The sequence below is a fragment of the Zonotrichia leucophrys genome, chromosome 2 (genome assembly GCF_028769735.1).
Source record: "Zonotrichia leucophrys gambelii isolate GWCS_2022_RI chromosome 2, RI_Zleu_2.0, whole genome shotgun sequence".
NCBI lineage: Eukaryota > Metazoa > Chordata > Aves > Passeriformes > Passerellidae > Zonotrichia > Zonotrichia leucophrys.
Window position 1 is genome coordinate 82,763,979 of NC_088171.1, and position 71,744 is coordinate 82,835,722.

General features: G+C 41.2%; 3 protein-coding genes across 3 annotated transcripts in view; 1 reads left to right on the plus strand and 2 right to left on the minus strand.

Annotated features, from left to right (window-relative positions):
• Positions 1-663: 663 nt before the first annotated feature.
• On the minus strand, positions 664-11,420 carry SRD5A1 (steroid 5 alpha-reductase 1). The gene is made up of 5 exons (XM_064705541.1): positions 11,045-11,420; positions 8,877-9,043; positions 6,408-6,509; positions 4,114-4,264; positions 664-1,981 (listed from the first exon to the last, which is right to left on the minus strand). Exons 1-5 carry the CDS (start codon positions 11,368-11,370, stop codon positions 1,915-1,917), a joined length of 813 nt encoding a protein of 270 aa, XP_064561611.1. The 5' UTR covers positions 11,371-11,420; the 3' UTR covers positions 664-1,914.
• A 171-nt stretch (positions 11,421-11,591) lies between these two features.
• NSUN2 (NOP2/Sun RNA methyltransferase 2) lies at positions 11,592-30,638 on the plus strand. Its single transcript, XM_064705542.1, has 19 exons — positions 11,592-11,748; positions 11,830-11,987; positions 12,144-12,248; positions 12,358-12,463; positions 13,077-13,148; positions 14,835-14,919; positions 15,702-15,894; positions 16,274-16,348; positions 17,413-17,543; positions 20,555-20,628; positions 23,598-23,728; positions 24,290-24,386; positions 25,500-25,675; positions 26,192-26,284; positions 26,671-26,806; positions 28,013-28,093; positions 28,314-28,452; positions 29,364-29,403; positions 30,070-30,638. Exons 1-19 carry the CDS (start codon positions 11,653-11,655, stop codon positions 30,473-30,475), a joined length of 2,394 nt encoding a protein of 797 aa, XP_064561612.1. The 5' UTR covers positions 11,592-11,652; the 3' UTR covers positions 30,476-30,638.
• A 26,210-nt stretch (positions 30,639-56,848) lies between these two features.
• The window catches only part of UBE2QL1 (ubiquitin conjugating enzyme E2 QL1), a 17,730-nt gene continuing 2,834 nt past the window's right edge, over positions 56,849-71,744 (minus strand). Inside the window, exon 2 of the mRNA XM_064705543.1 lies at positions 56,849-58,181. Within this exon, the coding sequence (XP_064561613.1) occupies positions 58,050-58,181 (132 nt within the window). The 3' untranslated portion in view covers positions 56,849-58,049. The remainder of the gene's footprint in view (positions 58,182-71,744) is intronic.

The window sequence follows — 71,744 nt, forward strand, 5'->3', positions numbered from 1 at the left end:
ATTGATACCTTGCACAGATGTTGCTCTGCCCAAGAAAACATATATTTTTTCTTTCTTAAATATGTTATTAAAAAGACATTACTGTCCTTCATGATGGGCTCAGCCTTGGTCAGGAGCAGGTTGGCCCTGGGATAAGCTGGCATTGACTCTGCCAGACATGGGGGAAGCTTCTAGCAGCTTCTTACAGAAGTCACCCCTGTAGCACCCATCACCAAAATCATACAAACCCAAAAAAGATATTAATTCACCAGAAACTACGTAAGTGCTTAAAGACCTTGGGTAGATAGTGGTTTTTGAATCCTATGTTTTTTTCCACTAGAATAGATTTTGATAGGTGGATGATTTAGACAAGAAGGTTTAAAAAAAATACTGCAGAGATGACAAGATTTAGAGATATTCTAAGATTCTAAAATTATCTTCAGAATATGCTTTAAGTGAACTACTGAACTTTCATTGTCAAATACTCCATTTTAGCATTGAGGAGTAAATCAAACTCTTCACCATCCTCTCTCTCCAGCAAGCATTTTTGCTGCTCATCAAAACAAATCTTACTGCAATACCCTACTGCAGAACTTAGCATCTGGCAAAATTATGTTACTAATTTATTTTGAAGAATATAACCCAACACAGAAGTGCAAACAGAGCAGATGACACTTGGCAAAATTCCAATTCAAATTCAAATTCCATTTATTTTCAAATTATATTAGCAGCAGAGTTTTGTGGAAAGATTTTTTAGTTAGTGTTTATTTGCTTGTTTTTAAATTTTTTTTAATTATTAGAATTTGGTTGTTCACTCAGGGGCTTTGTTGGATTGCCTTTTTTTCTTTTTTTTAGTTTTCCCTTGAGTTGTTTTGGGTTTGTTTTTACCAAAAAACAAACAAACAAAAAAGACTCTTTATTATTACAGTCATGCAAAAGACGCAGAAATTGAAAATCTGTATGCTTGGGATCCCATCATGTTCTTGAAACCATCTGGAGTCCTTTGTGAGTAAAAGGTTGGGGTATGAGAACGGACACAGAGCTCCTGAATTTTAGAATATAAAATAATCTAGAATGTTAGCAACAGAAGAAGGAAGAAACTTGATTTTTTTAAAACAGCATAGTAAGAAATTTTTTTTTAAATATCAAGGTTTTTTTATAAATTAAGTTAGAAAACATTACACAATTGTTAACAATGCTAGATTGGCCTAAGTACCCTAAGTAGACTTCCAAAACCAATTTAAAAGTGAGAAGACACATATTGCATATTGAGATAGCTATCAATTTTAAGAGGTAGATGACAATATTAATCTATTAGCAGTACAACTTTTATGTAAATATTATTAGATATTGTCTGTGCAGTGCCCTATATTTGTAAGGGTGCAAGGAGAAGGAAAAACACTGCCTCTCATCTAAAAGCAACTGTATTCATCTAATTCTTTGGTCTACATCACCAGCTCTTCTGGAAATGCAGGTGGGGGGAATTTAAAGGATTAGTAAGGTAAGGAAAACAAATAAAATCAACCCTATTTGTGTACGTAGGCAGAACACACCATCCAGACTGCAGTGAGGGTGGCTGAGCTCACAGCACAATCCTCAGGACAGCTTGGCTACATTGAGTGGAAAAGGCAGAAGCCCTCACAGGCAGAAAAAGAAGCCTCAGAAGTCATGCACAGAACTTCCACGATGCCAATTCAGACTCATTGCCTAATGTATTTATGAAGGTACTTCACTGCTGGAAAACCACCTCTATTCCTATTCACCCTGTCCATCAGATTTCTGGGTTACCATTAAGAGGAAAAAGCAGTAAGTAATAGCAGCACTGATGGAAAGGCTTTGCCACAGTGATGATCCGAGTGTGTTGCTAACCTGCCAGCATCTGTAAAATGCTGGCTGTTACTAAAGACATCCATCTCAAAGTGTTAAAAGCACAGCTCAGTACAAAAATGGGATGACAATTTTTCTGTCCTTTGGATAGTCTTCAAATTTCTCAAGGTACCATCTGAAAAACAAAGAAAAATCTGATGAGTATTGAGTCTTCAAAACACTGCTGAGAAAATGAAAGAATTGTACAATGTGTTTAATTTAATCTATACATGTTTTTGTCTACAAAAAAAAAAAGCCTTTATAACCTACTCTGGATAGAAAAGTGGCATTTACTGCACTCATCCTAATGATATCTAATCACCAAATATAACAAAACTAAGTTACACCAGCCAGCAATGGGAAATCAAACCAACAGATGTGGTGAGATATGTCAGGGAAAGAATTCTTTCAAAATGTAGGGTGTTATACATACTGAGTATTTACATATTTTAAAATTAGAGGGAGAAAAAATAAAATCAATTGTCATTGCATAATGACTTCATGTGGAAGCAAGGGATACTTCACACACAGGAAGGAGAGTCCCATTCTGCATAGAAGCATCTTTGGCTTCAGTTAGAATTTGGGTAAACAAACTGAACATGATGAACATTGCACTTGCCTTATTGCTAACACCCCTCAAAGACCATCACTATTTTCAAATCCAGACAATTTAAAAAAATGCAGAGCACTATCAAATATTATTTGTGTTTTCACCTTTCATAACAAGCATGTTTACTCCTATTTTTGAATATTTACTCTGCTTCTCTGAAAGAAACGAACTAAATTCACCTGGGCTCCTCAAAAGTGCAGATATTCATAATAGCAATAGCTAACCAACTGTAAGATCAAAGCTGGAATAAACAGAACAAAACATGCAATGCATGATAGGTGCAACCTGCATCTAGGGAATACAATTATTACCCTATTTACCCATTTCAGTCACTTATTCTAAGTTTTTAAAATAAACAAACTACACTAACATGTTTCTTCATTTACATGGATTTGCTATTTTTAGTTGCTTGGGTAATTTTTCCTGTATCCCTGTTCCATTTTCATGCATTTTTCCTTTAGTGTAAAAAACTTCCTTTAACAACATTTATATTTTCTTGATGTTCTGAAAGAGTGCCATCAAGGCTTAAGACTGGTGGAAACCAACCATGGAATTTGAGCCTGAAGAAGGTAATACACAGGGAGAGGCAGGAGAACCTGTCCTTGCTTCATCTGCCAAGGAGGAGACACTCAGAAGTCAATTGGATGAGCCCTGGGCAACTGGGCAGAGCCTTATGGTTTGCCACACACCAGTTGACTGGACAACCTTCCAATGCTCCTCCCAACTCAAGATACTCTGCAACTCTGCTCACTAATAGCAGGTGATAAAACAGGAAGAGACGGTCAAAGGCAACAGGTTTGGAAGGCCCAGGTTGGATAGTGGAAGAAACTTGTTCACTGGGAGGGTATCACAGACCCAAACAAGGAACAGGAAAACCTCTTTCTGGAGGTTTTTAGCACTCCATTAGACATAGACATGGCTGCCCTCACAGATGGTCAGTATTTTTTTTCAACCCATTTCCTCCTTAAATTCATGTTTATTTTCTCTTATGCCACTAAGTTTCAACATGAGAACCAAAGCAGTAAGCTGAAAATATCCAAAATAAAATTAACATGCTCAAATTCATTTAAGCATGCTATTCCTTAATGAGAATCCTTTCAGGAAACAAGTCTCCCCAAACTATGGTCCTTCTTGTTAGCGGGAAAGCCACACTATAAATACAGTACATGAACAGTCAGAATGTTTAGAGCAGATAGTTCATTAAATGTCATCTATCAGAACTGTTTTCATAATGTCCATACAATTGATTATAGACAGTATGATACAGACATGACTATGAAGTGTGCCTGTTAAAGACAGCTTGGGTGATTTAAAAAAAATTACATATTAGAGAAACAAATTTGAGAAGGGATAGTATTTGATTAATTAAGACAATATTGCTAAACTTGCCTATAATTTTTACAGATCCAGGATGAACTATCTTCATTTAAACATTATTTTGACCACCTTGTTGTACTGTGTTTATGTTCTGTACTATTCTGCTGAAATTCTGCAGTACTTAGTTTTCTCAGAGTATTCTTTATCATATTCTACCCTACAGCAACATTCTCTTTCACAAGACTTGCTCTGCAACATCCCTGTAGGATGAGGCATAATTTGTGAAATGGAAATGCAGTGTGGCATAGAGACAACAGAACTGACAAGGCAGGAACACTTACTTGTGGTGCTGTCTTGCCCTTGAACTCAGGATGAAGAGAGTGCACAAGGCAAATGCAAAGCTTTCAATGGTGCAGCAGGCAAGGGCAAACCCAAACCATTCCAGGATCTCTCCAAAAAAGTTGGCTCCGCTGACATACTCAAACATTCCTCCTGGAAGCAGGACAGAGTTAGTTCAAAATACCTTAGTCAGGATGTTCAATGTTACCTTTTCTGTACACCAAGTAGGAGCTGTATCACCAATGTCTCTATTTGATTTTTAAAGGCAGTGGAAACAGCATTTTTCAGTTCAAGCTGCACTATGAAGGAACACTTCAGACCTCATTCTAAGATAGACCTTTTGTAGCTCCACTTTTCCTCTTTAAATAAAGAAAAAAAGATTTACTAGCATCAGAAGCAAGTAAATGCCTTTGCGAATAATTAGTTAACGACATGTTCTTTGATCATACCCTAAAACTTTTTTAAAATACGTAGAAATAGAAGACATACTCCCCTTGAGCCCCAGAAAATACTCATAGGATTACTTAGCCTACAATTTCATTTCTTTAAGTACTTTAGAATATAAGTTAATTATGAACAATACTATTAATTATGAACAATACTATTATTATGAAGTAAAGTTCCAAATTTGTTCTGTAGCTTACAGTTATTGCACTTTTGTTCCCATGCTTCATCAGATTTGCTGTTTCAGCCTCTATATGCAGTAAAAATTTGGCAGTCTGTGTTAAATCGATTGTATAGACAATTGTGCATAAACAATTGGTACTCAGCTGCTGGGAATTTTATAAATCAAGAATTTCACCCTAATTCTAAAGTTGATGTACAAATGGATAACATCTCAGTGTGTGCTTTACCAGTGGGACTAAACAAACAAGTATTTGGCAAATGTAATAAAGAACATGTTTTGACCTTGCTCTCTAATTACACTACCTTTGTGACAAAAGAAAAGTGAAATTCTAGCACTTGAACTGGATAAGCAACATCAAAAAGACCAGCTACTCCTGATCTTACAGCAAATACCGTATTTCCTTCAGAAACTTTTTGTACACTGAACAGAGTATAATATGTTCATATTAATTTTTCACATGAGCACTTCTATTTACAGCTATTAAAATTATAATTATTTTCATTTTGGTGAAAAATAACAGTCTACCTTATATATCTTAGTTCTTACAGTTTTATTAAAAAAGAAGAAGCAACAAGAAGAAAAAGCAACAACTAAGAAAAAAAATGTAGTGAGATAACAGAATTCAGAGGTATTGTCTTTCTGCTCTCAGTGAGTGTAATGTACCCAGAAGAGTGCCTGTTTCCAAAAGTGATAATAAACCTCAACACTTCAATATAGGCTCTATAAGAAAGCCTTTCATATTCTCCATTTCCCCACGAAGGCCAGAATTTACAATGCCAAATTCATTTGGATTTCTGTCCTCCTTTCCCTGTGTCTCCCTTTTCAAAATTGTTGCTGTTCTCCAATTACTTCAGGTACCTCCCTCTTATATTGGACATGAGATGGGTCACATGCTGAGTACTTTCTTCATTCCCCTGCTGCCCCCACACTGAGTGAATAATTTAGGTCCTTCTCCTCCACCCACCTGCTGATTCTCTGAAAAGATGGGCAATGGAAAAAAAATGGGACATTTTTACCCCTTTTTAAAAATATAGCCAATGTTGGTCAAGAAACCCAAAGATTTGCACAAGCCAAGTGACATAATGAAATAGATTCCTTCCAATATTTGGCTTCAGAGGGAAAAAAATGTTTCCCAAACTATAAAATCACTTCCCATGGTAGAAAACAAAATGCTATTTCCAGTTGCCTCTTGTATCTTAAATTACTATCTCCTCTAAAATACACCAAGCTTTAGAAGACTATTCTCACACAGAATCATTTTAGATTGGAAGGGATCTCTTGAGATAATCTTGTTCAACCAGCACTGTTGAAGCAAGATCTACCAGAACAGGTTGTCCAGGACTATGCCCAGTGTGGTTTTGAGTCTCCCTTCAATCTTTCTGAGCAACCTGCTCCACACCTGTGTGTTTGACCATCCTCCCAGCCAAAAAAAAAAAAAAAAATTCAGATATAATTTTATGTGCTTGAATTTTGTGTCCACTGCCTCTGGTCCTGTCAATAGGCACCACTAAGGAGAGCCTGGTTCTCTTTTCTTCATAGTATATAAACTTTGGTAAGATCTCCCTGAGCCTTCTCTTCTCTAGTCTGAAAAGTCTAAGCTCTCTCCACCTCTTCTTATATGAGAGATACTTCTTTATGTTGTATTAATTTCTGTACCATTTTACTTACCTCTTGGTATCTTGTAACCAGTTTCCCCTGGTTTTCTCAGATTTCTGAGAATATGATCAGAATGAATATTGATGGCCATGCCAATCAACCATCCTAAAAAACCTGAAGAGAAATATTGAAAATACTATATTTAGTGCACTGTGTTTGTTCAGAAAACAAACTACAGTCCAATAGCACATTAGGCATATTGTCTCAAAGCAGTAATAATGTAAGCAGCATAAACAGCTCTGGTGACATCCTGCACAGTCCCAGCCCCACACTGTGCTCTTCAATCAGCAGAGCTCACAGTATCAACAGCTCCCTAGACAGGAAACAGCACTTCAAAAATGAAGTTTATTCTTATGTTGCTAGACTTATATAAATGTATTTACGTGCATATATATGCAGATGTAACGTATACGTTTCCCTAACTTTGACATAGAAAAATATGCTAAGATTTTACACACTGAAGGAAACAGCCATTTTTAATCTTCCCAGAGGGACACATCTTAGCCCCACTCTCCTTCGACTATGTTACTGATAGCACATCAGAATTTCCCCAACAGATTTCTGTGCAATAAAAGGAGTACAATTGTGAAGGAATTAACGGGCCATTTAATCATTCAGCAAAATGGTTTAGCCATTTATTACAGCCTTTCACAGAAACTGAGATTGTTGTCACACTCTGCATCCTTATGTTGCCATGAGGGTGGGATAAATCAAAAGGAATTTAGGATTGGAATCCATTATTTTTATCCCTTGGCAACATGTTACCTATGTTATCTTCCCTTGAAGGCAGCATTCCCTGCTGATAAGGAATGGATAAGATCTGTGTTTTGAGGTTAACCAGTGCCTCATCTCAGATTCTGTGATTAGTCTTCCTAACAAGACACAATCATCTGGAGCATCCAGATACCTATGAATATTAGGAGAGACACTAGCAACCACATCCCTTGCCTGCAAGATTATACCCAGATATGGACAATGCATACACGCTCTTCAGGTTTGATGTGCAACGAGAGCAGAGGTGACACGTGTGCTTAGTTGCCTGGTGGCCAGATAAAAAGCTTCATGCAGCAGTTAAGGAGCTGATGTTCTGTAACCTGTACCTTGTAAGTTACAGGTGCTGTTCTGCTTTGCAGAACTGCTACTAAAGAAGTGTTTTGATGCACAAAAGAGTTAGCCATGAACATTCAAAGGAAGCAGTTGAATAGGAACTTAAAGGAGTAAGAAAAGACATGGCATACTGCAAAGGGTTTGAAGAAGCTAAAGCAAGCAAAGGAAGAAAGGAGTTTCCAACTACAAGTGCAGACAGATTAGGAAAGGACGCAAGGGTGAGGCACAGAGGTGTTGGTGTCCTGTTTATAGCAGCCACCACTTCACAGTTTCACCAACTCTCTTGGTAAACTCACAAGCTCTTAATTGGCACTCAGGTGCAAGGTTCATGCTGAAAGATTATGACGTTCTTGGTTTGCAAGTTTATGGTTCTGCATTTGAAGCAGAACATTCCTGTTTCTCTGAAAACACACAAGTTCACTGCTCTGAACTAAACCAACACACAGTCCAGAGAAACCATGAGGAAATCACATCAAAACCATATTCCTGCTCGAAATCAATTACTGCTGTAGATATAAGTTATTGTGGTCCTCAAAACAGACAAACTATATAAAAGAGTTCCACAGTGAGAGGTTACACAGCCCACTAGTCTGCCTTTAACTGATGAGGCAAAACATTCTGGTTTATCTTCAGATGAAAATGATCTTCCTATAAAGATTTCATTAGGAAATTGTACTATCATTTTGACAGCAAGCAAAAGTAGATGTCTAGGAAACAAAAAAATTGAATAAATAAATTACTTTGTCACTAAATACCTTAGTCTTTTAATCATATCCTTCAAGTATAAATGTAACCTCACTTCCCCACTGGGAGTGAATGATCAACCCCTCCACCCCTTCCTTGTGTGGCCAGTTTTGTCATTTGACAAAGCCACCCCCCAATTACAAGGGCAGCTGGATTGGTGTCTGTGTGTGTATCCAATATAGATATCCTGACACCAAGGACTTGCAGCATTTGCCATGGCATTATGAACAGTAGTTAGCAGCTACCCTTGCTAGATTATTTTACTCGGTGATTTTGTTACTTTAGTTTAATCTACATGTTAGACAGAAAAGCTTTGCTTCTTTTAAACCTGCATGCTGCTGGTTCCATGTAGGGCTTCAAGGTTCTACATGAAAAAAAAAAAAATACCTGACCTGGATTTACTTGGCTGGTAGAGAGTAAAGACGACAATCAGATCATCTAGCACTGCAGAAAGAAGTGTCAGTTCAAAGGCTAAAAAAGGTAAAAAGGCCTCCAGCTACACCAATGAGAAAACTATGAGAAGACTTATAAAATGGCATTGAAGATACCATAAAATCACAATAAAAAATTAAGAGCTATGAAGACAGAGGAAAATGACACCTGATGTTCTCATGGCATGATTTAACTCACCTGTAATGAAGCGTGAGCCACCCAGCCAGCCTGCAGGGTAAGTTGCATAGGTGGTTAAGCTTCGGCCCTGCAAATACCCGTTGAAAGCACAGAACAGAAGCGCTAACACAAAAGTGAAAAACGGCGTTGGTTTTCCTTCTCGGATCAGAAGGGGAAAGATGAGTGCCCTATAGCAAACAAAGAAAAGAAAATTTATTGTATTAACCACAAAAATGATAGTTTTGAAGTCCAAACATTGTGCACACTACCCTACTTTACAAATTCTCAGCACCAGCCCTTGGTGTCTGAAAGGATAGCTGCACTTGCTTTAATATCTAAAACATTCTTTTTTTTTTTTTTGCTTAGTTGGAATTACAAAACCAGTCCTCTCTACTGTATGGCAGAAATTTTGAACTTTGCATCCAAAGCAATTACTTTGGTGAGAGGAATAAAGACAACTGATATTAAGCACAGTCCATTTTTGTCCCTAAACCCTCAGTTGTATCATCAAGCTTTCTGAGATGAGCTAGGAAACAAGACCCCTCCACTAAATTCCCCCAGCATTTCCAGGAGGAAAGTCAATCCCCTTTAAATTAACCTAATTGACCTCAGTTTCCTCCCTATCCTGTAAGCCAAAACATTAATTGCTTCACCTTGACAGTCTTGGTCTACTCTATGACACCTCTAAAGATGTGACAAACCCTCAATTGCCATCCCATTTGGGAAAGGAATCTTGATTGCTTTTCCTGGGGGATTATGCAAGTAAACAAACTAGCTCCAAACAAGAAGAGCAGGTGAATACTCTTGTGCTCTTTCTTGTGGTACTAGCCAACTCCCAATTGTCTATTGATTTAATTATGATCTATACTGATATAGAAGCAGGATCACTGAAGCCTGAGCATTCTTCATGTGTTTTCCACCTACCCAAGGACAACTGCTTCAAAATAACCTTTCCAAAGGAAGTCCAACGCTAACAGCTTTCAAGAAAGAGTAATAAATTCACTACAGGATTATTTAAAGCATGCAATGCCACAAGAAACATAACTAGATAACAGAGGTCTCTTCCAGTCTACACTTACCTACACAAGAGTCCTTTGGGTTTGGCAATAGGAAGAAGCAAGTGGAAAAAAAGAAACTGCAGCACAGCTCACCTTTTTGTACAAATCATTGCCTCACATTCCTAGTTATTCCCAGACATCAAGGATGAGTTGAGATCCCATGTAAAAACTAATGTCTTTACGCTTAAGAATAGAAAAAGGGGGAGCAAAGACACAATTGCAGGTTTTCAAAGGCAGCCTCCGGGCCAATCATATGTCACATACCTCCCCACAACAAGGCTGTGGAACACACTTGGTCAAAAGCAAGAGCTTCTCTCAATAGGTACCAGAAAATAACTTATCAGCCACACAAGGGGCTTAAAACAAACCTGACAAACCTAACCCTCCTGTCTTGGCAGCAAATTTACTCGTGGAGTACGACAAGTAGCTACTGTCCATAACTTGAAGGGAACAGCAAGATCGCACCTGGGCTCCAACTAAGCTGCCTTCTCCAAGTACTTTTACAAAATGCCTGAATACCTTTGACTACCTGGCAACATAGGGCACTCAGCCCCAGCCTTGCCAGTATTTTAATGAATCACTGAATACACTGAGCTAGAGGAAACATACAAGGCTCATCCAGTCCAACTCCTGCAACGAACGCTATGTTGAAAGACAACGTTGAACAATATAATTAGAAAATAGCTATTGTTTAGCAACATCAAGATTTTATCAGAACAAGGTGCTGAACTTTCCTGGTTGTAACACAGTGACCTTAAGACAGCCTGCTCAATCCACTGCTGAAGCGGGAGGCGCAGCAGCAGGAGCAGAACAGGGATGGAGCGGGGCGCTTAGGGAGCGCCAAGAGCATCGCCGGAGCATCGCAGCGCACAGCGCGCACAAGGCAGCCGGCACCGCATGGCCACGGCAATTCGCCAGGCTGCCGTAACAATGCAGGGCACATCGCAGTGTAGCGAAGCAGAAGAGACATGAGTAACTATTACATTAAATAACAAAAGCTAATTAACAGAACCTCAACCCCTTCGGTCAGGAAGCAGCAGCCAGGTATCTCTATGAAGACCGACCCTTCCCCTGCCCCCAGCACGCAGGGAGCCCCCGCCACCCGCCCCAGCCCCGCCCGCGCCGCCGCACCTGTGCGCGTAGTGCAGGAGGAAGCAGCCCAGCAGGACGCGGTTGGGCCGGGCGGCCGCGACCGCCCCGCCGCAGACGGCGAGTCCGAGCGGGACGAGGAGCGAGGGCAGCTCCTGCAGCACCCAGGCGGGGCGGGCGGGCAGCAGCCAGCCGAAGCGCCGCGAGGAGTACCGGCCGTAGGGCATGGGGATGAAGCGGAGCAGCAGGGAGGAGACGGCGCCCAGCGCCATCAGCCCGTAGGAGAAGAGCTCCAGCAGCCGCTGCTCCTCGGGGCCCTCGGCCCAGCGCCACAGCGCGCACACACCAGCATCACCGGCAGAGCCCATCGCGCTCCGCCGCCTCGGTTCATCGGGCACCGCCAGTGGCCGCCGGGGGCGTGCCCGCCGCGCCGCCCCGCCCCCGCCCGCCCGTTGTGGGTGGGGCCGGCCCGGGCCGGGCCGGGCGCTCGGGAAGTTCCGCCGGGAAGCGGCGCCGGGAGAAGGCGGGCCCGCGCGTGCGCGCCGGGAGCACGCGGCCACCGCGCGGTCTCTCCGGCCGGCCGGGAGCGGGAGCGGCCGCTCTTCCTGACGGCGGGGCTGGTGGCGCGGCTCGGCCGCCGCCTGGCTGCCATGGGCCGCAGGGCGCGGGACCGCCGGCGGCAGCAGCAGCAGCAGCGGCAGGAGCGGCAGGAGCGGGGTGGCGGCGGCGGCGGAGGGGACCAGGCGGTGAGAGCCGGGCCGGGGGAGGTGAAGCGGGGCGGGGAGCGCCGGGGCCGCCGGGCTGACGGCGGCGATGCTTTTCTTCAGGGCTGGGCCGGCGGCTACCCCGAGATCGTGAAGGAGAACGAGCTGTTCGAGCGGTACTACCGGGAGCTGGGCATCGTGCCCGCCGGAGAGTGGGACGCGTTCATGGCGGCGCTGCGGGAGCCGCTGCCCGCCACGCTGCGCATCACCGGCTACCGCAGGTACGGCTGGCGCTCCCGGAGCCGCCGGCACACGGGGACGTGTCCCAGCCGCGGCAGGGGGTGGAACTGCGCCGGCCTTAGGGCTCCTTCCAGCCCAGACAGTGCTGTGATTCTGTGATTCTCCATCCGGTGTCCCTCCCGTGTCTCTCCATGCAGCCACGCCAGGGAGATTCTCCACTGCTTGAAGGAAAAGTACTTCCGAGAGCTGCAGGACCTGGAGGTGGACGGCCAAAAGGTCGAGATGCCGCAGTCGCTGAGCTGGTGAGTGATCTGGAGGCGAGATTAGACATTCTGCATGCTCCCATCAACCAGCCTGGCTCATCCGTCTATTTCTTCTGCCTCTGTTCTTTTCCCATCTCTTTTCCACCAGGTATCCTGAAGAATTAGCCTGGCACACTAACTTGAGTAGAAAAATCTTACGCAAGTCCCCACAACTGGAAAAGTTTCATCAGTTTCTGGTTAGCGAGACAGAATGTGTAAGTTTTGGATAGATCTTGATTTTTTTCTGGCATATTATGAGCAATGTTTTATTGAAATACATCATGAAAGATGGAGACTCTCTTTTTTCTCTCAGAATTTGAATAGCTCAGAAGAATCTGAATTTTGTGGTGCAGTTGGCAGTGGTGCATCCAATGATTCTGGTGCATAACTGCAGCTACAAATATTTGCCTAAACTAATTGCATTTTTTTGCTGTTGTTGGGGATGTTAAAATGAGTCCCTGTAAAATGATCAGTTGCTGTTAGAAACCACATGCTTAAACCCAGTAGAAAGTGCATGCATGGGCAGGACAGCACTTAAGTGATGGATGTTTGTCACTTGATTCGAGCCAGTTTCTCTTTTTTGAGCAGAAACTGCAGAATTAATACAATTGGAGCAAATACGCAATTATTAGAAATTACAGTTGAGTGAGATACTGTGATTTTTTTTTTTCATTTGTTAAATTCTAGCAGAATTTAGTCCTAAGTTTATAGTAGTGTGTTTCTGACTGCTTTGTTATTTTAATACACAACAATTTGAAAGTTTTATTGCAGAAGAAATGCATTCTTTCATGGAATAAAAACAAATTGAATTTCTGTTTTCCTTTCAAGGGAAACATCAGTCGTCAGGAGGCTGTTAGTATGATCCCACCTCTGCTGCTTAATGTTAGCCCTCATCATAAGGTAAGTCTAGAATATAATGTGTGCTAAAGTTTGTTCCCTGAAATTAGCTTAACTGAGCTACAAATCTCAAGAGCAGTGTCAGGGCTGATACTCGGTTCTGTTTTGTGTTGGTACATTTTATGCTTTCTGCACATCATCAGCAACACTCAACTAATGTTCAGATCACAAAAACACTATCAGAGGAGCATCTCCTTTTTCAGCTGTGTGTAATACCCTGAAAGAGGCGCTTAGATTTTAGGCAGTTGCATAGTCTTATTTTCAAAGTGTAAGTGTGTTTAGCTGCATTTGAGTTACGTACTCTTGTTACAACCTGCTTTTAAAGTAAGCTGACTGTTTTTAACTTCCTCTTTCCATCACACTGTGAGCAGATGTAGTTTTCAAGATGCAAGTGATAATATTCCCTACCTCATAGATTTCACTCCTCTATGCCTTTTGAAGGAGCTGAAAAATTCTGCTCTATAAATAATCTGTTAGATGAAATATTTTGGGTTGAGCTGAAACATGCTGTTGGTGGTGGCTAAACACTATAGGGTGCTAACTTTAACTGTAGTGTGTAAGGAATGCCCATGGTATTTTCTTAGGGCATGCCATAGGAGTGAGGATATCTGGTGGCAAACTTTCTGCTCTAACTTGGTGATGTTTTCATACTCTGTGCTTGTTAGCAGACTGAATCTGTCAGGCAGCCTCACTGTTAATCTGTTAAATTAACGAGCTAGTTGCCTTGCCATCTCAAGCAGCCATGCTGTGTTCTTCTTTCTTAAATTTTCGTGCTGTATCTTAAATTTTTATGTTTATCAGACTTCTAACATGTGTTTTAAAGACTAGTTTGTACACAATTGTCTTTATATCAGCTGTACTTAGCATCTGTAACTTCTCACCTTTTTCCTCCTACTTTTCACCCCAGCCCAGTGTATGACAGCTATGGCTGTTTTATGTGAGGCAAGATCTATTCATCTCTTTTAAGTGAATAGTAAATTGAAATCTCGGTCCTGATGTGTCCCAGGTGTATTTTTATTTCTGTCTGGGATTGAACAGGTGGTGAACACATTCATCGTAATGTAAAACACAAATTGTGGGCATATTTTTGCACACACCTTACATTGTATATGATAAGCTAGCAGTATAAAGGCTTTATGTTGAATGTTTAATTTGGGTGAGTGTTGCAGTGTTTTCCAAAAACGCATGTAAGATTTCATAAATCAGGCTAAGAATAGGTTTTTGTCTTCTCTTGTGCCAAAACAGCAAATGTTTAATGATATAATGATGCCCTGACTTGTCTTTTAGGGCCTTTCATGGTCCTTAGTGCCTTAGCTTAGGAGCTGCTTGTTTGGACCAGAATTGCAGAATTTGCTTAGCTAGCATGTTCTGTATGTCACGTCTAACATGCTGATTCAGTCTTCCACAAGGATAAAATTAATTTCCATTTAATTTTTAATCTATTTTTCCCATTTAATTTTCCCCCACCATCAGTTTACTGGACAGTTTTAGAGTATGTTTAGTTTTAGAGTATATTTAGCCTTGTATATTCTTAATCATTTTTTGTACTTTGCTTTTTTCTAATTGGTGTTCAGAACAGTCATAATTCTACATATTCAAAAATACTTAATTTAAACAAGAACATAGTAAATTTCTCAAATACTGAAAAAGTACAAGGCAGGAATTTTAAAAATTTTCTTATATTTGTAGATTCTAGATATGTGTGCTGCTCCTGGATCTAAGACTGCACAGCTCATTGAAATGTTGCATGCAGACATGAATGTTCCCTTTCCCAGTAAGTCTGGAAAACTAAAGACTTGTGACTTGAAATTTCTGCTTTTTCTTGTTTTTAATGTCACAGATGAGTAACTGCATTTTACTACATACTGAATTCCCCTAGGGGTTGTTATGAGATTAAAAGTGCACATTTGGAACTTCATGGACTTCCTTTGCTTGAAAAACAGACATGATTTATATGTATCTTTTCAGTTCAAATTACACTACATGTAATTAGAGCTTAATTTCTGTACATAAATCAGATTTACGTGGTAGATTGCAGCCCATGAGCCTCTGTGCTTTTGTGGTATCCTGCAAACACTGGATTAAGCTGCTTTAGACTTAAAGAAATCGTGATATTTATCATTTTTGTAAACTGCAGTGTCTTTATTTTTGTTTAGATGCTCACAGAAGATACTGCCCCCTGACACTGTAAAGTTGTAGAGAATGTATGAATTCTTTCTTCATTGTACTGAAAATTTGCTGATGTAGAAATTTTCTTTGGTGGCAGTGGGGTTTTTTTCTGTTTTAGAGGTTTTCATTTGAAAAGTTGAAGGGGCCTTGGCTGTGTCTGACTGCCACAGGATGGGAGCTAAAACTCTTAAGACTGACACATCAGTTAACCTTCAATTTGCTTTAAGTTATTTTATGTTCAGTAAGGGCTCCCCTGTTCATGAGCAGTCTTTTAAGTAAAAATCTCTAGTGAAAGGTTTACAGAACTTTCAGAGCTAAGGTAATAAACTATGTAAAATATTTATCTGTTGAATAGTAAAGCATTTTCCCACTATTTTATGTTCCCAGGTGGTTTTGTAATTGCCAATGATGTTGACAACAAGCGCTGCTATTTGCTGGTTCATCAGGCTAAGAGATTAAACAGTCCATGCATCATGGTGGTAAATCATGATGCCTCCAGCATTCCTAACCTTCAAATAGACATTGATGGAAGAAAAGAGATCCTCTTCTATGACAGGATTTTATGTGATGTCCCCTGCAGGTACCTTGCATGTGAACTTGAATACATGGATTTTACTGCTTTAAGTGTAGTGATAATTTTTTTATGTTACTGAATTGTGCCTTTTGAGTAGATTAGTGAGTTAGGATGTATAGTTTGGAATGCTTTTTAAGTGTGGGGATACAGAATTGAGGTGAATTTTTTCATTCCAAGTGGTCCTTAAATTTGATCAGTTGAAGGGCTTCAAATTTTGACCTTATGTTCAGGACACTGAAATACAAAGGCAGTGAGGAAACAAAACAGAACAGTGTAGGAGAACTAGTTACAAGGGAGAGGGATTGCTGTTGTTGTGCTACTGCAAATGACTTTGATATGGAGTCTTACACACAAATAATACAAATCTGTTTGACCTCTGTTGCAGTGGAGATGGAACCATGAGGAAAAACATTGATGTATGGAAGAAGTGGACAACACAAAACAGTTTGCAGCTCCATGGGTAAAAATGCTTATTGCACATCTGCACTTCTTTCATTTTTCTCTCCTTTTTCTATATCTTTAACATCTGCATATATTCACATGTTAATATATGACAAAGTGAAGACTAGGAAGAGTCATTTTTCTCTCAAATCAAGAGCTTAGTCCTATTGAGAGGAAGTGCAGGGTTTCAGATGTGAGGAGGGGAAGCATGTGAATCTAAATTGCTTGTATTGTTACGAATAGCTGTCATGGAAATACTCATTTAATTGATTTAGACAGGATAGCTAATAAAATGTAACAAATCACTTGGTTAGTATTCTTGGCATTTAGGCAGGTAAAATACTGCTAGAAAATAACAGTAAGTTGTAAAATTTATTTGTGATATTTTAAAGTCTTTAGGATTTTAGAGATCATACACAGTTCAGTTACCTGAGATGGATTGATGTAAACTGATGGTGAATGAGTACTTAGCCTAGTGCAGGCACACGGTAAAATGTACTGATTGAAAAGATTAAAAAAATCAGAACATTTTACTGTGTATTTTTAACAAGCTGGGGATACCATTGGTTAGTGTGACTCAGCTGACCTATGATTTCTTGGCAACTCATTCATTATTGCAGGTCTCATTTTGGTTGGAAGTATGCAGGTCGGGTCTAAACTCATGGTCCAGCTCAGTGATACCTTTCTCAGAAGGCCACTGCTATGTTATCCATAATATTTGTAATAGTCAGATTAGTCCTCATTTTAACTGGATTTCTGAGAAGAGTCATATTTTCGGTGTTATTTTTCTATAGTACTCCATAATAAAACCGATTGGGCGCTAGAAAGAAAAAAAATATGTTCAAAGTTATGCTGTGTTAGTGTTAATGTTGCTAATTGTTGCTTTAATGTAATAGGTGTCATTGTGAGTGTGTCTGCAGTGTAGAGTGCACTAAGCTGACTTAGATCAGCACTGACTGTAATTTGTGTACAGCTGTAGAACTCCCCAAGTGCTGGCTTAGCCCATGGGGAGTTGTGTGACTGCAGTAAAGCTGTTTGTGTGTTCCTGAATGATAGCTGGCTAGACCAAGGGTGTTCTGTTAGTTTGCAGTTGAGAATTGCAACCCGTGGTGTTGAGCAGCTGGCAGAAGGCGGGAGAATGGTGTATTCCACGTGTTCCTTGAATCCCATTGAAAATGAAGCTGTGATCGCATCTCTGCTGGAAAAGAGTCAAGGTGAGAATGTGGGCTTGAACAGAGTGGGAGACTTTTTTTTTTTTCCCTCAACCCAAAAAAGGCTGTGTGTATGATGGTACTAGTGATAATCTTAGTGTGGGTAATACACTGCTACTTTGCACAACTATGAAAGTCTTTTTGTAACAACAGGATTTCATTAATGTTGCTATGAGCAGTCTTCTTAAATGGGAGTGTGTTGGACCCTTTGACCACATAGAGTGAATCAGCTGCAAATACAAAACCTGAAGAGTTGTCTAAATGATACAGAAAGCACTTCTGCAGATCAGTGGCATTCAGTCTCTGTTATCTGGCTCCCACTAACTGCTTTCACTGTTTGGAACCCATGTCTGACATCTGTAATTCCTTTGGAAAACTCAGTGTGGAACATTGCTGCTGTGCACTATAGGAGTAAAAAGCCTGGAGTGTAGTTAAGCAGTTAGAGCTAAGTAATTGTACACCAGTAGGTGGGAGTCACTGATACCTTTAACATCCTTTGCCCCACATTTTGACATGCTTGGATTTTTAATGTGTTTAAACTCATGGGATTTTTTTTCATTTTTGGCTTGAATGTGAAGGCTGAGGTTACAAGAGGCGGAAAAACTGAGATGAACTGGGAAGCTGCATTGCATCACTTTGTGATAGTAGGGTTCGGTAGCCCATTTAGTAGCTGGTGTATACTGGTTTTTTTCTGAATCCATAACCTGAAATTTGGAAACATCTAATTGGATTTGGCATGGAAAGTTCCACAGACTTTTTAAAGTTGAGTCTTCTACAGAGCAGAAGCAGCACTATTGCTCCTGGAGCTGCACTTACTCTGGAAGTTGGTAGCTTGTTTTGTGTAATGTTTGCTTTGTGCCAGTAGCTATTCTGGCCCCAAATTATGCATGAAATGTCATTGTTTTAGAAACAGCACTTTAGCTAAAGTGCTTGCAGATTAATTAGGAATTGTCTATGTAATTTCTGCTCTCACTCTTCTGCGCACTGGGGCAGCTTCGTCTTATGTCCTGTGTGCAGTTTGATCACTTCAATATAAGGAAGTCATTAAACTATTAGAGAGCATGCAAAGGAGGGCAGCAAAGATGATAAAGGGTTTACAGGAAAAGCCTGATGATGAGTGGCTGAGGTAACTTGTTCTGTTCAGCCTAGAGGAGACTGAGGGGACTCATTGCAGTCTGAAACTTCCTCATGAAGGGAGGAGGAAGGGCAGGTGACCAGTGACAAGACCTGTGGGAATGGCCTGAAATTGTGTCAAGGGAGGCTTAGATTGAATATCAGGTAAAGTTTTTTCACCCAGAGGGTGGTTGGGCACTGGAAAAGGCTCCCCAGGGGAGTTGTCACAGCTCAGCAGAGTTCCAGAAGTGTTTGGACAATGCTCTCAGGCACATGGTGTGACTCTTGAGGTGTCCTGCAGAGGGCCTGAGTTGGACCCAGTGATCTTGGTGGGTCCAACCCAGCTTATTCTGTGAAAGGACATTTTTATTTAGAAGTAGTTTCTTTGGTAATCATAGACACATTTCCAGTAAATTACAGTATGCTTGGCTTATTGAAGGCCATCGTAAGCAAGCATTAATTTTAACAGTGACAGGATTGGAAAGCATTAAGATCTAGTTGGGATAGGAGCTCAAAAGCAGTAGAATGTGGAGGCCAGCAATTGCAGCACCTGGGGGAAATTCAGTGCTTTGAAGGAAGGACTGGCTATGATGTTCAGATCTAATCTCTGCCCATGGAGGTATTTTGAGGCATTCTTGAAGGCTGTGATGTGTCCCAGCAAGTGAATGTTATCCTTGGAATTTGAACACAGGTGTAGCTTAGGAAGGCAGCAGTAAAGAGGCAGTGCAGTGGTCTGCAAGGGGCTTTGTACCTCAAGAATTAGTTCAGGTCAGTCCGAAGGTTTGTTGGTAGTTGTAGCAGTGTTACCTTGTTGAAGCTGAAGTGTGAAGTAGATGAGAGATTGCTTTCCCCTTAGGCATGAGGGAGTAGGAAAAAGGCCTTTTTGTACCATGTAGCAACTATTGGAAACTGTAGCACTTCTGACAGACTCTTCAGTGCCTGATAAGTCTGACAGAGTCTTGAGACAGCAACTGAAGTCATGCTGTAGGGAGGCAGGAGTATTCAAAGGATGGATACAAAACATCAAGTGTAATCACATTTGAGACAATCATTGTTGAATTTTTCTATGAATTCATCTATCTCCTTTTCATTTATTTTAAAGACTTACTTAAGCTGTCACTGTAAGAGTAAATGGTTATAGTCATGTAGGACAGGTTGATAAATTGTGCACAACATGAGGAAAAACATACCTGACTGTTAAATCTCTTAAGTATTTAGAATCACAGAAAAGGAATGTTGAAAGTTATTATTTTCTAGGGAGAGCACCTATTTAAGCAGTAAATTTTTATATAATTCCTTCCAGACTTTGGGCAGCTTGAAGATTTTATTCAGTAAATTAAGCTGTTGATGTTTCTTGCAGTATTTTGATATATTTTAGGCACATCGTCTTTTGTCATGCTAGTGTTAAACAGTTTGGAACTTTCCATTCTGTTTTAAAAATAACATTCTCTTTCCTCTCTCATTGGAATATATTGAGATTGTAAGTCCTTGAAATTAGAATATTGTAGGCATTTCAGAAGGCTTACTTACACTAAAAGTTATTCCCTGAAAAATACTTCAACAGTGTAGTAAATCCAAATGCTGATGAGTAAATGAGAATAAGACCTTCAGTGATTCCATTGCTTAGAACACTGATGTTTAATGATACAGGTTGTAGAGTATCTAACCATTATATTTTGGGTAATTTATGGTTACATCTTATGTGGTTATTATTAACAGTTCTCACCTTCTTTGTTAATGTAAGTGGTAGAAGTTGTATAGCATTTTATTTCTAGAAAGTTTTAAAAGGCACTATTCATAAAATGGCTTAAAACTTTAAGGAAAACTGCTTTTATAAAAGTCAATTGGCAACATAACTCTTAAATTCTGTTTTCAAAACATTTATGTTCTTGGGATTTCAGGTGCCTTAGAACTTGCGGATGTCTCTTCTGAGTTACCAGGTTTGAAGAGGATGCCAGGAATTACAAAATGGAAGGTACTTAACCTGATATGTTTGTGAAGTTCTTGGTCTGTGGTAGAGTGTTAAATTAGGGAAATTCTGAAGTGTAACATGTCACAAAATTAGGTTGAGCTGCATTAATGGCAGAGATTTGATGTTTAGGGAAGAGAGCTAAGCTGAAAGTCTTTGCAAGGGTACGTTCTTTACTCCTCATCTCTTGGTTTCTTTCCTCTGTCTCCTATACTTTCTTGCTACAATTCTATGTTGTGTTGTGTGTATGTGGCCTGTAGATGGCAACATAATTTCAGCCACTTTTAATGTTAGCCATCCATCTCTGTCTTCAGGGTCCGTGAATATAAGATTCTGCATTGCTTCAGCTGATCCATTTATTTCATTTGGAAGTAAAAGCTGTGAAACTGTTTCTGCAAATAAGCTGTAAAGCCTGCAGTGATGGGACTAATCCTAGAATAGTAAGAGCATCCTGTATTTTGTTCCAGGCCTTAAATTATTTCAGTTTTGGAAACAAACTAATAGACAGGGGCAAAAAACCCAAAGCTGCTTCAGCTTGCTGTCAAGAGTATAGTCAAGAATGGTAGAGGGCCATTGTGGTAGTGGGGAAAGGTACTGATTACATTTTAGTTATAAGTGTATGCCTTTGCAATGCCATTGGGTCTTCTGTCTTACCATCTCACTAGTCTCTTGCAATGCCAGGTAGGTTTATGCCTGTGTACAGGCTAATGAACAAGATGCAGGGAATAAAGATTTGTATATGTTCTGCCACTGGAAATGCAGCTTAGAAACTAGTTGATTTATTTCTTCTTACAGTTCTTAAGTTTACACTGTATACTTGAAGAATAAATGTAATGCATAACTGTGGCTCTGTGATTTTAATTTTACCTTTTTTTGATACTCCATAAAGGCACTATATATATATTTATATAATGATCACTAAGGTGTATTCTGTTTCCTGTAGCATGTATTTCTCTGTTTGCAGTTGAAATATAAATCTCCCTGAAAGGTTTTAAAATCTAGTCTGATAAAATGTATTGAAAGTTTGTCAGACGTTCTTCAGACCTGATTTGCTGCTACTGTATATTTTCATGCCTCACTGACTAGCATGTCACTATGGATGTATTTGCTTATTTTGCTGCTGTTTTTACTTGGTGTAGTCTTTTGTTCCCTGGTGCAGCATTTGTTTTCTAGGAGCTCTGTGCTTGATTGTATTGAATATTCCTGAACATCAGTTGACTGTAAATCTCTGGGAACAGCAAAATCAAAAATAAGGTTTTGTTCAAGAGACACTTGGGTGCTTGGAAATAGCATTCAGTACTCCCTCCTTAAGCCAGATGATGAGTGAACTCCAGTGAATTATTTTGGGCTTGGAGGAAGACACCTTTTTAACTCCAGATTTGGTCATCTGTTCCTGCAACACTTTTACTCTTCCTTCTGCTCTAACAGGTGGTCAGTAAAATGTGCAATAGAGAAGAGTTCAGTGTGTTCTTTGGTGCTTTGTCGTTCTACCAGTCACACCAACCTACCAGTTAGGCTGGTAAACCAAAACTGAACAGCACAGGACTGATATGCAGTTTTTCTGGTAAAACCAAAATAGTTTTTTTTAGACTTTGGTTATTTATCAGTCCTGTTGTTGATTTTTCTCAAGCTTGAGTCGTGACTTCCAAAGAAGAGCTGTTCAGAAGTACAGTCTGTCTTGTCTCCATCTAGCACTATGAAATGTAGCATATTTTGACTTGAAATACTAATTCTGAAAGTACAGTAATTTCTATTTCAGGAAATGTAGAAAGGCACAAGGTGTGATCTGATCAGTGTCTGAGAAGTGCCAGACTTCATGATGCTGAAATCTGCATTCCAAAGTTCTTAGTGAAATTGTAGTCTAGATAAATGTTTCATTTCAGTTTCCACTAGAGCACTTGATTAGACTTTCAAGACAATCAGAGTGAGATGCATGAAACTGCTTCACCAAATTTGCCAGTCCTGACGTTGCCATCACTGCAGCTGCTTTACTTTGTTGCCTTCACAACAAAAATGTGGTTAATTCATTTCAGTGATTAATTTTATGCATTTGCCCTGTGCATCCCCATTTGGGACTCTTCTTACAGCTTTAGCATCCAGTACAAAACCAGGCATCTAGGGCTCTGAAGTCAAATTTTCCCTGGCTTATTTTTTCATTTCGATATCCTTGCTTGAAAAGCATTCAGAATGCCTCCCTGTAAGAGTTATGGCTCTAACCTTCTGCTTGTATCTTAAGAGTTCATCAAAAGCTTTGACCCTTAGCCAGACTGAGGTGATGTTATGTCTACACAGAGTCTTAGAGCGGATCTGTAGATAAGTTTTGAGTTCTAAGTAAAGGTACAGGTGCTAGAAAATTCATGGAGATGTTTCTTCAGCAGCTCTCCACAAACACATCTCTGTCAGTGACTTGTATATGTCCGTGTCATGCAGCTTTCTGCCTACCAAGCTGTTGTGTTGCGCTCCTGCATATTTCTTACGTAATGAAATTGGGATTCTTCAGTTTTGATCTTTGCTAGACTGCAGTAGCTCTTTTTCCTTGTATACTGCTTGGAAACTGCCTATAACACAGTGCTTCACAGCCAGTCTCATGGGAAAAAAGGAGCAGTGTCTTAAATCTGATGGCTTCCTGACCTTACATATTCTACCACTGTCCTTCCACTGGATTTTGGTGGTTCACATGTTTTAGCAGGTTAACAGAAATCTTTGCAGTTGATTCAGCATCAATCTGCACTTTGCATGCTTTTTTTGAGAAGCATGTGAAGTGGAGCAAAGAGCTGCAGCTGGCAAGAATCTCCTACTCTGAAGCGCACACGTACAATGCACAAAGAAACAATACACTTTAAAGAACTTAATTTTCTGTACCAGAGAATAACTTCTTTATTTGGTGTCTGAACCTTGGTTTGCAAGTATTTTAATTAAAACTTGTGAAATAGTGACCTATATTCTTCACTGAATTTATATTTACCCCTTTGAAGGTGATGCTGAAAGATGGGCAGTGGTTTGAGGAGTGGAAAGACGTGCCTTCAAATAGACAAACACAAATACGTCCTACTATGTTTCCAGTGAAAGATGAAGAGAAGCTAAAGGCAATGAATCTGGAGCGCTGGTAAGTTTCCCCAGAGTAAATCTTAGGAGGATTTGATGTATCATGTATGGTTGTGGATAAATTATAATTGGGTCAGATTAGGAATGTGTAGGTTTGAGTATATTTTGATTGCTTCATATGTAATGGCAGTGCACAATATTTTAACTCCAGTGGATCAGGAGAAATTACTGCAAGTTGCGTAAGAGGAATAAGTGCTCACGTGAAAAGGTCAAATTCTTTGCATCCAATAGAGATAAACAGTCAAAATTACTGAAAAAGCATGCAAAACTGTAACATATTGACAGTGTGACTTACTTGCTTTTAAAGGCTTTCCACAGCTATTCTAAAAATATTGCTTAGAAATGAGTCATTAAAGTTCAAGTTCGAACAGTGAATGAATGTGTTGCGTTAGTGCAAGTAATTTTGCCACAATGCTCTATTTAGATTGTTTCTAGTTTGATAAATTAAATCTGCACAATCCTGCTTATCCTGAAAGTAAGTATAAATGTGATCCTTCTAGTGTTTTGTGATTATGAATGCAGCAATGAATGTGCTGCAACATTTTTTTTATTTTCTCTCTAGTCTTAGGATATTGCCACATCACCAGAACACAGGTGGCTTCTTTGTGGCTGTCTTAATAAAAAAGTCTCCAATGCCATGGAATAAACGTCAGCCTAAGGTAACTTCCTTTAAATGGTCTAAAATGTAAATTGCTAATAATGTTTCAGGCTTTGATTTTGAGTTTGCACATAATAGAAGACATACTATAACTGTTCTGTATCTGCCCTTTAGTTATAGTTCAGTGTGTCAATTAAAAATAAATTCCTAAATCCATGAAGTACTGAACAAGTGCTTATGAAAAAACCATGAAAACTTTTAAAATTAAAAAAAATATTAAAAGAAAGGGGATTTTGAAATGGTAGTAGAATAACAATCTAAATCTTGACCCTAAAATTAAGGCTTTGAAAGAATTATAGAAGATTATGTTGGATAGCTAAAGCTGTCACTTCCTTCAGCTGCGTGTGGTCTCCTGCTAGAAGGCTTTTTTCTGCTGTGTTGTAAGCTAATTCTGATGTCAGTTTATCTCACTCTGTGGCTGGTTGCTCAGGAGTGATTCACTAGCAGATTAGCAGATCAGCAGTGCAGGGAATGGATGTAAAACTGTTTGGAGCAGCAGCTTCAGCCATCTGACTTTAATCCATTTGTTGTCAATTGTCTTTAAAACCCTGTCAACAGGGTTTTAAGTTGATGTGATTTATTTGATCTCTTAGGTTGTCATGTCTGTGAGAACTTCTGTTGGGAATCCCTTTTAGGTGTTTATTTGATTTGCTTCATTAGAACAACTTATGAGTAAAATGTATGTGGCAATAGAGGAGCAGCATTTATTCAGAAGTAAGCACCCTCCAAATAGTTTTATGATGTTCTAAGTTAAAACATCGTAGCACTCTTACAGAAGGTGTGCAGCAGCAGGATGCATGTGTCATTTTGAGTGTTAGGAGGAAAACAGCAGATCCTGTTTTAAAAATCTGAGGGCTTGAATGTGATTTTGTAGATGGTACAGAAATAGCTTTCTTGGACAGTTGGTATGAAACTGTCCAGATCAGTACTGGAGGTAAATGCAATTTATAGTGGTATCTTGGTCTAGTAATCAGATTAACTCCCTGAATGGATCTGTTTAAGCACTTGCATACAAATTGACAGGAATTAAGCACATACAAAGAGAACATAGGTGCCTTCTGTTACAAGCTGGATACTACTTTTGCTTTTTTGAAAATACTGTCATTTGAAATAGGTTCATCAGAAATTACCGCAAAGAACGGGAGATACTGAAGTGACAGCACCTAATTCAGGTAATGGTTCTGACTGTATTATTGAAGAACCAACACTTGCTGAAAATGAAGAGTCTAAGAAAATCAAAGAATTGCAGAATTTGGACGCTGAGCAGAGTAAAAAGGAAGGAGTATGCGGGTAAGGACCATGTCTAAGTATTTGTCCTGTGACAGCTCTGTAATTCCTGAGTATTCTGTAGTTCTTTTGTAATTTAGAAGTCAATCAAAAAAATTAATGAATTCATTCAGTTGTCTTGCAATTCCACGTTTTCTGTCTTGTCTGTGTTCCATTCTGCAAGTTTGGAAAATAACCAGTTTTCTTATTAGCATTTGTTAAGTCTGTTAATACTTCCTTCTCTGTTAAGGGAAAAAATACTTTCAGAAGTTGGAAGATCTGTATTGCCTTCACAATCATTCCATCAGAAATCTCTGTTTACTTGTTTTTGTGAACTCTGTTTCCAAGCACTGCTTGACTTCCTTATTTTAACAAGTTAAATTGTGTGTTGTGTTAGTCAAGCACAAGAAAATGCCAATATTCTCTTTGGCATACTGTTTTTACAATAAGCCAAGTGTTGACTAAATGAACTGAATATACTGATTTTAAAGCAAGTGAAATTTTTATTAAATTTACAATGCAATGTTATTTCCTTTTTAGACCTCCACCATCTAAAAAAATGAAATTGTTTGGTTTTAAAGAAGACCCCTTTGTGTTTCTCCCTGAAGATGATCCATTGTTCATTCCTATCCAGTAAGAAAAAAGATGTGTCTGTTTTGGCAGTAAGATTCCTGTTAGTTCAGGGATGTTAATAGTTCAAGTTTGGTTCATTACAAAGCATGGGTCTCGTTGGTCTTGCATAACAACTTTTGCCTGACTTTGCACCAGGGCCCCCTCTCCTCAACACTTAAATGAAAATAGCCACCTAGAGTTTGCACTGGAAATTTTCCAGTGTGTGTCTCAGTGTCTGTAACAGCTTGTCTTTTCTGATGTCATGCAGCTTAGAAAGTCTAATCTTTGTGTTCTGAAGCCAGAGTGCTAAGTGCTTGCAGAGATAGCTGGAGGAAATGGGCTAAACCATGCATTTTGAGTATGTGATTTTATTGCTCAGTTAATCAAAACAAGTATTATGGTCACAGGAAGTTTTATGCATTGGACCCATCATTTCCCAAGATGAATTTACTGACTCGAACTCAAGAAGGAAAAAAGAGGCAGCTGTACATGGTTTCTAAGGAGCTAAGGAATGTGCTTCTGAACAATAGTGAGAAGATGAAGGTATGGTTCTAAGCATCAGTGTATATCTCCTTGAACTTGCCAAGTGTACTGTTTACATAGAGGATTAGCCCTCTGACAGTCTGTATTTTTTTAAAGTCTAGATTAATGTTTCCTCTCTGTCCCTCCTATGTTAGAGATGAAAAGTTGACTCTGAGAGGAAAATAACATTCTCTGAGATAAAAATCAGTACATGTTTGGTGGATGAAAGAGAACTTAGAGAGAGGGCATATATATGTTGTATGTGTGCCAGCATTTTTATGTAGTCTTCAGGTAACTTTACATGTTTACATGGACAATGTTCTGTTTATCACTCCCTTAATTATAAAACTATTAAGAGCTTTGAAAGCCAACCAAAAAGATAAGTTCAGCTGAGTTATTTACTGGCTGTGTTTTACACAGGGATATTGTTTTAAAGTAATTTTAACAATTAAACATTTTGAAAGTTCATTAAGCTGAGTGATAATAGGATAATTAATTTTTTTGTGAATAGAGGGAATTTTTTTTATGATTCCCTGTGGAAAATGTCTTGCAAATGCTAAAGATTTGTCTCAAAAGTCATTGTGCAATTTAGGTTGGAATGAGGTTATGTAGTCCAGCTTCCTTCCTACATCAAACAGAGCTGACTTCAAAGCTAGATCAGATACATTCTGGGGCCTCATCCAGTCAAGTCTTGAAAATTTTTGAGGATAGTCAGTACATCTTTGCAACAAATCTTTGAGATGGGTAAACAATTATTCTTTTATCCCCTATGCAGGAAATGGCTACATAACTGACAAAATTTTAAGAAACTGGTACATTATATTGGGTAGTGAGGCTTTGAGTACCACAAAAAATAGATAGTGTCCAAATAGTAATCACTTGTACATTTTTGAAATTCTGTCCTTGATTGACTTTCCCAGAATCACATAGAAAATTCTTACTCAAGCTAAAATTAAAATTAGATATTAGTAGTTTGTTGCCCTCTTTAAAACTGCCCTTCCTTACACTGTACAGTTTTCAATATGAAAAGGAGTAAGAGGCACTGTATGTTGAGGGAGCGTCACATTTTTGTAGCAGGAGTTCCTTTTTCCATTGAATAAGTTTTCACATTAATTCAGTATTGAGTGCAAATGAACTTTTATTTGGAGAGTTGAGGAACAAACAAGGTCAGAGTGGTAATTTAGAATTTATGCTTCCTACTGATGTTTATTGGTTTGCTGTTTGCAGGTTATCAACACAGGGATAAAAGTCTGGTCTCGCAACAGTGATGGTGAACAGTTTGGATGTGCTTTCAGATTAGCACAAGAGGTAATTGCATAGCACTGTGCTCTCAAAGGAGATACTTTGGTTTCCTCAAGAGCCTCATGAGACAGCTGGCATTAACTTTGTCAGATTTATGGTAATTGACATTTTCAGTATGGTTTAAATTTTTTTTCTGGTATTAGGTAAAGTGCATACTGTTTTTAACATTTTTCATTGAGAAATCAGTGGTTAAATTTTGAAACAATTGTCTTTATTTATTAAACAGGGCATTTATACTCTGTACCCATTCATTCATGCAAGGATTATAAATGTGTGCATAGAAGATGTCAAAATTCTGCTAACCCAGGAAAATCCATTCTTAAGTAAATTTAGCAGTGAAACACAGAAGAAAGTCAAAGATATGGGTAAGCCTGCTAATTTTGCTGTCACAAAATTATTTTTCTTCTTTGCACAGAAGGCTATAAAATCCTGTAGCATAAATTGTGTTTCCTAAAAATTTGGACTAAATTTATCTTAAATATGCTTGTTAGGTAAGTAAGCATTATTGAAAGCCAGTGTGCTACTAGAAACTGTAGTCCTTTGTGATTGCAGCCTCTAAGGTTTCTGAGCTTTAGAGAACAGAAGAATTGCCAGACCTTTGACTTCTGCAAAGTAGTGCTGTGAGGCAGCATTTAAAATATCTGATGAACAAAGATTTTATATGTGCTTCTGGTTTTTGTGCTTGTTAATACTCCAGTTGAAACTGTTTGTCATCTGCAATTGCTTGTCATGACCTTATGTATCAAATATAGTTCCTCAGATTTGATTTTCTTATATATGGGAAGCGATGTCTACTCGTATTAAACTTTTAATTTCGTCTACACTGGATGCTTAAAGATATGAAAATTGGTTTTCAGCCTTTTGCTATTGTTTTATTTCCGGTTCATTGCTGATCCTTGTACTTCCATGTTTGATGTTACAAAATGGGAAGAAAAAATGTTCTGAAGTTTGGTCTGGCATACTCTTACATTAATTTTAATTAATTAAAAGCTTTCTGCTAGATTCACTGAGTAACTTAATCCACTGTGTAGATTTTATATTTTAATTTGTTTGTTTGAGATTTTGGAGGAGCCAATCGCATCTGTGACTATGTAAATACTTTGGCTTGAAAAAAAAGGGAATAAAATCTGGTATTGTTCAGTGTATTGATGTGGATAACTGTTAACCATGTCATGCTCTTTGTTTGTCTAAAAACTTGTTTTCTTGAACATTTCCAGATTACAGTCATTGTATCATTGTAGCAAGTAACACATCTGTTTTGTTTTGTTCCCTGTAGCGATGGGAAGTATAGTTCTGAAGTACGACCCAGACCCTGAGTAAGTAGATGTGTTGCTTTCCATTTATGCAATTCCTAAGACCTGGACAAGAATTTATTTTCACTCATCAAAAACAAAAGTAGAGGCATAGAGATGCAGTGAGGAAAACAGTAAAGCCATATAGGATACGGAGAATAAGACAGGAAAAGAATCTGTTTTGTCTGTGAATTCTTAGAGCAAGCATAGAATTTGGCTTCATAAAGAAGAGCTGGTAATTGTGCAAGAGATCAACAGATCTGCAGAATCTGCATGTGATTTCTCTCTTTGTTTCCCTGTAAAGTCCAGCATTTGGAATGGAAAATGTTACTTTTTATTGTTCCTTTTTGTGGACAAAGTAACTTTTGTGGACAAAACTCTTGGGAATTTTCTAAATGTAACCTTTCATTTTGCTGTTCCTTGCATTAGTTTTCAACCCAGAGCCAGAAAATTATTTTGCTTGTTGCAAAAACTGAACAGCATCGAGTTTCTGAGTTTTTGGCTTGCATGCTTGCTTGTAGACAAGCAGGTGTCTGTGTAGGTGTTGAAGTTAAGAACAATGTACTTTCATCTTCTGTGAATAGTTACAAAATGCATTCAGTGTTAGAACGGAATTGGTGTATGGTTATAAAATGAAGTTCTGAAGGTGAACTTTCTCATAATTGACTGAACTTAACTGCTTGTTTGTAGAAAACCTCATGATCTTCAGTGTCCAATAGTGCTGTGTGGTTGGCAAGGAAAGACATCACTGCGTGCCTTTGTGCCCAAGAATGAGAGACTTCATTACCTGAGGATGATGGGAGTTGAAGTGTTTAAAGCAAAGAGGAAAGAGGAGGACGTGGAAGACAAAACTGAGGAAGAAGTTCAACACAGACTGGTGCAAGCAGAGGAAAAAATGGATGTGGAAGATAAAGAACATGATTTAGTCCCAAAAATGGAAGCAGAAATAGGTGAAGAGTCTTCCCAGAGTCCTGTCAAAAGCAGTGCTATGGAAATAGAAAATAAAATTGAGGATTTAGATCAATCTAGTAAAAATGCCAACAGTCATGTAAGCCAGGAAGGCAAAGACACGGATGCGAGTAATGTGAAAGATTAGGTTTCTTTCTGTATTACTTGGCAGCTTCCATGAGGCTCACATCCAGACTTTTGCTTTTAGCATGAAACTGTATTTTAAAATTTGGTCAGAATGGGATGTTCTTCTTTTAAAGTTTCACCTATTTTATATTTTAAATGAAAGCTATAAAGAGATTTTTCTTCAAGTGTGTCTTCTTTTCACCATTTTAAGTTCCTTTTTATTAGTGGGTTTGTGTGTCTGTTGCTGGCAACAGATCAGGCACCAGTAAAATCTCAAGTCTTAATTTTTAATGGAACAGTGGTATGCACAAATGCACTGCACGTGTGTCACTGGTCAAAAATTCCTTCAGAAGAAAAACCTGGGGTTCCTTTCAAAGCACATAGATTCCAAAAACATTTTTTCTCCTATGATTGCTTATCCCACCTTCCACCCAATCTGGTTACTGTTGATAACTGCAGCTTCTTTAAAGGGCAAGAGAATCAGTGTATCCATACAAGGGCACATACAGGATATCTGACTGACAACCTGGTGCATGGTTATTCAGAAGAAAACCATGTCCAGCATCCTGGGGAAAAAAAAAGAATGCACTTTATCAGAAACTGATGTCTGAGGCTCTTCTTTAGAGTGATTAATTGCTTGACAGACTGAGCTAGTAATTCCTGTTAGCTAGACCTTCAGGTGTGCTGAGTGTGCCTCAGACTCACTCCTGTCTTGAGATGTGCCTGAGTAGAGTCTGTGACCATCACTGAAATCTGCTGTGGTCATCTGTTCCTCTGTCAGTTCTAGTGAGAGTCATCTGTAATTTTTGTAAGATAACTTGTTTATAGCTGAAATAATAGTTTAAAAGAAAAAGCATAGTGGTATATATGTTTTTGTATAGTAGATGTTTAAAAGGTAATTGAGGTCTAGAAGGGTAATTTATTTAATCTGACTTTAAAAAAAGTTGGCTACCTCAGAGACTTGGAATATAAATTCTGTCCTTTGTGGCTTAGTTTCAGCAGTGCTCTCTCTGTACTTCTGTCAAGTTGTCTGAAAGGAAAATGACCAGCAGTACGAGGTATTGTCCTCTAGGACCATAGTGATGTAGATACTTGTTATGCTTGTCAAGCAGAATTTTACCATGTCTGTTTTTATTGATGAAGTCTTATGTGGCTTGGATCATTTGCTGTACCTTGCTACAACAGACTTTTTGATGTCTGCCCTTGAACTACTTCATCAAAGGGAGAATTCTTGAGGGACAGACATAAAAGTGAAATAATGCCATGTCCTCTGATGAGATATTAGTCTCATGCAGTGAGGAACCATTGACAGGACTCATTTTCCTCTTGAGAGTCCATAAAATAGGTTAATAAAAAATCAGTTCTTGCCCTTGTATTTTGCTAAGGTTTGAGTTTGTTCTGTGAGTAGAGAGCTGTGATGGGACAGCTTTTGTTCTGGCAGCTCCTTAGGCTGATGAGCAGCATAGCAGAATTTTCTTTTGAGCAGAGATGTGTGCAAAGTATATTTTTAATCCTTAAAGTATATGAGGAAAAAGATTTTGCAACTTGAAACTTCAAGCATATTTTCATGTCTTTGCATTTATTCTGGCATATTGGGCATTTGAAGTGGAAGCAGGGTGGAAAGGCCAGTGTCACTGACAAGTCATCATTGTAGTCTGCAGTTCTCAGCCCTGAGGATGATTTGAATCCATCTAATCTTTATGTTCTGATGATCTCCATAAGTTATAAAAAGGTCAAGAGTTAAAACCTATGTGAAGAAATGAAAATTTTATTTGAATTGTGCCTGCTATTACTGTATCTACTGATGTTCCTGAGCAGCAGCTTCAGCCTCTTTTCAGTCAGTGGCTCTGCTAAGCATACAAGTTTGACAGGTTAAGCTGAGAAGAATACTTGTTGATATAGACAATCCAGCAGAAAGCAAACTACAGAAAATGAAACTGTCCTGGTTAGGATTTTTTGGCTGAGCTTATGACTGGCAGACTAAAATGACAGTAGGAAGCTTTTATCTGGGAGCTAAAGAAAAGTAGTTCTTGTATCATAAACTGACTGAAATTTGGTATAACTTAGGCTTGTAATAGAATAAGAACCTGTAATTTTAAATGGTCTCAGTAGTTCCATTTTCCTGTGTTATCTGTGAATTTTTTTTTGTTTTTTTGCTTTGCCCTTGGTTTTTTTGGAGGTGTATTTTTTTGCTGTCAAGTGCAAGTGGGAGAAAAAGAAACTAGGAGTCTTACTTGTGCTGTTTAGCAGTTTCTGTATCTCCAAGCAAATCCTGGGATTGCAGATTTAATGTATTTTTTTTTAATACTGTGCTTTTCCTTACACCAGTTGCTCTGTCCCAGTTGATCTTGCCTTGATAACCAGAAAGGAAGATGCACAAAATTGTGTAGGTAGTGGCTGAAAGCACTGTCCCAGTTTCCCAGGCTGGGAGCCCAATGAAATGGGTGTGTTCTGTTGCTGCAAATAATTTGTAAGGAAGACAAAAGAAAAGTGATAATCAATCACATTGAGCTTGAGCACATTAAGCTTGAACACAAATTATGAAGTCTGTCCTCGTAAGTAGTCCCTATTAAATTTTGTGAGATTTCTCTAGTTAGCATTGCGTTTTTAGAAACACAGGACTGTAAATGCCTGCACTGATGGCAGAGGGTTTTATATGTGATAGAGGGGAAAAAAGAAAAAATTTGTGCATCTAAATGAATAGTCTGATGATGTGCTGCTCAGAGAAGTCCTCAGTAATAACTGCTGGATCCTTGAGAAAATCTGCTGACTGAAAAGTCTAGAAAGATAAGGAGAGAACAAAGGGAACTCACCATATGGGATGCTTTCTTCAACATTTACCTGATGTTAGTAATTTGTTACTTTTGGACATTGTTTTAGAATTTTCATATTTTAGTTTGCCAAAAAATTAATATACCATGGCCTAGTGCCACTGAGGTGATTTATTCTTTTTCCATAAAGGTCTGAATCCTATCAAAAGTCAATGAGGCTTCTCAAAGTATACAGACCCCTTCAAAAAATCCGGGCCATGATTTTCAAATTTAGATTGAACAGCAAAAGAAAGCAATTTATCTTGTGTAACAGCCCCTTTTGGAAGCTGCGGCGAAGGGAAATCAGGGCATTTCTTCCTTCCAGTGGGAAACCTCCGTGCCGGAAAACAATCGGCGGCGTGCTCACGCTGCACGCTGGCCGTGCCCAGGACGAGCCTCGTAAACAACCCCCAGCCAAGCGAGGCGGACACAACAGCGGCTCTGTTATTCCCAGCAAACGTCCCGACCCAGCCGGCCGGGATGCCCGCACCTGCAGGGACCGCAGCACCCAACACGGCCTGGGATGCGCACCCTTTCTCCCTCCAAGGGGGTTTGCCCCACCTGTGGCTCACCCTTGTGCCAAATACATGGTTGTATTTAATTGTCATTTCATTTGTTTCTCCATGTTTCTTAAACCTAAGTGTTGGTTTTTTTTACTAAAATCTGGGTTTTTTTCTAGGGTGGGCTGCTTGTGTTACAAATTTAAGTTTCTTCGGCACTCTGTATTTCTATTTACTTAACATTTAAGCAAGCTGTTGGCTACATAGGTGCTTGCCCAGGTAACCAAATGTTTTCTTTAAATGATTTATCCATGCGTGCTTTTGGCAGGATGGGTAACTCCAAACTGTCACTTGAGAACATGCCTGTACTCTCCTGCCTCACCTGAATACCTCCTTGTATTTCTGATGCTTTGCCTCTCTCTTCCCAATTTCTGCTTGTCATCCCTTGAAATCACAGACTTCTCCCTAACTGCTTTTTTTTGGTGTCACTCAAATGCTTTCACGTGTGTTAATAACACGCTTTTGCCTGTTCTGAAAGGGAAAACCAATATGACTGGTGGCCAAAACAATTTCTGGGTAAGGATCATTGTATATTTACCCCATTCTTAAAATTTATGTAAGAATGGAGTAAATATACAATGATCCTTGCCCAGAATATTCTTCTGGACTCCAAGAGTTTCTTGGACCAGAGATTGTCATTGGTTTTAATGGTCCTTTATGTATTTGTCCTCCATAAATTTGCTTCCTGAGACCATGTGGACTTTTAGCTCTCATGACATCCTGTAGCAGGGAGCCTCAGAATCCTACTTCCCGTTGTGTGAAGAATTATTTTAGCATCTGATAATTTTGTTCAATGATCCCCACTTCTTGCAGTGAAAGCCACAAGAAGCAACTGATTGCTGAGTAGTTTTTTCAGGACACTTGTGATTTGATAGTCTTCTGTCATATCCCTTATCAGTCCTCTTTTTTCCAAGCTGAAGGGTCCTAGCTAACTTGTTTATTCCCTCTATGGAGACTACTCCAGATCTTTTGTCATCTTTATCAAATGTTTCTGAACTTTTCTCAGTTTTTATGTCCTTTTCCAGGGGGAATAACTGCACATGGTGCTTAGGATGTGGTGTTTGTGGATAGTCTTCTGTCATATCCCTTATCAGTCCTCTTTTTTCCAAGCTGAAGGGTCCTAGCTAACTTGTTTATTCCCTCTATGGAGACTACTCCAGATCTTTTGTCATCTTTATCAAATGTTTCTGAACTTTTCTCAGTTTTTATGTCCTTTTCCAGGGGGAATAACTGCACATGGTGCTTAGGATGTGGTGTTTGTGGAAGCGTGTGCTCACTCCTCTGTCTTCCAGTACACTGCTTGGTGATTCTTCATGCTACTAAATATCAAGCTGAGTTTTCACTGGAATTGCTTGTCATAGCCTCATTATTATGCTCTGAGTGAGAACCTGGTTTTTTTACATGTGCTGATAGCATTATTTTTCCCCACATAAATCACTTTTGTCTGCATTGAGATTTGTCTGCATTATTTTGTCTGCTTCATCACTCAGTTGCCTTGGTCTTGTAAGGTCCTTCTGCAGTTCTTTGAAGCTGGAGCTAAACCAGTAGTTGCTGACTGAGTGGTATCCCACCCAGAATAGTTTTCTGGGAGTCTGCAGGTCCTTAGTTGCTCTGAAGGGATCCTAAGCCGGTTGTTTCTTTATGGCTAGGTCACAGAAAAAGAATTTTTCAAAATGCTGATAAGCAGGATGACCAAGCCCAAAGAGACTATAGTATTTTCTTCCTAATATTTGAGTAATTAAATATACATCCACAAAATACTGTCATAGAATGTCTATTGTCTGGAAAATAGTAACTTGTTGGAGGGAAAAAAGGGACCTTAGAAGCACAGCAAAATTTCTGACAGTTGCCCTGAATCTTTTCCAGGGCTTATCAACCTAGAAAACTACCAAGGAGTGTCTTGAGAACCACCCCTAAACTCCTCTGTGGCTTCTCAAGCTTCAAATTCACCAACTAACTTGTTGTGCAGCAAGGTGATATTCTGTACATTGTGTTTCCAGGATTTCTTGCCCTTGTGGGTCTGGATGTCTCCCTGGCCAGCTGTTAGTGTGGTGCACTGTCAAACTGTGTCCATATTTTCAGCTGATAATTCAGGGCAGTGAAGAAGGAGTTGGAAACAACCTAAAATACTAAAATTGTCTGTGTCATTTGTCACAAGTGAATTTAAAGCCATTTTGCCCTATAGAAAACTGCATTTTCTCTATCTTAAAATTTCCTAACTTTGAATGTGAATATAGAGAGACAAGTGCATTCAGCTGATCTGAAATGGTCTTCACCTTAGAACTAGTTTTCTTTTACACCCTAGTAATATATTTTATGGTGCTGTTTAAATTCATTGCTGCAAAATCAGCTTAGATTATCTGGATTTATATTTTTTATTGGTGAAAATACTGTAGAGCTTGTGAAAGGTGGCAGATTGACAGCCTTGAAGTTAAGCTGATTGTTCCATTATTTCCCAGCCTCTCTCAGCCTTTTAAAGACATCTGCTCTTTTCTAATCTCCCATACTCAGTTTTTCAGATGACTGCTAAGTCTTCTGAGTCAGTGAAAGCCACTTCTCTAGGTATCCTTTGATGAGGTTTGTCAGGCTTGTCTAATTTGTGAAGCTGTCTAACTTGGTTTGGTGTAACTTATTTCATTCCTCTCTATCTTGTCCTACCTCTTGGTCCCTAAGAGGAAGAGCATTCATTGATATTGTGTGCATAAGCAGCCTCATATTGCTAAAGGGCTAGGTCATCATTTTAGATATATTAATTACTACATAGAGAATGCAGATTCGAAAGAGATAATAGGTAACTCAGTTTGAAATCATCTGCTGATCCTTTTTTCTTGAATATATTTATCAGCATTTTCCTTGGGCCATTCAAGGTAAGAACAAACTGCAGAGAGTGGTATCTTGCTATTCTGAAATTCTCTTGCTAAGTGCAGTCTCATTTTGCAAAGGAGCTTCTCAGGACAAAGTGATGTGACTCACAGTAAAGGATACAAAGATATAGCAAGGGAGGCTTCAGTGGGACATGAGGAAAAAATTATTCCCCAGAAAAGGAACAGAGCACTGAGGCAAGTGGCCCAGAGAGATATGGATCTCCATCCTTGGAGTTCTTCAGAACTTGTCTGAGTGAGGCCCTGAACAAGCTGACCTGGCCAGGCAGCCAGCTCTGCTTTGAGAAGGGGGTTGGAGCAGCTCTCCTCCAGAGCTGATTCAGACCTCAGTCTTTTGCTGATTCTAGGATCATTCCCAGGTGAGTGCCTTCAGCCAAGCACAGGCAGCCACAGCCCCCTGAGACTTTTTGCTGAGTGCACCTTCACCCACCCTCTGGCTCTTCAGATGTGGAAATGTTGCATTTAGTGACTGGGGAAGCACCTGCACCTGTCTAACTTGAGTCAAACCAGCCTGCAATGGTCTAATAATGCATTTCTGGATCCCCTACTGACTACCTACAGTAGGCTGGTATTGCCAGTGCTTTTTGTTTTCTGTAATTCAAGCTGATTCAGTGGAATCTGTCAAAATGCAGCTGGAATAACTTCATGGTTCTTTCAACTATATCATGAATGAGAGGATAAAAGAGTTGAAACTGCTGATGAAATTGTTAATGTTGGATTGCTGTGGTAGAAATGAATCTCCAGGGTGGCATTTTGTACCACTACCACTGTTTTGTTACTTCAGGAACACTGCAGAAGCACAAGGCTGGGGAACTGTGTCCTGTGTTCCAAAATGCTGCATTGCTGGCTGAGGAGAGCTGCAGCAGATGAATAATGAGTGGCATCTACAGATCTGAATTGTTCCTGTTTTCATTAAGTCGTATGTTCAGCTGTAAATGTTACATTGTCTCTAGAGGCAGAGGATGAGTTGTACATAATGACTGTGAATTTCAGATAGAAAGGGCAGATCTGAGCAGTTTTAGAACTATTTTATTCCCTCAAGAAAAAAAAAAAAACCAAAAAAAAAAAAAAAAAACCAAAAAAAAGCACAGGCACGGTTATTTGGTTACTAGAAAGCACAGGAAAACCCATGCCCCCTTCAATTTTGGTCAAGAGATGGCCACTCACCCCAGAAAGCACCAGCCCAGGCCTGAGCTCTGCCCAGGGGGGATGTTTACACTGCTCAGTGGTGTGTAGTAAAATCAGATGGTGCAGGAAATTCAGTTTGTTCATGATCTCAACAAGGAAGTGATGGTACAAAAGGAATGGCAGCTGTGAGTCACCTCTCCTGGTGGGACCACAGGATGTTCCAAGGAAGCTGGAAAGTGCCTCTCTAGGGAAGAAATAGCAGTGGAAGGTGTTGATAGCAGGCAGGTGGCTTGACTGTCTTAAAAAGAATTGTTCTGTGGAGAGAAATAACACTTGTGTGTGCTGATGGTCTCCTGTAGGTTGTACAGGATGTCAGCTAGTCTATGGAGTATTTCTGGTGCTCTGGAACATCTTAAAGGCAGTCAGAGACAACATAAAGGAAACTGAGCAACTGAGCCTTACTTCCCTGTGGGTGGGACTTCAGGGTTTAACTGAACTCTTTCTGATAAAAAATGTTGTTTTGTGGAGTGGTTTTTGGTTGGTATTTGGCTTTTTGTATTGTATTGTTTTGTTTTCTCATCAAAGCATTCTCAAGCAACACTGGCAAAAAGGGGAGAGAAAGAGAAATCTAGAAAATATGTGGCAAATAACAAAAGCAGTCATCACAACTGATGAACAATTTTTTTGATTCCTATGGAGAATCCAGTTATTCTGCTTTTCACATCCAAACAGGATTTGAATTGACATCCAGTGTTTGGAAAACTCGCATAATACCTTACTCAAAAACCTCAAAAAATAACTAATTCTTTAATGTGTTCCTTCCTGTGACAAATTGCAACAGGTCATGGATGTGACACACTTTGTTAAGAACTGATATAACACAAGAGGGTTTACAGGGTTGAAATAATATGAAATTGCTGATCATGCTATTACAGAGACTGTGCTGTTTCCTTGGAGAAGAAATAGGGGGGATAATGTAATACAAATGGTGTGTCTGAGCAGAGGGAATAACATTTAACATTTCATCCTCCAGGCTGCCTTGATACGGGGCTGTGATAACAGGGTGATGCTGTTGACCTCCATGAACTACATTGAAAGGAAAGTCGAACTCAGCCTGATTCTTTCCTGAAGTTTATAGAAAAGCACATTAAATCAGATTTAATCTGAAAAAGTAAACATCACAGAACAGGGTATTTCCCTGCTATATTCTTTGTAGCATGCCAGCCATCTCCAAGAAACTGATGTCATTTTCCATCTCTCTAGATTAATTTCCGGGCTCTGTTCTTGAAGTGAACGAGATTGTGTTTCAAATCAACCCTGTCCCCTAAAGTGAGCACGCAGGACTGTGCAAACAGGAGGACAGGCTGGCTTGGAAGGGACCTGGGGAGGAGCTGCATTGAGCCTCCTGCACCACTGAGAGCCAATTTCCGTGGTTGTTCAGGGTCCAGGTGAGTCTTGGCTATGTCCCAGGGGGCACTGCCTTGCTGGGCAGCTGCCTCAGTGCTTTCCTGTTCCTTTATGGAGGCCATCCAGCAAAATATGGCAAAAAATAACCAGGCACCTGACCCTGTCACAGAAGCATGGAATAATTCAGGTTGGAAAAGACCTCTATGATCCTGAGTCCAGCTGTCAACCCAGCACCACTTAGGAGCACCACTGAGCCATGTCCCCAAGTGCCACATTCACATACCTTTCCAACACTTCTAAGGACAGTAATCCCACCACTACTTCTCTGGGCCGTCCATTCCAATGCTTGGCAACTCCTTCAGTGAAGGCATTTTTTCTAATATCCAATCTACACCTTCCTTAGGCCGTTTCTTCTTGTCCTATCACTTGCTACTTTGGGAGAAGGGGCTGACCCTCACCTCACTATAATCTTCTTTCAGGTAGTTGTAGAGAGTACAGAAGTCTCCCCAAGCCTCCTTTTCTCCAGGCTAAATACCCCCAGTTCCTCCTCATAGGACTTGTGCTCCAGACCCTTCCCCAGCTTCCTTGCCTGTTTCTGGACATGTTCCAGCTCCTTGTTGTAGTGAGAGGCCCAGAACTGGATGCAGCACTCGAGGTGTGGCCTCTCCAGCACTGAACGCAGGGTGACAATCACTGCCCTGGTCCTGCTGGCCACAGTGGTTCTGACACAACCACCTGGGCACCTGCTGGCTCGTGTTCAGCTGGCTGTGAACCAGCACCCTGTCCTGGGTTGACTATATGATGCTTTTATCCCCAATCGTCTCATTCTGTTTATGTTGAATAATAATAAGTTTTGTACCTTTAAGAGTGTTACAGAGAGTGAAGGGGGAGAGAGAAGAAGCGCGCAGTTTGTTTTCAGACACTGCACTCACTCCTCCACATTCCTGCTCCTGACTGTGTTGTCTGCGGACAGACAGCAGGACAGAGAGCTCTTCTTTTGCTTTTTAGTTAGTGTTAGCTAGCTGAGGCAAAGAAGTTCCCTGGACTGTTTTTTTTCCCTTTTCTTTGGACCTCTTGGAACTGCTCTGGACTGAACACCCAGGAGAGCACCGGCAGCTGCAGCTGTGGCCCACTGGGCCGGCCCTGGCCTGCGACAATTCCAGCACTGAGGGACTGATCAGAGACTGAGTGAGCTGCTGCTTGAACCCAGGGTTTTCTCAGTTTGTCATCTCTTTTAGAGTGGCAAGGGGTCTCATTGTTTTGATACTGTTTTGGTCTTATTGTTTAATAAACAGGGGTTTTTTCCACCTTTCTCCAAGGAGGTATTTTTCTTTCCTCCCGGACCAGTTGGGGGGAGGGGCCGATTGGATCTGCTTTTCCCACCGGAGCTCCTTTGGGGGGATTCTTCCCCAAATTTGCTCTAAACCTGGACACACCCCCAGGTTCTTTCCCAATGGGCAGCTTTCCAGACACTCAGCCCCTGTCCCGGAGAGCTCTGTGGAATAATACTTTGTACAGCTGTACTGAAATACTGTGTTTTCCTGAAATACCGTAGATGTGTTTTAACACACACACACACAAAAAAGCACAGTAGGCAAGATGACGGAGATGTCTCAGTGGGAGATGACTGATTACCAACAAATTACCATTGATTTAGAGAGGGAATATACAGATGATAACTTTTGTCAGGCTCACTGCTGAAACTGCCAATAGAGGAACCCTACTGTGAAAGAATGAACAGTAGATGCTAGTCATAAGATTAATATAAAAATCTGAAACAGCTGGTAAGGACAACACTTGTGTTTATGGCTGGCTGCACCAGCACAAATGCCAACTACTGTTTCTAAACAAGATCTGAGAACAAGAACCTGGCAAATGCACTGTGATTACTGGAAATCACTGTGTTTGCCTCCAGACCCCTGACTGGGATTGAAGGTCTCTGACAGCAAGATTGGCTTAGGCTCTAGAGTTGTTCACCCCCTTTGTCTGGAAGATGAGTGCTACCAGCACCACCAAGCTGCTCTCATGTATGGCCCAGGTCAGGGATGCCCAGAAACAGCCTCCCAGAAGAAGCCAAAGCAAAGGCAGCCTCTGAGGGCAGCCTCACAAGCTTTTGATGTGTTCTGTGTTCTTTAGAGGGGCATGAACTTGTTCAAGAAACTGCTCAAGACCTCTGGCTCCCCGCAGCCCTGGAGCATGTGGGATGTGTCTGGAGGAGCCCAGGGTGCTGAAGGAACCCTGAGTAGAGCAGTGTGCCTGAGCAGTGCTGCCTCAGAGCTAGGCGAGCGGAACCATTGCAAACGCCGAGTTAAAGCTCCTCGTTTCCATGAGCGCTGCGCCCCCGCAGGGCTTTCCTGGCACAAGGGAAAAGCTCGTGTGGCCTGGCTGTGGATGTTCTCTTCAATGCTCTGGGCCTGCTTGTTCCCAGAAGGATGCACCCATTCACAAAGGGCTTCCCAGCAGGGAGGTGACACAGGCAGCCAGCCCCCAGGGAGGCTGTGAGGCAGGGGAAGCTTCAGGGAGAAGGGATGAACAGGAAGGGAAGTGGAAGGGCAGAGGATAAGCACTAGGATAAACTTGGGAAGCTGGGAAAGATTGCTGGGGGCCAGAGGAATCCTGCAACATTAGGAATAACAAGCAATTCAAAGTACTGCAGCTGGCTGTGGGTGAGGAGGAATGTGGAAGGATTTTGAAGGTCAAACATCTGATGTTAAAAGGAAAAGATGTCTTTGGGGAATTGTGTGTATGCACAGCACTGGAACTGTTGCTTTCCAGGACTGAGCAACGTGATGGAGCACTGATGCACTTACTGGCTCCAGCTCCTGAGGGAATTGTGCCCCGGCAAGAGCAGCTCTCTCTGGTGCTAGAAGGGAGCAATTGAGGCCATTGTGCGGCAAGCACCGCGGCTTCCGAACAGCAGCCGCCTCTGCAGGCAGCGTGCCAGGAGAGATTCCAGCTCTGGGCTCAGGAATGGTGGTAAACTCTTCTGAGGATGGGAAGTACCGGAACTAACTGGTGAACAAAGCAGGAGGCACCCAACCAATATGGCGCATAAAAGAGTAGCCTGTTCCAACAGGCCCAGCTGAGTTGGGCTCCAGAGTTTTCCAGGGGCATAAACTGGACACTGAAGGGACACCGAATCACTGGACACATGAAATTATGTCATAGTATATAACACATGGTAAACCTCAATGCATGCCCTATATTCAATGTTTATTAAACGTGTATATGTTCAGATTACCTTAAGTGATTTACTTTGTGTTAAATGTTTATATTTATTTATACTTTTATTGCTTTAAAATTTTACTGATTATTGATAAACTATGTGTATTTTATATTATAAACTATTTTACATACACTGTATATTCCATATGTGTGTTGTTATAGGTTTATTTAACAGAGGGTGTACAATATATGCACATGTTAGTATAGTTATATAATATACCGTGTGCTATCAGATTACACAATAACATGCCATATATTATTTCACAGAATTATGGAATGGCCTGGGTTGGAAGGGACCCCAAAGACCATCTTGTTCCATACCCCCTGTCATGCGCTGGGGCACCTTTCAGTAGACCAGATTCCTCAGAGCTCCATCCAACCCTGACTTTGAACACTTCCAGGGATGGGACATCCACAGCTTCTCCAGGCAATCTGTTCCAGAGCCTCATCACCCTCACAGTAAAGAATTTCTTCCTAATATCTAATCTAAACCTACTCTCTTTCAGTCTGAAGCCATGTTGCCCTGTCCTACTCTTGTAAATAGCTCCTCTCCATCTTCCTTGTAGCCTCCTATCAGGTTCTGGAAGCAGGCAATTAGGCCATCCTGAAGCCTTCTTGATTTATTAAGATTTATTACATAACACAATGTAAGCAGTTCTATTTACATTATAGAATGTATAAAATATATGTCTAGTGTTGCATTATATAGTCTATGTATATAAATAATATTACATAGCATATAAAATAGTATCTATTACATATTAGACATTACTTTCTCACTGAATCCTGGTTTTATGCTAGAAGGTTAAGGAGACACAAAATGCTGAGTGTCTGTCTTGTTCTGTTGGGGTTTCTTTTATTTTCCAGATAAAAACCAAGATTTCTGGGTGATCCTCAGAATCAAGAGCCAGTAGAACTTACGCCTGCAGCTGGCAAATAAGTTTAACTGATCATTTGAAACAAAAAAAACCCAAAAAAACCCAAACAAACAAAACAAAACAAAAAACCCAGCAACCAACCAACCAACCAACCAACCAACCAACCAACCAACAGAAATAATAATAAAAACATGATGAAGGACAACATAATGTAATCAATCATTCAAAAACCTTGCAGGAAGTCCTTTCTCAGTAGCTATAAAAATGCAGAATTTTCTTATGGCTACGAATCTGGCCATGATACAACAAGCAGAGTAGAACAGACAAATCAATTTTCAGGGTGGCAGAAGATTAGAAACACCAAAAAGTTTAAAAACATTAAGCTTCAACAGGTGATCTATATAACATTAAATACATGGACGTTTGGAAAGGGGATGTGAACAGTGCGTCAGCAAAATTTGTGGAGACTTCAAGGCTATTTGTCTTGGTTAAAGCCTGAGACTATTACAAGGAGAGTGGAATGAAGAAGAACCCAATGAGAGACAAGTTCCATGACAAATGGCCCTCCATAGTCAATATGAAAATAAGAGAAGGGGAAGGAGAAGATAAACCTCTACAAACACTTGAATTTTAGAGGGAGAATACCAACATGGTGGTGACATTTGGGCACTGCTGTAGGCAGATCATGGAGACCTCTGCTTGGTGGGAGATTCCATGAGGTTAAAACACTGAAAGGTCACCTTGAGACACAAACTGGGAAGATGTAGCCATTCTTCTCTTTCTTTTGAGCTGGTTTTATTCACTTCTCAGCAATGCAGGCCTCTCTCAGAGGTTTCCATAAAGAAGACAAGAGCCAGCAGCTGTGCTACTAACTGGAAATAAGGAAAAGGGGAAACTCCCAGAGGGTAACTAAGCACTGGAGCTGGCTGCCCAGAGGGGTGGGGAAGTGTCTACTTTTGAGATATTTGGAATTCAGGAGGACAATGCCCTGAGGAATCTGAGCTAATGTCCCAGATGACCTTTTTTGGAGCAAAGGGTTGAATGAGATCATCTCCATTCCCACCTGAATCATTCTGATCCCCAGGACAAGATTCTGACTCTCCCCTCTGAGCCATCAGGACACAGAATTAGATGACTTTCTCATCCAGCTGGACAATTAATTTGTACCAATCTCAACATTTCTATATTACACCAAAAATATATATTAAACCCAGATGCCTCTTTCAAATCTTGCCTAGCACTACATAAAGCTGTTTTTATTGCACATCATGCATACAGGCTCGAATTTGCAAGTAATATTGAGAGATTTTAAGATACAATATATAAATATCATTAGGCATTCTTTAGGAAAAGCCTCTGTGTTTGTAGAGCATATTCTGATCCTTCAGATGTCCTGGCAATAAAGTTACCAAATAGCCAAAGCTGCCCTGCATGTAACCATGTGAAAACTGAAACTCCTTTTTGATCAGCTTTGAGCAGAGGGATCAGGTACAATAATAGACAAAATCAAAGCTCTAACTGCAAACTGAGAAGCTTTGATGAATGTGAAGATGAATGTGACCTGGCAATGTGCACTCACAGCCCAGAAAGCCAAACTGCATCCAAAGCATGTCCTGGGCTGCATCCAAAGCAGCGTGGGCAGGAGGAGAGGGGATTCTGCCCCTCTGCTCTGCTCTGGTGGGACCCCACCTGCAGGGCTGCACCCAGCTCTGAGATCCCAGCACAGGGAGGACAGGGAACCATTGGAGCGAGTCCAGAGGGGGGACACAAAGATGATCAAAGGAATGGAGAAGCTTTCCTGTGAGAAAAGGCTGAGAGGTTTGTGGTTCAGCCTGGAGAAGAGAAGACTCCAGGGAGACCTTGTAGAAGCCTTCCAGTACCTAAGTGGGCCAACAAGAAAGCAGGAGAGGGATTTTTCACAAGAGCATGAAGTGATAGGACAAGGGGGAACAGCTTCCAACAGAGAGTCAATCCAGACATAAGAAAGACATTTTTTACTATGAGGGTAGTGAAACACTGGCACAGGTTGCCCAGAGAAAACACTGGCACAGGTTGCCTGTGGATGCCTCATCCCTGGGAAAGCTCAAGGTCAGGCTGGACTTTCACCAATCTGATCAAGTTGAAGATGACCCTGATCATTGCCAGGGGCTTGGACTAGCTGACCTTTAAAGGTCCCTTCCAAAATGGTCACCCCATTCTGTGATTCTGTGATTCTGTGATTCTGTGATTCTGATCCTTTTCAGTATCTCCCTGAGGGCATGCACAGCTCTGAGGCAATGCTGTGCCTCCTGGCAGCCTTCAGTGCCATAGCCAGTGCTGAGTCATTTGGAGCAATCTGGAGAAGCCATCTTCTCTTCAGAATGACACACGGATCACGCTCAAGTTGACACCAACTCTTACTGATTTCCATAAGGTCACCTTCCACTTTCTGAAAAAGTTGGGTCCCTTTACACTCAGTTAAAAGTTATTTCTATTTGAGTATAAAACCTGCTTGTAACTGGTGCTGGTAAAATGGATAGGATTTTGTTGTCTTCTTTGGGGGTGGGGATGTTAACTATATTTGTCTCTGAAAAGGTGAAGCTTCCTTTTAAGTGATTTAAAGTGTTATGTTGCTCAGGAAGGAAGGAATGGATGCATGAAGGGAGGACAAGGTATTTCCTGGCAACTGAGATTTAATTGTGTGAGTCCCTTTTATGTATGTTTGCCTTACGGATAGAGGGTGATAAAAAGAGAAAGTGCAGAAGGAGTGACATGAGGGTGGTTGTCTGTCTCAGCTCAATTCATTCTCTTGTAGCTGATTCTCTGAATTTGCTCCCTTTGGCTAGATTAGTAACATCTTTGCAGGTTGGTCTGTGTTAACTTTGCTTTCCTTTCTTCTCCTTTACCCTGCCCTACTCTTCTCCCTCCATTTCTACCCCAGCACAGGGAATCTGATAGATTTATCCTTAGGCACCAGCAGATGATTCATTTAGAGAAGTAAAAAAAAGCGGAAGGGAAAAAATGTATCTTTTCCATAGGTAGCCTGTAGACAAAGAGATGTCTCTGTTCAAGGAGCTGTGAAATAAGAAGCAGTCTCCTATTGCATCTTTCCTTCTTAGATGGAAAAGCTAAGACTTCAAATTTTTTTACAAGAGGGTGGATTCCATCAAGGATACCTAAATGCTTCTCTTCTAGAGTAAAAAAAAATTAATCATGTTGAAATAATTTACTACAGAGTATTACATTTTGACTAGTTGTCACAGAGGTACTGCAGAGATAATCTCTTTGCATTACAGATGTTGACTAAACTTTGCCAGTGTTGTCATCTAGTGAGCAATGGTATTCCTGGTTTGGCAGGCTATGGGGGAATCAGGGGCAGGACACATCTGGGGAGCTGGAAGCAATGCAGTGGCAGGGGGGTCTGTTTAAAAGAGATTTTTTTGCCCTTAGTGTAAAAAGGTAAGGACATTCCTAAGGATCCTTTGAAGACATTTTTTTAATAGGAAACAGGGAGGTCCTATCCTTTTACTAGTTTCTCCCTATGTAGAGAAAAATCTGGCTAAATGTTTAAAAAACCTTCTGTGCTTTGCTCAGGTCAGTTTAAGCTGGATATGCCAGCTGTTTACTTTCATGAGTTAATGAGTATTCTTAAGCTTTCCTCATTTGTTTAAGAGCATCAGCATTAGAGGACAAAGGGATGTTGGTACTGGGAAATCAAAATGCTGCTTCAATTTCTCCATTACATTAGAGCTCTTGTTGCACGTCATGTGGCAAAATCTCAGATCACTTGACAAAGTGTCCTGAAGAGAGAATCTATTTCTTGAAATTAATTTCAGTGACAGAGATGAGATGACCTTGTTATAAACCAGGACTCTCTACCCTCAGATTCATACATCTAGTTCTAAGAGGAAATGGCTGCCAGAATTGCTTTGATCCAGCAAATCATAATTTGAAGCCACACAAAGGCTGCAGCATGTTTCTTTGTGGTCATTAAGCTAAACACACGCTTTAATTTACTTTTTAAGGACAACTTTCCTCTCTCATTCCAGCTGGTACATTGCACAAAACTCCCCAAAGAACATTTCAAATTAAGTATAGCTCTGCAGTTACAACCTCTGCTTGCTAGCTGAGCATGCAGGGAATACACTAACATTTCTGAGTGCTCTCCCTCCTACCAGCAGTTTTACATTTAAAAGGAGTCTGGCCTTTGATGGTGTCACTGACAGGACCCCTTGAGTGCAATCCACATGTATTTCTAATCACTTGGGAAAACACTGGGAAGGTGGAAAGGCATATTTAGCAGAATAGCTGCTCAAGGCATTTTAAGTAATGTAGGACAAAGAGCTATAAAGAAGAATTTTCTGGTCATCTTTCAAATATCTAGGCAACCCCTGACGTCTCATCCATCCCTCTTTGGCTTTGTTTACTGGCAGGAATGAATGTTCTTCTCTGTTAAAAGAAGATTTCAAGAGATGCCAACAGCATAAACTGAAGCTTCTCCCTCAGGAGGCTGCAATAACTTCTGGTTCTTTTCCTTCCAAAGAACCTGTAAGCTCTTCCAGGAACACAGTCAATAGCTGTACTGCTGAAGGGTGTTTCTGCCTCCTCCTTTGCCAGCTTCACCATGGTGGATCCTCACCACTCATACCCTGGCTTGTCTAGTTACATTTATGCTTCTTCCACAAAGAATTTACCATGGGTATTATGGGCAGCATCCAGCTGTGACTTTTTGAGGGCTGGTGCATGAATTGTAGATACCTCCAACTAGCAATGGATAGATCACATCATCTGTCCATGAAATTCATGTCACAAAATACTTGTACTCTTCAGGTCACTTCCAGTGGACAGGAACCTTTAAATGTATTACTGCCAATACAGAAAGAAGAGCAGAAATGGCCTTAGATAAAGTTGTTATTCCTACCCCAAGTCCTGCAGAAGATATCTGCGTAGTTACACCCCAGGTGTGCAAACCTCATGGGCATTATGGTCAAAAGAATACCAGAAAAGAGTCTCTTTCATCTTTGGTCTTGATTTGGGTCCAGGGTTCACCTTTATATGTGTGTATGTGTATTTCTTTCTATCTATCTATCATCTATCTATCTATCTATCTATCTATCTATCTATCTATCTATCTATCTATCTATCTATCTATCATCTATATAATCTATATAATCTATCTCTATATGTCTATGTATATGTATATGCATGCGTATAAAAGTAAATACCAAGTAAGGATACATATAAAAAATAAAGTACATCGGAATAACTGACTGCCCATAGAGTAACTGTTCAGAAGGTCAGGATGAGTGTCAGATTTTTTCTGCTTGGCGATGGAGGAGAGGGGAGAAGCAGCTCAGCACAGGTGCACCTTGTTTGCCAGAGCCCTGTAAAGGCTGGGCACCACCTGTGCTCACTGAGAGCAGCAAAAGTGCTCTTGCAGTGCCCAGCATTCAGACTGATGGCACTTCCAGTGTGACTCCATTTTGCGGGATGCAGAGGATGAGGGAGCTGAATCACAGCACTATTCACTCTGGCAATGTTACCAGCTGTGCTCTAGGGCGACTCACTTGGAATACATGAGCCCTTTGTTCCATCCCTTTGTTTTCCAAGTGCTCTGACTGCCCTTGTGAGGGAGGGGTACTTGACAACACAATTTTATCTCAGAAATGGGGTCAAAATAAGTGAAATCAGAGAAGGTTTTTGTATTCAGGTGCAGTGATGTAAAGCAAACAAGGAAGAAGGGAAAAAAAAGTAAATCCAGGTCCTCATACTGCCTGTAGAGTCTTTGACCCCATGAGCTGGACAGGGGAAGGACATGTGTGGGCCCAACTGGGCTCTGTTGTGCAGCTAAATGTGGACATCAAATGCAAAGCAGAAGAACTGTACTGTGACATGACCTGGATGCAGGACATGAGGAAATACTAAGAAATTTTGCAATGACACTAAACTGGGAAGAACTTCCTCAAGGGCAGAGAGGCTCTGCAGAGAGACCTTGAAAAATCAGAGAGATGGGCAATCACCCACTGTATGAATTCTAGCAAGGTCAAGTGCTGGATTCTGCACCTGGGATGGAGCAATCCTGGATAGGTGGACAGACTGGGGAATGAGATGTTGGAAAGCAGTGCTACAGAAAGGTGCCTGGGGGTCCTGGTTGATGAAATGTTGAACATGAGCCAGCAAGGCCCTGGCAGCCAGGAGAGCCAACCCTGTCCTGGGGTGCATCAGGCAGAGCATCACAGCTGGACAAGGGAGGGGATTGTCCTGCTCTGCTCTGAGCTGGGGCGGCCTCACCTCGAGTGCTGGGGGCAGTTCTGGGTGCCACAATGTAAGAAAGATATTAAACTATTAGGAACATCCAAAGGAGGGCAACAAAAATGGTGAAGGGCCTTGAGACGAAGTCATATGAGGAGCAGCCGAGGGCACTTGGCCTGTTCAGCCCAGAGGAGACTGAGGGGAGACCTCATTGCAGTTACAGCTTCCTCATGAGGAGAAGAAGGAGGACAGACACTGATCCCTTCTCTGTGGTGAGCAGTGACAGAACCTGAGGCAATGGCCCAAAGTTGTGTCAGAGGAGGTTTAGGTTGGATGTTAGAAAAATGTTCTTTACCAAGAGGGTGACCGGGCCCCAGAACAGGCTCCCCAGGGCAGTGGACACAGCACCAGCCTGACTGAGTTCAAGCAGTCTTTGGACAACACTCTCAGGAACATTGTGTGACTCTTGGGGTGTCCTGTGCAGAGCCAAAAGTTGATGATGCTGGTGGGTCCACTCCAACTCAGCATATTCTGATTCTATGACATGACATATTACAGGAGAAAGTCCCTGTCAGAAATGTTACCAAAATCCTTTTATCCTCAAATGTTAATTTGCAGAATGTTTAGAGGAGGTGAAACTAAAACAATATTGAGAACAGAGGCTTTGGCCCTAAGAACTCAAGGATAGCTCACCTTAGCAATCGTGAAAGACTTGCACTGTGACACAGCTTCAATTGGAATAGCTTGCTTTCTGTAATTTAAATATCTTTCTTGCAGGAGATCCCCTCTGTAAGCTCCAGGCTTGCTTTCCATGACTTTCTCCTGAGGGAAGTATTTTTAAATCTTGCATTGCAGGAAAACATCATGACAAACCTGTTAGCTTAAAGTTTTCCAGGAAAAGCAGAATGAAAAGTTGTCTCAAAACACCCATTTATAAGGAAAATATTTGCAACAATGGAGTTGTAGCTGGTGTAGGTATGCAAGAGTTTTAGTGTGAATTACTGACACCTTCAGCAGTATTTGTACAACTTCATACTCCAACATCCATGCAGTGAAGTTGGAGAACAAGGTGCTTGGAAAGAGATACTTTATACTTTCTGGAGGTTAGCAGCTTTATGAATCAGGCATACTTTTGGCTATAAATTCTGTTTTCCCAATACCTCTGAGGAGCAGAATTTTATAGTATATATAACAGAATAATGGAAACATTTAGTTTGGAAAAGACCTATGGAGATCTCTAGTCAAAATGCCTGCTTCAAGTATGGATTAGGTTACTTGGTGCATTGTACAGCTGAGTCTCAAAAATTTCCCACAGTGGATATTCCATTATTTCTGGGCAACCTACTCTAGTGATTGCCTGCTTGCAGGGTTGGAAAATGTTCTTCCCTTCATCCAGCTGGGACCTTGCTTCCTGCAATTTGCATCTACTACCTCTTGCTCTTTGCTCACCTCAGAGAAGTGGCTTCTTGCATCTTTTCTGTAATCCCTTTCTAGGCAGTGCAAGACTGCTGTCAGCCCCCTCTCAGCCTTCTCTCTCCAGTCTAAGCAGAAGCTGCTCTCTCAGCCTCTTCCTGCACATCATAGGCTCCAGACCCTGAATCCTCTTGGTGCCCCTTCAATTTGTCAAAATGTGCCATGTTCTGGGGGGCCAAAACTGGACATAGTACTCTGGATGTCAACCCACAAGTGAGGGAAAGAATCACGCTCCTTGACCAGCTGGCACTGCCTTTGCCACGGCAGCCCAGTGTGCGGCTGGTCTTCCTTGGGCCCTTGAGACAGGGATGCAGTGCTGATCCCTTGTAACTCCTGTCTTCCCAGGACTCCAGGCTCTTTCCTGCAGCGCTCCCAGACAGCCCCAGTCTGTCCTGGTCAGCTGGGTGGCTCCATTTGAATACAGGGTCTAATGCCTGTCACTGTCAAACTTCATGAAGTTCCTGTTGGCCCATTCCTTCAGCTTCTCCAGGTCCCTCTGAACGTGAGCCCTGCCTTCCAGGATATCAATCACTCCTCCCAGTTTGCTGGGATTATCATAAATTCTATTAATACACTGCAAAAGCATGTTTATGTAATAATCAAATAATCAAAACCTCATCCAGTATAAGGCATTACCTGTGCTGTATTGTTACCATGCATTTTCAGAACTTAATGATCCTGGCATAAATGGTTTAAATTTCTTGTAAGGATGGTCTGCTTTCCTTCCTGAGACACATGCTAATCCATGTCAGCATGGATTTTGCGCTGAAACTGAAGTCTTGGTTTTGTTGAGGAATATTTAGTAAAAGTCTGCAGATCTTGCTAATGCAAATGGCAAGTGAAGTATGTTTCTAAATCACCCAGGCAACTAGAATTGGTTCAGTTACATTTCACTAATTTGTGCCAAGAGGACCTGCAACATACTTCATGTATTTCTGTTAGTGAACCACAAATAATTTAAAACACAGGAGGTCACTGAATAAGAAAATACAAGAATATTTGACAGCAGAAGATAATGAATGCTATGTGTGGTGGCAAACACTGGGTTTAAAATGCAAAGTTTTCAGAGTTCGAGGAGTTATCTCTGAATTCCCGTTTGGTGAAGCACAACTGCAATGAATATTTATTGCCACCTTATTTAGCAGCATGAACAAAAGGAGCTGTTATAAATAAACAAACGCTATGACAGCTCCACTGCTGTTAGCTTGACGTTCTCGTCTGCAGTCAGTCAAACCGAAAGACAAAGCAATCAGCGAAAAGACAAAGTCAAACATCCAAATTGCAGAGGTTCTATTTTTGTGTTAACCACCGTCATCGCTGATTTGTCCATGACTTGTGAGAGGAAGCTGCTGGTGAAATTTGACAGGCGTCAGCATGGCATTTGCGTGCTTCCAAATTCAAATGAAGGCTTTTCATGTAAATTTACATGACTTGCTTAATGTTTCCTTAGCACATGAGTAAAACTTTGAAGGGGCTAAAATTTACAAAGCAGAGCAAGGTACACCTAAGAGGATGCAATTAAACAGTCAGTAATGTGGGGCACACACACACACATGACAGAGGAAGGCTCTTTCTAACGTCTTGCAATGTTCTAGGGTGACTCTCCCTACAGCACCTCACCTCCGCCCTTTGATGTAAGGACGAAACCACCTCTACAGTGCAACTGTTCTGATAATAGCAGTGACTCACTTCCAACCTATTTGTGCTCAGACCTAGTTTGAAAGCCACTTTACTCTGCAGAGCCAGCATAGCAAACTTTAACTGTGCTGCTAACTTACACGAAAACCCACAGTGTGTATTTAGTAACCCATCTGCTCTGCAAGCAGGAACTTGGGTCAGAGGCATACTGAACCCTTCAATTCAATTCAAGTAAAATTCATGTTTGTGAAGTGTTTGCAAGGTCAGTACTTGACAAGGAGACAGGATGCACACTGTCTAGGTAAGCTCAGAGGCTTGCTGCCCCCCTCATCCCACAGCTGGCACTTTGTAGGGCAATGCATGGCCTCAGTGTGTGTGCACAGCCCTCTCTGTCTCTCTTGCTCCCTTAGATCAGGGATACATCTTCCCCTCAGGAATGCACTGGGAAGGCTGGAGGAGATAATATCCAGAAATTTTACTTCAGCATTGCTAATAATTGTCATCCTCTGAAATGTGTTGTCTGTAGCAGACTGTTGGAGTTGGTGCTTGTCATGGAGGGAAAACATACCTGGAAAATTATATTGTGCCAGCAGGTTGGTCTACTTAATTCTATTGCATAGATCATGGCACGGTTACAGAGGAACTCCTTCACCAGAAGTTACTGCATGGAAGAGACAAACTTTTCACTCTGACTCTATGCAAATGCTTCCCCATGATTTCAGCTAAGCTTTGGGATGCCTCTGCATGCATCACATCTGCCTACGTAACACTGACAAGTAAATCCTCAGTGCGTCTGCCAAGCTCCACACCCAGGCATTCAGCTGGAAGTCAGTTATCCTCTAAAAACTTCTCCAACAAAAAGTGTGCTCATAGTCAACCACCTCACCAGAGCCATATAAATCACCACGCTGATCATTGCCACGGTAAGATGAAGACACCTGTGGCTCCATGTGGGTGCCTGAAAATCTTGAAAGAAAAATAAAGTAAAAAGTGGAGAAGAAAAACCATTTACTTTAAATTAATTCTTTAAACTCCAAAGCCAGTTAATTCTACACTATTCTTCTCTGTACAGTCAGCCTATCAAGAAGCTATTTCTCTCTCCTGCAAGTTCCTGTGGAATGGAAATCGCAAGCACATTGGAGCACTGGCCATCACAGCCATCACTGCTTGGCAGTTGTGACTCAGTGTCTTTCCAAATTAATTTTCTAAAAGTGCATATATATATATATGTTACATTGTCATATGACGTGTATTTGTCATACTAGGAGGGCTTTATTCCAACCCTGATGTTCACTAAAGAAGTTTTGTTTTAGGATCTTATGTACTGCTTTTGACAAGGATAATGAAACCAGTCTCTTTTTTTAACATAATACAGTATCACAGCACCAAATAAACAGACCATACCTATCATCTTTCTCTGGTCTCAGGACTGAAGCTTAGGCTGGAATGAAGGAGACACACTCTTTTTGGGACAGAAAACAATGTAAGTTCAAGAGGTCTTTGACTGCTAAGGTTTCAATTGTTGAATTTTTAGGACCAATTTCTAATGACACAGAAATACATACCCATATATAAATCATCAATTCTGTTCTTTGTGGAAATCTTTCAGCATTTAGTTATCCAAGGACAGCTTTCTTCCCTTGTCATTAGCTTACTTTACTCAGTGCCTGCGTTCATTCAAATAGCTTTCTCAGTCTCAAAGAAGATCCTCCAAAAGGATATATTCTAAAGAAGCCAGGAAGTAACTTCCCAATACAGCTTCACACTTCCCCAGATGATAGGTTCAAATTAATCATCTGTTCTGGGGACAGCAGATGGAAAATAATGTTCCTGATAAAATGGGTCTAATGAGAGCCGGAGGACCTGTGCTGACTGCTAATTTTGCAAGAAATCCTAAGGAGACTTTTGATTGGATAAATGGGGAATATTGAGGTTTGCTGTCTGCAAAAGAAATCCTCCCACTTTGCTGATTTTGAGGAACTTTGACCAAGCAGATGACTGTCCAATCTGTTTTCGTTTTGGCCTCCTGGAATTTAGAATCTGGGAATGACACTTGGGTTTATTTCTCAGTCACAGAAGAGACGTGACGGCCTGATTTGAGTTCCACAACACAGCTCCAAATCCTAACATCCTTCTTCTCAGCTGCCAGAAGGACAGAACATGGAAGAAGCTCTCACTTTCTAGGACACAAACAAAAAGGACATTATTGGATCTTAGGTACCTGAAGCAGCTCTGCAACATGTTCCTGCAGTATGTCCTACCTAAAATGCTTTTTCTGATGCTGTGCTGCCTCTCTCCTTTTACACCGTTACATTATCAGCATTTTTTTATTGTCATGTGATTTACTTGCCCAGTTATATTTTCTCCCTCTTGCTCTTTCTCTCTCTTCTCAGGTCTTCCTCTTTTCCTTCCCCTCAAACACCTTTCCTTGCCCAATTTCTCCTTCACTTTTCTTTTAGGCTTGTCTGTAGCAGAGAAAGTAGAACTTGTCTAGCATACAGCTAGACAAAACCCATGAACTAATTTTCCCTAAAACAGATAAACTCTCTTTATAGACCTCTTAATTAACCACTCTCCTAGCCATCTCCCTCCCTCCCTTCCTGCTCAGAAGCACAAAGCCTCTGCACTCCCTGCTGTCCCCTTTTTCCTGCATGCCCCCAGCACAGGCTGCTCCTGCCACAAGCCATTGTCTCTTTAATAGCAGCAGGATTATTTTTGGTGCAGCAGGAACTTCATCCTGCCCTAGTTCATGCACTGTACTTTGCCTTCTTTCCTCCCTGCACGAGTTGTTGCCGCAGCTTATCATCGCACGCACTCTGCTCCCCTTCTGCTGCAGCTTCAAAGCACACCAGATTTTTTGATTTGCCTCTCCTACTGCTCCAAGACACTGAGTGATGCAGAGAACCTCCTACAGCCAGAAAGTAACTGTGATTTTTAGCGATGATGTTTGCTCTAACTATTTAAAGCACACTTAAGAAGACACATAATAAGTAGGTTTGAGGGAAGTGGTAGCAATCCACCCACTACGTTCCTTTTAGCTAACCCTTTAATTAAATATTAAAGATATGGTTCTCAGGAAGATTTAAAATAACCCACTGACAGAAAAAAAAGAGACAGATTAAAAAACAGCAGAAAATGAAATAATCTCCCCCCCAAAGACTTACCACACCTTCATGCTGCTTTTAACATTATTTTACTGTACTGATGAGGGAAGAGCTCTTCTGAAGGGAAATAACAAACCTTATGATTGCCAGTGCTAGATCACTCTCTATGTTCTCAGGGAGTCCTGCTAGGAATTACAAATAATTTCATGCTTAACTAAACATACCAGTTTCCTCTTCCACAAGGGAGAGCAAAGAAAGTTTATAAATATTGAGAAAGTAAATTACTTGAAATGTTATTCCTCACTCAAAAGACACATTCTGCTGCTGGATACACAGAACTGATATGCAGTTTGAGAGGAAAAGTACATATATACACTGTTTTTAGCCTTGTCTCCAAGCATAAAGCAGAGTGAGATAAATGGCAGCAAGATCTGGGCAGATTTGTGGTACCAGGCATTTCTCTTTGTAGCTGAGTTAAGGCACACCACAAATGATCAGAGGAGAAAGAGAAGTGACTACTGATGGAGATCAGAAGTGCAAGAAACCAGGTTCTTGCAGTGCCCACAAAACTGAGTGGCTCGGACCTGCATATTCCTTTTGGTGAAGGCTTTGATTATTTTTCTCTCTGTCTAGCTGACAAAGCTCAACAGCCTCACTGAACAGCGTTTTTGCACCAACACTGCAAGAATATCTGCTCTGCTGCTTCTTCTCTTGTGCTTGAACTCCATTGTACTCCTTTTGTTCTTCTATGCTGCATGTGGTTTTAAATCAAACTCCAGACCCCCAAGCTCTCTGTACAGTCTCCAGTGTTGCTGTAACAAAAACAGAAACTGGTCAACCATTTCGGTTTGTTCTTGTGTTAGCCGTATAATGGAAAGTGCTTCCAAACACACACTGCCTTCCCCCTCCAAATCAGTCTTACAATCGATACCGTCCTACTTTCAATTAAAATACCACCACAACAGATACATCTATATGGTGCTTAGAATCTCACAACAGAAAACCCATTACTTTGACTACAAAAGCTGGCCAAAATGATTGAATTCCCGAGGCAGCAGAAACGATACTGGTGATTTTATTCAGCACGTGTCCAATACGATTTTCCATTCGGAATCCACATTTTTTAATGCTTTTCTAGACCATTCTTAACATTACCTTCAGCTTTTATGGAGTCCCTTAGAAAGTTGTTTTTTTCAATTTGTTTACCAGAAAACTTAAATTTTAATGATTAAATAATAGGACATTTATATACATCAGTGGGTTTTCTTAGATACTGGGCTCTAAGTACATACAATGTCTATTGAGTAAAAATAAAAAAGAAAAATTCCAGTCATGCAAATCATCTTACAAACCAGGTTCCATTTGACTCGAAAATTTTTACTCTGTTACTGGCATATCATTTCAAAATTAAACAGATAAAATTTTAAGGTTGCTTTGTCCATTTCCACTCATTTGTTTTGCTGCTTTGAAGAGCTGACAGGCCACATGCTACTGCAGAAGGTACCGCCAGGGTAATAGTTTTTCTGCTACCACCGACCAACCCCTCTGAGCCCCGGTGTGGACGTGTTTTAAAAAACCACCTAACCTTCAGCTAACTGCACTGGTTTATTTCTGAACAGCACATCACAATATCAGCACAGAGAGCACATTGTAACCGGTTGGGTGATTCCACTTAATAATTTTTCAACACTAGGACCTTTCAGCATTTTAATTCTGGTTTCATTTATGAATTAAAGGTCATATATAGAGCACAAATGAGGTCTAAATTTAGTCACAGCAGACCACAGTTCCACATAAAGACAAATCTTCAAGTTATGTTGACCTGCTAGGAGACAAAGATAAACAGCACAGCAAACATGTACCTGCAATGCACTGCTTCCCTATTAAATATTAACTGTTTCATTTACATTTAAATGAACTGAGCAGTAATGGATAGACTTTCCAGTACTGCTGTTTGGTGCTGCTGTCATGGAAAGAAGCTGAAGACAATGTGGGCTGTATGGGGGCAAATGACGCAATCTCAGCATCCGCTCAAGTGACTTCAATGATGACCATTCTCCAGTCTTGAAATATAATCCTACACAGCATATTTTTTTTCTCTCCCTCTGTAAACACATCTGTTCATAAATAACTTAGATGTCTCCTTGACATTCATGGTATGTAACTGAAGCTGAAGTAGAAAAGGATGGGCGGTGTACAGCACTGAGGAGATGTCACAGTACTTTTGTTCAGCATTTCTGTCAAGTGCAGGTTGCTAACATCAGCCATCAGAGACGGGCGGGGTGACCCACCCATATTTTTCATGGGTCTTCACCAAACTCTTAAATGTTGCTTCAGCTTCCTTTCGACTGAACGACTTTTTTGATTTGCCAGCTTTTCTGCAGATACGGCCCTGCACCAAACACAAAGAGAAAACCTTCATTAAAGATGTGAACACACATCTGGAAATCACAGCTTAACTTTTCAACTCGTCAGGATGACAGGCATTCTCTTACGGGTTCCAGCCAGCATGGTTCCCAAACATAAATGCATTATCAGAGATCATTTAAAACAATGTTCAGTGAACGGGTAAAAAGGAGGGGGAAAAAGAAAAAGAAAGAAAGAAAGAAAGAAAGAAGGTGTCTGCGGGGCCGTTCCTTCCCGGCGAGCCCTGAGCTGGCACGCTGCCCCGTGGCTGCTGCCGCGGCCGTGTCTCGGGGCTCGCCTCCCTCCCGCTGCTCCCAGGCATCCCCGGCATTCCGTGCTTGGCGTGAGACCCCTCCTGGCAGACAGAGACCACCGGGCACGGCTGCGCTCAGGGCTGCCCGTGCCTCGGCCCCTGCCAAAGGGACACCAAGATCACATCCATCCCGCGGGACATACTGCATCCCGCGGGACACACTGCATCCCGCGGGACACACTCCATCCCGCGGGACACACTCCATCCCGCGGGACACACTCCGTCCCGTGGGACACACTCCATCCCGTGGGACACACTCCATCCCATGGGACACACTCCATCCCGCGGGACACACACTCCAACCCATGGGACACACTCCATCCCCACGGGACACACTCCATCCCGCGGGACACACACTCCAACCCATGGGACACACTCCATCCCCATGGGACACACTCCATCCTGCGGGACACACTCCATCCCTCTTCCTGCCACCTACCCACCCGTGAGACACGAACAGCTCTGCCCTTTCTAAAAGGAGTGCCTTAAACCACCTTGCTTCCATCTTAAATCTAAAGTTCTAATTTGTTTATTACCCTTCACGCCAAGTTTGGTAATTAATGAAAACACACCCATTTGCATATACTGCATTTTTATTACCCTGCTTTATTATATTACCTCTAACTGCACAGCTGTATGAAAATTCAAATCTTTGTTTGGCAGTAGAGACTTTTACTGAGTTATCAATATCTTACCTTATTTTTTACTCTGGTCCCTTCAATTATCAACCAACAGAGATAAAAGAAAGAATTATAGCTGCAGATTATTACCACTCTACAGCAACGAATACCTTTAAAAAATAATCAAAATAAAATAAATACCTTTAAAGTATTTATGCCTACTGGATTTGTTACAAAATAGAAGTCAATTAAAGTCACTAGTCTAGTAATTTTAGTAATTGTTTGCTAGATTGCACTGAAAGCCTTTTTAACAATAAATTGTTTCTGATGAGCGGATACCATATTACAATGTTACAATTATTAAGAACCAAGTTAGCATGTTATCATTTTTTCTGTTCAACTTAGGATGTTCTCATTTTTTTCTGTTCTTTATCTCAAAAAATCATCTTTTGCTTCCCTGATTTTACAGTCAATTTGGAATTGAAACCAAAAATTGGCATTTGCAATAGCATGCAACAAATAGTGAGAAAATAGTCAGGTATATCGAGGGAAGAAAAGGGAGGAAATGGGAAAAAAGAAAACAGAATCTCTCCTCGGAGTATCAAATTGGCTTTTACAGACTAAAATGAGTAAGGTTAGTCTGCAGCGTGGACAAATAATTTCTTTCTAGAAAGCAGTCACAATATTGCAGAGGCTCTTTTGTGTTCAGCACTGCTCCTGTTACAGCAAAACTATGGACACATGAAAGAAAAAGCTGTTTGCTGCTCCTGTTTTAACAAATAATTTTTCAGTGCAGTTTGAGCAGTCTCTCAGAGCACACCTTAACCAAAGATTACGAACACCCTCCAATTCCCACCTCCATTTACTCACAGTCAATTTATGCCCATTTGTTTTTCCCCAAAACATCTGTTGAACCTGTCAATGCTTTTCCTCACCTTTCTCCCTGGCTGCCATTTACAGACAGAAATCTATTTCCTCTTTAAAAAACCCTTGATAGACCAAACAGCAAGACACCTTCTACATCTCCACACAAATTCAGCAATTAATATGTCCCAAATAAGGATGATCTGAATGGTTCTCAATTGAGTCCTGATCATAAATTTTCTTAGAAAATCTCATTTTTAGTTGTGACAGATGGAATAATTAAATAAAGCTGGGTAACATATTTTAAAAATCCTATTCAATAATTATAATACATAATTATATCCTATATAACTATCAATCATAATTATTCTGCAGGAGTATTTTTGTTGTTACAAAACATTGTGAAATTTCTTCCTAATCTGAGGTTTTGCTGGAAGCACATGGAGAGAAACAGGAAAAGAAAAAACAAAGTGCAACAGAAGATTAAACAGCACAGAAAATGCTATCCTCAAAATCTCATCAATGAAATACTTTTGAAAGTAAATATAAATTTATGCTGCTGCTTAATTTCTGGATTAGATCCATTTGTCATCTCTTGTGGTTTGCATATTATTTTTTATCCTTTAAGGCTTTGATACCTTTCTGAATTATATGCATAGGACCTAGAACAGTATGATTCACATCTCACCCAGCTTTTACAAAGTATTAATACCAAGCTGTACGTAGAAGTAGGACCTTTGCATTGTGAACAGCTCATGTTTGGTGTTGATTATGTACAGCTTTCAAAGCAGGAATGTAAGAATTCTCTGGTGTCGTAATGATGTGGTAAGGATCATCACATCATGTAAAATGTTACTGGAGCCGTATCAGATGAAAGGAGCATCATTTAATGAGTTTATTCTGAAATCTTTCTGTTATTAATGCAAGGGATCATTAAACCCACTTTCACTTTGGTACCATATACAGGTTGTATGCAAACTGCACCATCAAAGGCCAGCTAATTCTACCCTGCTGCAGTCCATGTATTTCTATGCTTATACAGGAACTATGGGTGGCATGGTCAGCACTGTCTCTTATTAACCAATATCCTGTCAGCTGTTTATAATCTGGATAAAATTTAACCTCCTAGACTGAAAGTTTCCCTATTTGGTGCCTCAAGTAAACCTGGGGTAAAAAGAAGGAAGGCTGGAATTTCAGCTGACCAACTTCAGATGTTTTCAAGCCTATACTTGGGTGGTATCTACTGTCTTTACTGATTTTTATTTTTTTGCCATTCCCAAAAAACTCTTCCCAAATTTAAGCTAAAAATGTCATTTTGGATGCAATTATAGAAGAAAGTGTCATATGTATTACCAGATACTGCTACCAGCCCTGACTACAGTTTATTTTCTGCCTGCTACTTAAACAAGTAGCTCTGGGCAGCCTGTGAGCTGCTGCATTCTGTAAACATGGCAGTGATGGTAAATACAGTATGTAAATATGTGCTGTCCACAGCTCTGTCAGGCACAACTGCATTTTGACCAATCCCCAAACCACATGTGCCACTACTGCCAGGGTAGGGAATACAGATCATCACTGGCATGGCTGACTTTTGGATGTGTCCGGCACCACGTCAAGGAAAGATATCAAACTGTTATCTGAACAAGATCAAAACGTTCCACAAGAGGTTAAAAAAAACAGCAAAACCCCAAGGAGCCTTTCATAAAGATATCACTGTCAACTTCAGCTCTGAGAAGTCGCACCAGGAGCATATTTAAATACTTGCAATACTTTCAGACACTTGCAGAGCGCCTTTCATAAAGGGATAACTGAAAACCTAATTAAAGAGTTGGAGAGAACGTTTCAGATTTTGCCATCTGCTGTGACTTCATGTACTTACCAAGATATAATTTTAACAAGCTAGAAACATATGAAAGGTGAAAGCAATGCCACAGCACCCAACTGGTTTTATGCAGCCGTGCTGAGGCGCAGGGGACGTGCGCTGCGCTCAGCCTCCTCCCTCGCTCGCGCTCCTGCTGCGGCCAGCCTGCGTGGCACAGCGAGCAATTGCATGCCCCTCACCCAGGCTTTGCCCAAACTAATGAGCCTGCACAAACAGCTGATGAGCATCCAGTCTAGAACCCTGATAATGGTGGCAGAAAGATCTCCTGGAACATGATCTGCCGTGGGCAGCCTTCTCAATGCCCTGGCCATACAGAGGGACCAACCACTCCCTCCTGCCATGCTCAGCAGAAGACCCAAGGTGAATCTCATGTATGATTTGTCCCCCTGTCCTGGTTTCAGTTGTAATAGAGTTCATTTTCTTTCTAGCAGAAGTGGTGGTTTGGATTCAGCATGAGAATGATGTCGATAACACGCTGATGTTTTAGTTGATGTTGAGCAATGCTCACACTAAGCCAAGGATTTTTCACAGTGCCTTGTGCTCTACCAGTGAGCAGGCACACCAGAAGCCAAGAGGGAACATCGCCAGGACAGCGAGCTGAACTGGCCAAAGAGATGTTCCACATCACAGAACATCATGCCCAGCATATTAACTGAGGAGAGTTGGCTGGGAGGGGCCAATCACTGCTTGGGGATGGGGCTGGGCATCTGTCAGGGGTTGTTGAGTAATGGTATTGTGCATCACTAGGTTTTCTTGTGGGTTTTTTGTCTGTTTTTAATTTACATTTTTTTGTTATAATTATTAGCATTATATTTTACTTAGTTTCAATTATCAAACTCCTTATCTCACCCACAAGTTTTTACTCTTTTTTCTGATTCTCCTCCCCAGCCAGGGAGTGACTGTGTAGCATTTGGTTGTATCAGAGGTTAAAACATGACACATTCACATCTACAGACCTCTGTGGGCAAATCTGGTAGCTTGTCTACTTCCAGGTGATGCCACAGTAGTCTCTGTGAACACATCTCCCCTTCATAATGCTGTGTGACACTGAAGCATATCCTGAAAAACATCCAGCTCAGGAACTATTAGCTCTTTCAAATCTGTCAGTACCACTGTCAGCAATGTGCCATGTCAATTCTTCCCCAGCATCACCAGATCACAAAGTAGTCAAAGACAGAGTTACATCCTGTACAGAAGCCAAATATGAAGCCTGAGACTCTTGAGCCCACTATGACCATGTATTTACCCACAGCTGGCCTATGGTGCCATGAAAAGCAGTCTTGCCATTTTTTCTGGTCCTTCCAGAGTCAGGAGAGCCTCAAGAGGACTTCTCTGGACAAAGAGAGTTCCCTCTCTTGTCAAATAAATGATAGTAGCTCCCAGATCCCAACCCAATGATTTTAGGGCAGAACCATGTGTGCTTCCATGTGTGTCCTGTTGGCACTCCCTAGAAGGATGGGACTATGTAACAGAGGTCAGCCTTCCACAGGATCATGCCATCACCAAAAGCACTGTCTGGAAGGGACTTGTGGCGGTCTCCAAGTCCAGCTTAGACACTTGGAGCTGAACTGCCAACACAGGCCAGCTGTGGCACTACACAGCCAGGTCCTGAACCCTTCTAGGTTGTGCTCAGTCCACTCCTGATGCCACTCCCTGCTTTATTAGGCCCCAAACTTTCAGAGATTTAGCGTACACAGCCATGAGTCCTTACAGGGCTGATGTTATTGTGGAAACAATGTAAGCTCCAGTGCTGTGGATCTCTGAGGTGTCACAGCAAACCTTCAGTCACATCCAGGCGTTTTACTTGGACCAGCTAACAAAAAGCTGTGTAAATTTCCAGTAGTGCACAGCTAAGAGACTCAGAAGCAGGCAAACCTTCACGTTGTTAGCACAGCTCTTAACACAATCTCCTCAGCCCTGTGTACTCTCATTAGTCCTGGCAATGCAAATAACTCCAGGCTGGTTTCCCAAGGGCAAATCACACAAGCCTTCTGCATGTGGGGCTAACCTTGGCCCATCCTGTAAGCCAGCATAAGGACACACGGATGGCTGCAGCTCTCTTTTCTGCCTCCATCTCATAACAGATCTCTACAGCAGGTTCTGCTGACCCAACCCTAGGTAAATGTCAAGAGATGAAAAACAAGCAGAGAGAGAGAAGCACACAGAAGACGCCAGACATGGCATCTATGGCGATCCCTCCATGGACAGGAAGATGATCCACAATGACATGCCCATTTTCCAAGTCTGTTGTGCCAGGTTTCTCCACGTATGACACAAAATCCATGGATTTCCTAAATATTGAAGCATGCTATGAGTTTCCAGTACGTACATGTTCCATAATGTGCCAGTGACTAATGGCTTTGGGCCCCAACTATTCTATGCAAACACACTCAAACATTTTCTGATAAGGAACAGAGGCACTCAGCGCTCAAGCCTGAACCAGCCTTATCCTAGAGTATTTAAACAAGTTTTCAGAGGAAAATATTTCCACTGGCTTTAGAGACACATTCAAAAGCAGAGTGATGCTGAAGTGAGTACTGTCATGCTCTCAGTGCAGTGATTGCAATGTGTCACAACATCGCTCTTAGAGCGCAATATACACAGTCTCTCCCCCCAATTACATGGTTTATAATTTTTTTCCTTCATGTACTGATGAGGCACAGTTAATCATGTCTCAAAAACTGCACACAATTTATATTGCACTGTATATGATTATTAGCTATAGCTAAAGTGAAGCGGTACAGAAAGTGATACAGACAAATACTCATAATGCTGCAGCATAAGTGAATTAAAACAAGGAGGTTTTCCTGCAAATGTGTAATTTCCAAAGCAGTACTTCCATGCCTTTTTTGGTCTCCTTTTTAAGAATAATCCATAAGAGAAGTGAAAACATAGGAAGTTCTGGCTTTAAAGTATCCTATAAATTCTGCCTTCTGGGAGTATAACTGTTCTTTGTCCAGGAAAAAGAAAACTGAGTTGCAGCTGAGTAATTATTCATGCTCATTTGTCCGTGCCAGTAGCCTGGTGCCAGTAGCTCTTAATCGATACAAACGCTTACAGCCCCAATCTGTGTCTGACAGCCACAGAGCACTGTGCTGCTCCCCCTCGCCTCTCCCTGAGGCAGCACCGAGCTGGCAGCTTGATTTCAGCACAGGTGAGGGTGTAGAAACTCCCTCCCTGCATTTAATAGGTGCTGGCAAAAGAATAAGAAAATTTGGGTGGCTGGCTGCATTATTGGTGACTCAAGCATCTCCAGGGCTGAAGGTACAACAACATGGTGGGCTTCTGTCAAAAGAGGCAGCCCCTGTTCCTGCCACCAGAAGGGCACTTGCTAGTCTAGGTGACAGAGGGATGTTTTCTCTCCTATGTATTCTCAATCTTTTGCTGAGCCTCCTGGGCCACCTGTACGTGGAATCAGGCACTGGTAGAGTTCCTGAGGGCCCGTCCAGGCGAGAAGGAACACGACAGCAGCTCTGCACAAGCCCACAGGTCCTCCACATCAGGAACCTGAAGCTACCCCAGTCAAACACACTCATGGGTGTGAACCCAACCAAAGCAAAGCCAACCCAACCACCCTTTGTGACAGGCTTTAAAGACAAAGACACCACAACAATGCCTATCTTCACCTTCCCCTAAGTTTTACAATGCTAAAACAAAAACAAAAAAACAAGAGCAAAACAGTAGTAAAAAGCAGGTTGCCTCTGGGAACATCTAATCGAGTTAAACCCAAATTTAGTAAGATGAGAGTCACAAGTGGACGTGCTTTTCTACTGCTATTTATATGAATGTGCCAATCTCTTGACTGCAGTATGTTTCATACTGATGCACATGGACATCTACTCAGAGAGGCCTCTGAGTGCTTCAAGCACATATCCTCAAATGACCTGTGGGTCATTTATAAGTTTGCCTGCACTTTACATGTGGGAAAGAGGAATATAGTGAAGTTATATGACTGCACCTAAGTCAGTGGCAAAACCTGGAAGGCAAACGCAGATCAACTTTTCTCAGGCTAAGTGCTCCCAACCTCCTCCCACAAATAATTATAGAACACTTCAATGCCAGGTATATTTTAATGGAAATAATACTATTAAATTCACAGAAAATTTAACATTTTTAGAAATTAATAGAAAATCTGAAAAACTAATAACATCAGTTTCTTCTGTTTAATGATGCTTTGTTTTTTCACGGATATGTATTATGGAAATGAGTCCTTCTTACTGCAGCTGGGGGCTTGTTACCCTTTGTAGCATGAGCCTAGAAACAGGAGAAATACCAAGTCATTCCACAGCTCATAAAGCCTGACTATGACAAGCATCTGAGCTCCAGGCCATTTCATAACACAGGCTTATGTCTTCCTTCCTCGGGTTTACTTTCACTCATCTTTCAATGCAGGTTTGGGATTATAGCTGACTTGTAACTCTATCAAGGTGTCACTACAGAAGTTCTGCGGTGGTTTGACCAGGAAGAAGTGGGACCATGACAAGTTCCATGGCTTTTGGAGAGCCTGTGCAGCAAAGGATTAAATCAATGAGAATCATTGATTTTAACAAAGCAAACGCACAAGATCGTCAAGCAGATAAAAAGACATTTTCCAAGGACAAACTCTGCACGTGCACGAGGCAGGCACGCACCTGCCACGTGGACATGCCTGATGTGTCCTTCCTCAGTGTGACTTTGAATGGGAATAGGGTGAATCAGACTGGCACCTTGATTCTGTTTCAGAAGAGCAATCACCTGAACATCTGAAGTGTGATGCCCACTTACCTGTTCTGCGCACACTGGCAAGGACTACAAATTCACTTTCATCAAAGCACACCTACTCTTCTCCCCAGCTCAGGCACTTTCCCCAGTGCAGCGCTCATTCCACTGCGAGCCAAGTTAGGTAACAGTATCGCATCCTTCCTGTAAAGCTTGTCCTGAGACTTCCAGGACCTACTCAGTTACTGCTGTTTCCAGATGGAGTTCGAGGCCAACACCGTGTAACGCTCAGCAGCCTCCAGAAATGACTTGTGGAGTGCAACACAGACCAGACCCCGCACTTTCAAAAAATACAATGATATCCATGAGAAACCTGCTATTCCATTTACAAGTGCAACAACTTGATCCTGTGCACCTTACAATTAAGACACATTTTGAGCCATTCAGCCAGCGTAACTACCGCAGCATCTGAGGTTCTCCCTGTTCAATGCAGAGGAATTGCACCCAGCAATCCTCCCACCGCCCATCTCCCTTTGCACTGAAAGTCAGCATTACCTTTTTTGGCATTCACAGGGGAAAACTGGAAACTGCATGTGAAGGACTGAATACGTCAAGGAAAAGAAGAGCCCTTCCCTGACTCTCTCACCAGCCCCAAGGAGCTGAGGCTGGAAAAAGAAACGCAGTAAATATTATGTTACTTAACCACCGTCCCACTTTGTGAGAGCAGATGCCCACAGGGGGACATGGCACGAATCATGCCATGCCTGGCAATCAGACTCCCAGCATATAAGGAGCTGAATTACTGTGGAGTTACAAATCTTCAATCTGGAAGTATCCGGTCATGCATGGAAATCCCTGGGCATTGTGTGGATGCTAGGAAAGCTGCATATTTTCAAGGCTAGCCTGTAAAAGGAAGAGTAAATCTTCCTCACAATAGAAAGTGGGTTATTTAGGTTACTCCTTCAGGACATCACCCTTCGTGACTAGGCTTTCTGCATCTGAAAAACACAATTTTCAATGAAGTATCTGACAAAGCACCCCAATGCTACATGGTTCTCTCTGCCTGAACACTCACCCTGAAGAAAATGAGCACTTCTTATATAATGCAGGGAAGAAGACTCTTGCTCTTTTCAGCAAATTCAATTTTCTCACAAAATCCAAAGCCACAATTCTTTCCAATTTTTATTTAGGAGATCAGCTAAGTAATACCAAGAAGAATAAAAGCGTGTTTTAAAATTAGTAATTTGGCTTAATTTAGGGATTTCGTTTATTTGATAACTATTTTAACAGTAATGGGGATAGTTGAAAGTATTTTAAAATTTTCATTTTTATGCTTTGAAGGAGAAAAATGGAGATTATGTTCCCTCTGCTTTTTAAAAGAATTAAACCAACCTCCTATTTCAATGAGTTGGAATCCCTGTGTCTTCATTCCTCTCAGCAGAATATATTTGCATAATAATAGTGGATGGTCAGAACACCAATATATCAGAGTACACATGAACAATTATTTTTTCCAGCCCGTTAATCAGGCCCAGCATCTCAATACATATGCTCCACTTAAACTTCAGCTTCCAATCCTATGTTTCTCAAATGAAATGAAGGAGACATTGCAGACAAACAATATTCTGTCATCTCTTTGGCCCAGCATTTATACCTTTTCATGGGAGACAAGTCCCCTAACACAGTCTTGGTCTCCTCTGTCATCCTTGTATATGAGTCGATGTTTTTCACCCCTAGACCTAAAGCAACATTCCCCCTCTTGAGGATAACCGTAATCACTTGCTCAGGCAACTAATCAAAAGCAAAAAAAGTAAAACAATTCAATTTTTAAGGGCCTAATAAGATACAATGGCTCCAAATAATTCAGAGACCACTGTGCTCTCTGTACATTTCTGCAGCCTTTGAGATTAGCTGATTTATTCATGGCTACACTCCTCAAACCCAGCATCTGGAGTATGAAAACCCATGGATCTGCAATTAATTTCTGCTATACATATTTGAAAGACCTGGAGTCTGCTGACCTCCTGGACACTGTGCAAGTCCCATCTGCTATCTGCTCGCTCACACTTGTGTTTGAAAGGATGAAGAGGGAGTAATTTAGACTATGATTAACAGCTACCTTCTGTAGCTGTTTGTCATAAAACAAGCCCATTTCTGCTGTTTCAGTCTGGTAAAACTCAGCTGAGATATTTGAATCTTTAAAATGGAAAGATAAATCCTTTCAATAGTCATACATGGCACACAGCATTTGAAGCAAATGAACAGGGCCCCACTGAGGTATTTCTAATGCTGCAATGTGAGGGATCAAAGACATCAACAACTTTTATTTGAATTCAGGAACTTTTCTGATACAAAATTAAAGCTTAAATATAAACTATCTTTTGATTTTTATCTTAATTATTATATAAAAGCCCACAACAGCAACAATACTCACAATTAGGGGTACCCTGTTCCTATTGTAATATGTCCTGGCAAAATTTCTATGTTTCTTCCATTCCCTGCAAGAATCCTGGAAAATTTTTTATGTTCCTCCTATTCACTGGAAGAGCAAGGGAGTACTTCCCTCAAATGAAGACTTTTTTCCATGACAATCTGCAGAGCTGGCAGTTACCTGACAGCTGCCTTTGTCTGGCAGTCCGGTCCCCAGCCTCCACAGACAGAACAAGGGACTTGTAAAAAGAAAAGAGGACAAGTGCTACTGGTCAGCACTACTGCAAGCTCACATCTGAAGTCCCCAAGGCATCAGGGGCAGCTCTGTTTGTTGCTCTCAAAAAAAGAAAAAAAACCAAAACCCTGATGCATTACTTAGATACTGGTGTATATAGCTTTGCCCTCTTTTAAGCATCCACCAAACCATTCTGTCCAGTGAGAAACAACATATCTATTAGAAGACACAAAACCCTGTCTTACTTTTGGGCAAAGTTGGCTCCTTTTCCTTTGGGACCACATCATCTACCATGTTTTCAAAGGAGAGAGATAACTCCTTCCTGAAACATGGGCATTGGTCTCACCTGTGTGCATTGTCACACAAAGAGAGCCATGATGAACCTCCTGCTGTGACCCAGTACCATTCCTCCTTCCTTCCTTCCATTATTGATATTATTGTGACAATGACACCATTATCTGGAAGTGGAGAGCAACTGACTAATTGTTAAACCTCTCTCTGAAATCACCAATAAATCATTTTAAAGGGCTAAGAAGGAGTAACACTCCATGGCCCACCTGCACAGCCTGGATAGACACAGAGAGGCAGGCAAGGGAAGCTCTGCCTAGACAGATAGGTTGAACAGTTGCCTCCAGGATGATAAACAACTGATATTTAAATTATTTCATTAGCATCACCCCACCTCCCTGGCTGGCACCCCAGCTCCACAGCAGCTCACAGCGACTGTTTCGCTGGTTCAGCAGGGCCAAGCTCTTGCCTGTGATGACAGGAGCCAGCGAGCAGCTGACAGTGCAGGAAGCAAGTACAAAGTCATCCCTTTAAGAGCAAGGCTACAGTTGAGTTAAGGACAACACCAAGTCTTTTAAAATAGGATTCTGGATCCCAGACAGATAAACAGTCTTTGGCCTTTGATGTACTGAGAATTCCCCTCAAGATACTGACTAGAGCTGTGTGAATAATTGATTTTCTCAGCTGAATAGCTGAAGCAACCAACCAAACAAACCCCAACTTGTTTGTTAATTAACATTTTTTTCCTTGAAAACTGAGGAGGGAAAAAAAAAGTTAAATTTGGGGCTGTTGAATTGTTATATTCAAACAAAAGTCACCTCTCTTTCACTTTGAACATTTTTATTTACAGACAAAAAAAAATCTAAAAATACAATGCTAGATTCATGATGGCATCCCATAAGGTAGGGCATCTCTCAAGCAAGGTCACCTGAGGCATATGGTTCCCGCTTGGTGAAATCAAGCACCCTGCTTTAAAATCCAAACCCTGAGAGGTATGCCCAGGCCTGGGAACTTGGACACAGGTTTTGCCACTTACACATGCAATGCTGAAAAGTAACAGAAAAGTGCTTAATTTCTCTGTTACACATTTAAGTTTCTATACAGAGACAACGCCTGAGTGACATCCCATGAGATGTCAGAATGACTTATTGCAATTTCTATTCTACTCTGCAAAAAAGTCTGTGAAATCCATGAAAAAACTTTTGAGTTTGTCAAGAATCTTAACTGTCTGAAAATGTATTTTCAATGTTACTTTTATCTGCTTTTGGATTGCTCTGTCAAAAAACAGAAGGTCATACATGCTCACAGCTACTACCAGCTCTACCAAGAGACAAAGAAATGCTGTTTCTCTTTGAAGAACCAGCAGAGAATTACAGTGCCACAGCTGGCTCAGCAAAATGGGACTGACGAGAAATGCCCAACAAAATGAGCCACCTTGGTTGGATCCCCTGGCCTGCCCCAAGGAGGAAGGTGTGCCAGCAGAACGCTCAGCCCTGCTCACTCACACTGGCACCCGTGCCAGCCAGGCGCACTCGTGGATGCGTCACAGGCTGGAGGATTCATGGTGATTTCATGCTAAATCATTGCTGGGAACCAGTGGCAATTCTCTGGAAGGTCCCTTTGACTCACTGGTGGCAGCAGTGCCCCATCTTCCCCCTCAGCCCAATGGCTGCTGCCATTTGCTCAGGCAGGTTCATTCTGAGGCGATGGAGAATGGCCCTCACCCTTCTAGCCTTGCTGATGAACTGCATCTTGAATATTTCATGCTATTGCAGGTTGCAGGCAGCTTACAGAAATGACACAATTAACCTGGTGACAGCCACAGCTATTTGTTTGGGATGGCTTCTTGCAGGCACCAAGACTGCCCACGGCACGGCAGGAGTCACCCAAAGCCGGGCACACGGCGCTGGGGAATGCAGCACCTCAGCCCTACATGCTCCGTTGGCTCCATCTTTATTTTCAAAAACTAACTGGTCTAAAGTGGATCACCTGTAAAATGAAACAGGGACAGGGGAGCGCCAGCCGTATTTTGAGCCCTATTATGCAATGGAGTGGGGATTACATAACGAGGGGAGTGCAATTACAGAAACGTGGCTCCCATGACACAGAGCCCAGCTACGGTGACAGGCCGGCAAACCCACTGCAGGCAACATCTCTCTAACCCAGAAAATAAATGTATTGACTGTACTGCCTAATAACCTTTCCACTTGGATTGAACA

Excerpts from the sequence above, each read along its gene's own strand:
- SRD5A1 (XM_064705541.1), bottom strand. The coding sequence starts at position 11,370 with ATGGGCTCTGCCGGTGATGCTGGTGTGTGCGCGCTGTGGCGCTGGGCC. Across the intron at positions 9,044-11,044 it reads CTCCTGCACTACGCGCACAG|GGCACTCATCTTTCCCCTTC; the intron begins GTGCGGCGGCGC and ends TGTTTGCTATAG. Across the intron at positions 1,982-4,113 it reads AGGGCAAGACAGCACCACAA|ATGGTACCTTGAGAAATTTG; the intron begins GTAAGTGTTCCT and ends TTTGTTTTTCAG.
- NSUN2 (XM_064705542.1), top strand. The coding sequence starts at position 11,653 with ATGGGCCGCAGGGCGCGGGACCGCCGGCGGCAGCAGCAGCAGCAGCGG. Across the intron at positions 13,149-14,834 it reads ATGTTAGCCCTCATCATAAG|ATTCTAGATATGTGTGCTGC; the intron begins GTAAGTCTAGAA and ends TTATATTTGTAG. Across the intron at positions 24,387-25,499 it reads GGAATAAACGTCAGCCTAAG|GTTCATCAGAAATTACCGCA; the intron begins GTAACTTCCTTT and ends CATTTGAAATAG.